Below are 72,089 nucleotides of genomic sequence, written 5' to 3'. Positions count from 1 at the left end.
CATCTCTGTCCCAAATGGTCCACCCTGCATCCTCAGACTGTGACCCCTGGTTCTGGACGCACCCATCATCGGGAACATTCTCTCTGCATCTACCCTGTCTAGTCCTGCTAGAACTTTATGAGTTTCTATGAGATCCCCCCTCACTCATCTGAACTCCACCAAAAACAATCCTAACCTAGTCAATCTCTCCTCATACATCAGTCCTGGAATCCCTGGAATCAGCCTGGGAAACCTTCGCTGCACTCCCTCAGGAGCAAGAGCATCCTCCTCAGAAAAGGAGACCAAAACAGTACACAATTTTCTAAATGTGGCCTCACCAAGGCCCTGTATAACTGCAAGAACACATTCCTGCTCCTGTACTCAAAACCTCTCGTAATGAAGGCCAACATACCATTTCCCTTCCTTATAGCCTGCTATATGTGCATGCTCACCTTTGCCAACTGTTGCACAAGGTCACCCAGGTCCTACTGCACACTCCCCTCTTGCAACTTACAGCCATTCAGATAGCAACCTGCCTTCTTGTTTTTGCTTCCAAAGTGAATAACCTCACATTTATCCAAATTACACTGCATCTGCCGTTGGTTTGCCTACTCACCCAACCTGTCCCATCCTGCTGAAACATCTCTGCATCCTCGTCACAGTTCACCTTCCCACCCAGCTTGGCATCATCTGCAAACTTTGAGATGTTACGTTTTGTTCCCTCATCCAAATCATTAATATATAATGTAAATAATTGGGCTCCTAACACTGATCCCTGTGGCACCCCACTAATTACTGCCTACGAATTTGGAAAGGACCCATGAATTCCTATTGTTTGTTTCCTCTCTTTGCACTTGCCCCAATTCCATGCATTTTAATCTTGCAAAATAATCTCTTATGCGGAACTTTGTCAAACACTTTCTCAAAATGTGTCCATATATACCACATCGACTGGCTTCCCCTTGTCAACTCTATGAGTTGCACCTTCATAGAATTCCAACAAATTTGTCAAACATGCTTTTTCCTTCATAAATCCATACGGATTCTGTCTGATTCTGCCACTGCTTTCTAAATGCTCTGCTATAAAGCCCTTGATAATGGATTCAAGAATTTTCCCCACTACTGACGTTAAGCTTACAGCTCTATAATTCCCTGGTTTCTCTCTACGTCCCTATTGGAAAATTGAAGTAATGCTAGCTACCCTCCAAACTGCAGGGACTCTTCCAGAGTCGAAGAATCCTGGAAGATGACCACCAATGCATCCACTATTTTTAGAGCCACTTCCTCTGAGATGTAGATTATCAGGCCCTGGAGATTTATCTGCCTTCAATCCCCTCACTTTTTCCAGCACCATTTCTCTATTAATATTGATCTCCCTCAGTTCTTCCCTCTCATTAAATCTTGCATTCTCCAACATTTCTGGAATATGATTTGTGTCCTCTTTTGTGACAACAGAGCCAAAATAAATACATATTTGGACATATACGTGGTGTATTTGGATAATCAGTTTTTCAGCTATTTCTTGTGTCCGCAATTGTACATTCCTCCATTTCTGTCTAATACCTACACTGCGGCGTTTATGTCATGATGAAAGATTGCACAAATTAGATTTTTTTTTCCAGCACTTAGGGGTGACCTGACTGAAGTCTTCAAGTTACCAACAGGAAAAGGCAAGGTAGAGAGCAATAAGTTATTTCCACAGGTTGGGGATTCTCGAGCTGGGGAGATAGTCTGAGAATTAGGGCTAGATATTAGGAAGCACTTCCATATGCAAAGAGTGGTAGATGTTTGGAACTCTCTTCCACAAATGGCAGTGGATACTGGATCATTTGTTAATTTTAAATCTGAGATTAATTTTGTGAAGTGAAGGCATGAAGGGAAATGGGCTAACGACTCAAAGGATTGAGTGGCCTACTCCTGTTCCTGTGTTGCTAAAACGAAAGAGCCAATTATCGAGGTATTCTTGAGTGAAAAAAGGAGGAACTTTATTACCTATTAACTCAGACAAACATAATGAAAACACAACATTCAACACACACACACAAACATGGGTAATAAGCTTTAAAGGGAGAATATTTAGTATGATGGGTGGCACGGTGGCACAGTGGTTAGCGCTGCTGCCTCACAGCGCCAGAGACACAGGTTCAGTTCCCACCTCAGGTAACTCTCTGTGTGGAGTTTGCACATTCTCCCCGTGTCCGCGTGAGTTTCCTCCGGTTTCTTCCCACAGTCCAAAAATGTGCAGGTTAGGTGAATTGGCCATGCTAAATTGCCCGTAGTGGTAGGTGAAGGGGTAAATGTAGGGGAATGGGTCTGGGTGGGTTGTGGGTCGGTGTGGACTTGTTGGGCCGAAGGGCCTGTTTCTATGCTGTCAGTAATCTAATCTATAGACAGGGAGAAAATAAGTTTGCATCTTTAGGAAAAAAAACCTCTTGATTCATTGAGGTGCTAAGGTCTTAAACTGAGACCAAAGTTATTTAATCATGAACTTGCAGCCTCAGCAGTAACAGAATCTCTGTGTTTTTTGGAGTTCCCAGTGAATGGCTATTTTCCCAATCTGTTTTGTCACCAGGCGGGCACATCTTGAATTGTTGAGAAAAGCAGTCTAGCTATCGTTTACACAGATTCATTTTTTTAAAAAAAATCTGCTTTGTTGCTCAAACACAACTGTGTCAAAGGCATGGTAGCTCAGTGGTTAACACTGCATTCTCACAGCGCCAGGGACCCAGGTTTGATTCCAGCATCGCGTGACTGTCTGTGTGGAGTTTTCACATTCTCCCCGTGTCTCCGTGGGTTTCCCCCCACAATCTAAAGATGTGCAGGTCAGGTGAATTGGTCGTGCTAAGTTGCCCATAGTGTTAGGTGCATTAGTCAGGGGTAAATGTAGGGTAGGGAAATGGATCTTGGTGGGTTACTCTTCAGAGGGTTGGTGTGGACTTGGGCCAAATGGCCTGTTTCCATACTGTAGGGAATCTAATCTAAACTGCTGAAAAATTGTTTGGTGTGTATTCGAGAATCTGTCTACAATGTCATTCCAAGCTGGTAAGTAAGCCTTTCATCTCCCCATATGTGATACTAATGTATTTGTGCAATTTAAACAGAAGATATCAATTTTGTGAGGCTGATTGAATTGTCTAGTTTCATGGCAACTTCAATGTAAATGAGTTTGTTTATTCCACACAGGTCTTAAGAATTTTGCAGAGGCCAGATGACAATTGCCACCATCTTATATTCATGCTTTTTCCCTTTTGAAAATTCAGTTTATTCCATGAAAGATTTCAGTTCTAACAATTGTCATCACTGTTGTCAGCAAACACTCGCTAACGAGGAAATTTCATGTCACTGGTCATGTGCTCTGTATGTTCTTGCATGGCTGATGAGCCTAATCCTAGGGCTACATCGCTCATAAAACATTTGGCAAGTGTTTCTGGGAAGTGGAATTGGTCCTTGGTCTCGAGATCATTAGCATTCCTTTCCCTGATTCCTTGTCAGTACTTTCTCATGCCAATGGGTGTTTTTGTTAGGTCAATACTGTTGTAACAGAGCTGAAAATGTGTTGCTGGAAAAGGGCTTATGCCCAAAACATCGATTCTCTTGTTCCCTGGATGCTGCCTGACCTGCTGCGCTTTTCCAGCAACACATTTTCAGCTCTGATCTCCAGCATCTGCAGACCTCACTTTCTCCTCACTGTTGTAACAGAGTCTTGATCTCACTGTCTAAGGCTAAACTTTATTAACTTCCTCTTGCTCTTTTCCTGAATGCCCTGAGGTACAAGGACTCTCACTAAATATTCAAGTTACCTGGTTTTATACTCTTCTCCTCTTCTCAAGAGCACTGCTTCATACATCCACCTTCGTCAAAGGACTTCTGTGGAATGGCCTCAAACTGAAAACTACAAAACACTTTTTACCCCGAATTTAAAAGAAATTCTAGAGTTTTTGAACAAAAACCATGATGCAGAATTGTATACCTTCCTCAGTCACAAAGCCTCCTGAGGTAAATGAATATCCATTAGGTCTGACAGCTCATCTCCCAAACTGTTTGGACTGAAATCATCATGGCTACAGTAATAGCACCAAATTAATCTTTAAACTCTTCAAACACAGGAAAAGCTATATGTCACTAAATTAAAATTAAATAATCCAAACGCAAAATAAATAACATTAAAATATGTATAAATCAGACAGTCTAAATCATGATGCTATTGGGGAAAGACATCTTAGTTGATCTGGTCTACGTGTGACTCACGCTGTACAGCAACATAAACATTGTTGCAATTGAGCACTGCTGGTGAATGGAGTGAATGTTTAATTAATGATGTTTATGCAACACCTTTAATGACTTCAGGCTAAAACCAAATACTTTACAGTCAATGGAAAGCATCCACAGATGTTATGTAGGGAATGTAGCAGATGAACTGTACCCAGAAAGCTCCTGCAAATAGCAATCTGATTATTAGATTACTTACAGTGTGGAAACAGGCCCTTCGGCCCAACAAGTCCGCACCGACCTGCCAAAGCGCACCCACCCAGACCCATTCCCCTACATTTACCCCTGCACCTAACACTACGGGCAATTTTAGCGTGGCCAATTCACCTAACCTGCACGTCTTTGGACTGTGGGAGGAAACCGGAGCACCCGGAGGAAACCCACGCAGACATGGGGAGAATGTGCAAACTCCACACAGTCAGTCGCCTGAGGCGGGAATTGAACCTTGGTCTCTGGCGCTGTGAGGCAGCAGTGCTAACCACTGTGCCACCGTGCCGCCCATTATAGAATGCATTCACAGTGGCTGAGAATCAACAAAGATCTGTATATCATGAAGATCTGCCCAGCTTCTCTGAAAAATGGAACCTCCAACAGTACAGCACTCTCAATGTTGTTCTTAAGGCAGGCATGGTGACTCAGTGGTTAGCACTACTGCCTCACTGTGACAGGGACCTAGGTTTGATCCCAGCCTTGGGCAACTGTCTGTGTGGAGTTTGCACGTTCTCCCTGTGGCTGTGTGGGTTTCCTCCGGGTGCTCCGGTTTCCTCCCACAGTCCAAAGAAGTGCAGGTCAGGCGAGTTGGCCATGCTAAATTGCCCATAGTGTTCAGGGATGTGTAGATTAGGTGCTATGGTCAGGGATAAATATAGGATAATAGGGTAGGGGAATAGGTCTGGGCGGGTTACTCTTCGGGGTGTCGGTGTGGACTTGATGGGCTGAAGGGCCTGTTTCCACACTGTAGGGACTCAATGATAGAACATGGCACTGGGTGTGGAAGCCAACAACTTGTACTGAAGTCTCTACTATGAAACTTGTAGCCAGAACCTCAGGAGAAGGTTTGCTGCCCTTTGAACAACAGTCAAGTTTAGATTCCACCTTCCCAATGAAATGTGTTGGAGCTGATTCCCTTCACTGCCTCAATGGTCTGGTCCTGCAGCACAAAACCGTTTCTATCCGAAGATGAATTTGAGACAGGCAGATCTGAAACTAACATCTGGAAGAGAGAAATACATTTAGTGATTGAGCTTGGCAACTGGGGGACTCATATTCGGTGCAAATACATGGTCAGGTCCTCAGCTCAGAGTGAAGTATGACACTACGGTGGCAAAGAGTCTGGTACAGTCACAACAGTTGCTGAGCAGAGGGATGTGAGTCAGAGGGAGAAATGTTTGGAACAGAAACTGACAACATTGGTTTCAATCTTCCCCACAATTAATTGGAGGATATGTCTGTTTGTCCAATACTGTAAGTCTGATAATCTGTTTCTAATTTAGTAATAGACTGTAGTCAAGGAAGGTGCTGAGGTAGAGCTAGGTGCCATCAACATCTTCTAATGTTGTTCATTTGGAAGATGTCACTGGGTGATAGCTTCAGATGAGAAATAGAGGTTGCTGAGGATCAATACTTGTTACTTGTACTCGAGGTAACAGTGTAGTGAATGGAAAATAAGCCATTGGAGATGGTTCTCTAGCTACGGTTAGATATTGATAAGGATAGAACCAGTGAAAGTGGTCCCATCCAGTTGAGTGACAGTGGAGAGGTGTTAGAGGATCAACATGTCAAAGGCTGCACATCATATCTGGTAACATAGCAACAGTGGTTAGCACTGCTGCCTCACAGCGCCAGAGACCCGGGTTCAATTCCCGCCTCAGGCAACTGTCTGTGTGGAGTTTGCACATGCATGGGTTTCCTCCCACAGTCCAAAAATGTGTAGGTCAGGTGGACTGGCCATGCTAAATTGCCTGTAGTGTTAGGTGAAGGGGTAAATGTAGGGGAATGGGTCTGGGTGGGTTGCTTTTCAGAGGGTCGGTGTGGACTTGTTGGGCTGAAGGGCCTGTTTCCACACTGTAAATAATCTAATTTTAAAAAATTAATTACTCTTCCAGGACTGTCAACAAAGCCTGAAGTGGCCATGGGACAAGTACTGTCACCTCACTAGCTCATGGATTTATGATTTTAGAAATTTGAGCACTTGAGGAGTTATCCAACTCATATCAATATAATTAATCTGTTGACACTATTCAAAGGCAAAAGGAGCTGTCTTGGTGTCCTGGTCAACCCTCGTCCCCAATCATTACCATATAAATGTATAGAAAGCTGAGGAGTGACTGTTCACCTTTTTTTTGCAGTCACTTAGGATATCATTTGTACTTCTGATAAGGCCCTGTTTGGTATTGTGACAGGGACTGTAACAAATTTGGAGGGATTCAGGAAGAAGTTCCGAGAAAGACAGCCATTGATTTAGGAGGTGACAGGTCATCTGAAGATTTTGGAAAGGAACACAGGTACTGGATTGGGCAGTAATTTGCAAAGGGCAGTGGGATTAAGAGTTGACTTTTAGTGGAATGCATGGATAACAGAAATGGGAAATAAAGAGCTAATAACAATACGAGCTAACTCGGGGACCAGTGTCGTGTGGGAAGGGGGCTTAGGTAGTCTGCTGTTTAGTGGAAATAGGATAAATAAAGCAGCAATTATAGGTTTCATGGTGAGTTCGGACAAGGGGTGAGGAGGGATAAGAGAGGAATTAGTGAAAGGTGAGAGTTCACCATTGGCTGTTGTGCATCAAAAGAACTTAATTGATACTAAGGCACTTTAAGATAACCTGAAGTTGTGAGAAACATTCTTCCCTTCTATCCCCTGCAGGTAGATGGTGAACTTCAATTACGGTCACCATGTGACACTGGAGCTTGGACACAGGTAACTGATTGTACTAGATCATGACTGTTAACTGTGGTTATATTTGCCATACTGTGTGAGTTTGGAAAGACGTCCTTGCCTTAAGCCATGATGTGCCAGGCAATATACCTAGGGGCATAAAGTCATTCCTGCACAAAAGGAGGATATTTGGCACATCAAGTCCATACTGACCCTCTGACAGGTCCCAAATTCCCCTGCATTCTTGCCATCCTGCATGTTTATTTCATTCCAGTGCCCACCCAATTTCTTTTTTGGAAAGTAATGGTCACTGTTCATGTCAGTAAACTCTGTTTCCTCGGTTACTCTGCTAATTCATCTTGTTCATATTTATGTCTTGCTTATTTCAGGTCTGGACTCCCAGAAAGTACTCACCTTTCAATGTGATAACATAACTGTGATAATCTTCAATAGTTTTTCTTTCATGATTGTCAACAAGGTCTGAAGTGGCCATGGCACAGACATTGTCACTTCACAAGGTCATGGATTCATGACCCCATTTTGGATATGTGAGCACTTGAGGAGTATTGCAGACTCCCAACTCATGTAGATATAATTGATCTAATGGCATTATTCAAAGACCAGAGGACCCCTCCTGGTGTCCTGATCAACCTCTCTCCCCCAGTCTAGAGCATAAAAGCAGATTAACAGTCCATTTATTTCTTGTCTGTGCACTGATAGGCTGCTGTGCCATTCACCAAAGGACAACAGTAAGTGCAGTTTAAGAGTGCATCACTGGACTATGAATCACAATAGGGGTTCATATAAATGTAATTTTTTCTTAGCAATTTTAATTTGCATTATTTGATGGGTTTATATTTCTGAAATATTTCTAGCCTCTAGTTTGAAAGGATAAAGGTGCTCAGAGCACAGAAGCTTGATCAAATACCATTTTATCCTCATGTCACTTGGTTCTTTATACTCTGTCCCATTATAGAGCACAAAAATTGCTTCCTGAAGTTGGCTTGATGAGTAATGAGAGTAATGGGCCAAGACATATAACAATAAATATTTCGTGAGAAGGAATAAAAACAAAATATCCACACATCTTAATAATATATTGCAAATAATAATGGTTCGGAGCACTGATCCCTGTGGCACTCCACTAGTTACAGGTTGCCACCTGAAAATGAGTCCCTTATCCCAACTCTGTCTTCTATTTCTTAGTCGATCCTCTGTCCATGCTAATACCTTCCTCTAAAACTATGAATTCTTATCTTATGAAGTAGCCTAATGTGTGATGCCTTATCCAACACCTTCTGAAAATCTAAATCTAAGACACCCACTGCCTTCTTTTTATTTATGGAAGTTTGTTACCTCCTCAAAGAATTCCAATACATTTGTCAGGCATGAGTTTCTCTAAATAAACCATGCTGACTCTGCTTGATCATGTCATGCATGTTCTAATTGCTCTGTTATTACATCCTTTATAATGATGTAACATTTTCCCAGTCACAAAAGTTAAGTTAATGGTATATAGTGATGGTTTTTTTCTGTCTCATTCCCTTCTTAAATAAATGTGTTACATAGTAACTTCCCAATTTTTCAAGAATCATTGGAATTTTGATACTAATACAACCACAAAGCATGCAGCTCCTTATTTTAACATCATAGGATGCAACCCAACAGGTGCATGGGACTTATCAATCGTTTTCCCCAATAGCTTCTCTACTGAATTTTACGTCCTCTCCTCCTTTTGTCGCTTGATTATTTAGTAATTTTGGAATGCTATTAGTGCCTTTTACTGTGAAGACTGATGCAAAGTATATATTCAACTCCGCTGCCATCTCCATTATTAATTCCCTCATTCTCCAACGGACCTATTTTAATGTTGGCCTCTCTTTTCCTTTTTACATATTTGAAGAAGCTCTTGCCGTCCATCTTGATATTATATGTAAGACTACATTCAAAATTTATCTTCTCTCTCTTTATTATTTTTCTGGTTGTTGCTTGTTAGTTTTTAAACTTTCCCAATCCTCTGACTCACCACTAATCTTTGCCACATTTTATATTTTACCTTTTAATTTGATACTATCTTTATCTTCTCTGTTAGACCACAGTTGCCTGATTCCCTTCCTAGGATTATTCTTTCTCATGAGGATATATCTTTGTTTTGAGTAGGAACCATTTCTTAAATGACTGCCATGGTTCCTCGACTGTCTTTGTTACTAGATGCCTTTCCTGTTCCACTTCAGCCAGCCTTGCCCTCATTCTTTTGCATTTATCCTTATTTAAATTTAACACACTTGTTTCTGACCCAAGTTTCTCACTCAAACTGAATGCTAAAGTTGGGAGATCATGTTGCGGCTATACAGGACATTGATTAGAACACTTTTGAAATATTGCATGCAGTTCTGGTCTCCTTCCTATCAGAAGGATATTATGAAACTTGAAAGGGTTCAGAAAAGATTTATAAGGAGGTTGCCAGGGTTAGAGGATTTGAGGTATAGGGAGAGGTTGAATACGCAAGGACTGGAATGTCGCTGAGGGGAGACCTTATAGAGGTTTATAAAATCATGAGGGACATGGATAGGATAAATAGACAAAATCTCTTCCTGGGGTGGGGAAGTCCTGCACTAGAGGGTAGAGGTTTAGGGTGAGAGGGGAAAGATATAAAAGAGACCTAAGGAGCATCTTTTTCACGCAGCGGGTGGTACGTGTATGGAATAAGTTGCCAGAGGAAGTGGTGGAGGCTGGTACAATTGCAGCATTTAAAAGGCATTTGGATGGGTACATGAAAAGGAAGGGTTTGGAGGGATATGGGCTGGGTGCTGGCAGGTGGGACTAGATTGGGTTGGGATATCTGGTCGGCATGGACAGGTTGGACCGAAGGATCTGTTTCCGTGCTGTACATCTGATGCTCCAGGGAAAATAGCCCCAGCCTATTCAACCTCTCCTTATAGCTCAAACCCTCCAAATGTTTCACTGCTTCAGCAGATGATTCTTGACTGGCTTATCTCTCTGAAATCTCTCCTGCCTATTTTGAATTTACCTTTTGCCAAGGGGTATGTTAATTAGTTGTTATGAGAATTGGAACAGCTCCTTAGTTAAGTTGCTGTATCAAGTCAGTTAAGTTTACCAATAGTTAAGTTATTCTAAATTCTGTTTTCTTTTGCTTGTGTTTCAACTGTAGTGTTTAAATAAACTCTGCTTTGCTTAAAGCTGGGTGGTTTGACCAGCTGCATCACACCTGGAATATTCACTTCACATCTGCCTTTAAAATATACAAGCTAGGGTCTGGGTTACCATCTTAAAATAATTTGAGCATGTCTGGCCTGGTCCATAGCAACCTTATCCTAAAACTATGACCTCTCATTCTAGATTACCCCACATGATGTAACAAATTCTCTGTGTCTACTTTGTCAATCCCCTTTAGTATATTACATAAATGAATTAGATCTCCTCTCATTCTGCTAAACTTCAAAGAGTATAGCCTAAAATGGTCAATCACTCTTTATTCGACCATTCCCTCATTGAATCCCTATAGTGTGGAAGGAGACCATTCAGCCCAAACTGAACCTGCAAAAAGCAACCCACCCAGAACCAGCCTCCTATCATATCCTGTATCCCCACATCTACTTTGGTTAATCCACCTAGTCTGCATATCCCTGGACACAATGGGCTATTTCAGCATGGCCAATACACCTGACCTGCACATATTTAGACTGTGCGAAGAAACCGGAACACCCGGGGGAAACCCATGCTGACATGAGGACAACATCCAACCTCCACACAGGCAGTCACCCGAAGCTGAAATCAAACCTGGGTCCATATCACGGTGAGGAACCAGTGCTAACTGCTGAGCCCCCCGTGTCACCCTCATCTCTGGAATCAATCTAGTGAACCTTCTCTGAACTACTTCCAACATAATTACAGCCCTCCTCAAGTAAGGGGATCAAAACCTAATGCAAAACTCTGGGTGTGGTCTTAGTAAAGTCTTGTATAATTGCAGCAGCACCTCTCTTCTTTTATTCATTATTTCTTTAGCAATAAATGTCCAAATTCCATTTGCCTGCCTTATTACCTGCTGAGCCTACTTTCTAGTTTCTGTGATTCATCCACCAGGATACCCAGATCCCTCTACACTGAAGCACTCTGAAGTTTCCCTCCATTTAGATAATAAGCTGCTTTTTCATTGCACTGACAAAAGTGGATAACCACACATTCATTCTCATTAAACTTCATCTGTCAAACTTTGGCAAATTCATCCCATATCCAAATACATATTTCTTATTTCTTCATTGCAATTTACCCTACCATCTACTTTAGTCTCACCTACAAATTTGGCGATATTACTTTCTATTCGTCTATCCAAGTTATTGATATAGATTGTAAACAGTTGGGTTCTGAGAACCAAACTCTGTGACACTCCATTTATTACATCTTGCCACCCAGAAACAGGCTCATACATTCCCAACTCTCTGTTTTCTGTTGGTTTGACAATCCTTTGTCCAAGTCAATAAAATAACCCAAACCCAAATAATCTTACCTTGTATTAATAGTTACAACACGGGATAAATCCTCCTGCTTAATTTAAAACCAGCCAAACAAAAAAGATTTATCCCATGCAGTAATCTGTGAAAATTTGACAGACCAAGAACTATTTAAAGTAAAAATTAACAACTTTATTTCCTAAATTATAACAGAGAATAATTAACCAAAAACAATTTACAACTGTTTCCTCTAACCTATTTTTTACCTTGTCTTCTATAATACTAGTTCGATAAAACCTCCAAGTAAGATTCACCAAAAATTCACGTTTTCAAAACCAGATAGTTGTCAAATCTTCCATTTGGATCTTCTTGTGTCTTCTTTTCTTCTTCTTAGGGATTATGCTTCACAGGTCATGGATCGATACAGGTACCTTTAAATGAGCTATTTTTCGGGCAGTGTCTACATGCTGGTGGCTTGGCAGCTCTTCTCCCAAATGTTCAATTTTCCCCAGTCTTATACCTCCAAAGCATCAGATTGTGTCATTGGCTTTTCAGATTGTGAATATACCAAATTGAAACTTGATTGGAATTTGGTATTTTTAGGGGGTATACTTTAAACTGATTGGCCTAATTTGAATCTGTTTTTGTCTTCAGGCAAGCAGCTATTGTAACAGCTGGACCACATGCTATATTGTATCTTATTGAGAACATTTGGTGCTGTGTCAGGTAGCTCTGCCAGATTTTAAATTTCTTAAAGCCACAGTACACCCACATGATCATAACATAATCTTTTGAATGGCACCTTGTTAACCACCTTTTAGCAGCCTAGGTTATGGATCCTCATTATTCATATTGCTTCTTACATTTTCAAAGAGCTCAAGGAACATAGTCAAACATGACAATTTCCTTCATGAAACAATTCTGACTCTGGCAGGTTGTATTTTGACTTTCCAAATGTCCAGTTTTTTTTTTAATTCCTCATAACAGATCCTAACAAATTGCCAAAGGCATATTAAATGAACTGATGTGTCATTTCTTCCTGTGATTCTTCCTCCATCCCTCCCTCCGTTCTTGAAAAAGTGTATTATATTAGCAATTTTCTAATCCACTGGACCCTTTCTGGCAACCAGGGAATTTTGCAATGTTATAAGCAATGGACCCATTATTTCTGCTGCCATTTTCTTTAAGCCCTTAGATAAAGGTAGTTCGGTCAGATTATTATCCGTCCTGCAATTGCTGTAAACTGTGTTTTTTTTAAACCAATAAATCAGAGACTTTATAAGTTGTGAACCAGTCACTCTGTGCCTCCTGCAGCAAGTGAAAGCATCTGGATGAAGAAGATCAAGGAGCAGCAAGTCTTGACAAACCAAAAAGATCATAACAGTGAACCCTATGGACAGAGACCATTGAACTGTCCTTCGGTCTTTTCCTTAGTCCATAAGGGTAAAAATAATGACTGCAGATGCTGGAAACCAGAGACTAGATTAGAGTGGTGCTGGAAAAGCACAGCAGTTCAGGCAGCATCCGAGGAGCAGTAAAACCAATGTTTCAGGCAAAAGCCCTTCATCAGAAATACAGGCAGAGAGCCTGAAGGTAATCTGTGAAAATTTGACAGGCCAAGAACTATTCAAAGTAAAAATTTCTTAAAGTATAACAGAGAATAATTAACCAAAAACGATTTACAACTGTTTCCTCTAACCTATTTTTTACCTTCTCTTCATAATACCTGTGTTTTATTTCTTGTCCATGCCTGTCTATATGTGTGTGCAAGGAGACTTTATAAAAGGGTCGGAGTTTTAATTAGTAGAGTTAAATGACAAAGACTCATAATTGCTTATCTACAGCCAGAATCTATAAGTACTCATTGTTAAGTAAAGAAACATAGTCAAGCTGTGTCTAAAAAACAGGTAAGTTGGAAAATACTGCATTTGTTTTAAAATCTTTAACTGTTGAGCATTCTAACAATAACGGGGTTTGATTTCAATGTACCCACTCCAGTGAGACATAACATTCTGGCAATGTTAATTGTTGGCAAAAGTGAGGAGTGCAGGTGCTGGAGATCAGAGTCGGGAATGCAGTGCTGGAAAAGCATAGCAGGTCAGGCAGCATCCGAGGAGCAGGTGAATCAACATTTCAGGCATAAGCCCTTCATCAGGAAGGACTTATGCCTGAAACATTGATTCTCCTGCTCCTCAGATGCTGCCTGACCTGCTGTGCTTTTCCAGTACCACACTCTCGAATGTTAATGCTGGTGACTGCACTGTGCTGCACACCATTATGTCATAAGAATGTGGGGGTGGGAAATTTCAGAACAACTTATAGAGTGAAGGTCTATATCCACAGGTCTCCCAATAGTCCTAGTAACAGTACCCAACTTACTTATGGAACTTATACCGTTTGCTAGCATGCAACGCTCGCATGTATCTTTTGAAAGACAAAAGTCTCTTTTCATTAATTCTCACAAGTGAAAACCGATCAAGAAAAGTGGATGGTGGTAACAAACTATAACCTGGTAGTGGTTGGCATCGAGCCACCCTTACAAGATGATTAGGAGGTTAGATAGGGTTGACAGGGTGAACCTTTTCCCGCGTATGGAGTCGGGTATTACAAGGGGGCATAGCTTTAAATTAAGGGGGGGGTAGATATAGGACTGAAGTTAGGGGTAGGTTCTTCACTCAGCGAGTCGTAAGTTCATGGAATGCCCTGCCAGTAGCAGTGGTGGACTCTCCCTCTTTATGGGCATTTAAGCGGGCATTGGATAGGTATATGGAGGATAGTGGGTTAGTATAGGTTAGGTGGGCTTGGATCGGCGCAACATCGAGGGCCAAAGGGCCTGTACTGCGCTGTATTCTTCTATGTTCTATGTTCTATGTAATAACAAATAGTCATTTTCCAGCCTTTTGGATTTTCCCCATGCAACATCTTGACTTTGAAATATATATTTTTTATTCATTCATTGGATGTGGAATGCTCAGCCAACATTCAATGTTCATCCCTAATTGCCCCGTTGTCTGGTGTCACTCGTAAGCTGGCAGCTTTCCTTCCCTGAAGGACATTAGCGAACCTGCTGGGCTTTTTTGACAACCGGCAGTGATTTATGATCATTAGTAGACTCTTAATTTGAGACATTCTTTTTTATTGACAGGATTCGAACCTACATCCCCAGAACATCAGTAGTCTGGATTAATAGTCTAGCAATGATCCCACTCGGCCATTGCTATTCCTTTGTGATTGCTGGTTAAAGATTCTGGAACCATCTAACAGCACTTTGGGTATACCTACACCCCACAAACCTCAGTGGTTCAAGAAGATTCCTCAATGACACCTTCTCAGGTAAATAGAAATGGGTATTAAATGCAGGTTTTTACCAACATTCCCCACATCCCAATTTTTCTATTTTTACACGCCCTGGCTTTCCTTATTTTCTGCATCACTTTTTTCACTGCCTCTGGTCCTTTTTTTTATCAGCATGGCGTATTTTCTTTGCCATCGATGTGTAGATTGATACAAAGCAATCATGTAGCTGGTAAACAATAGCTTCTCAAATGCTGCATTATGCTTATCCACGCAAGTCCTGTTGTGAGCTCTATCGTCGCTTTCTGCGCCCGAAAGTCTTTTTCTTAAATCAGACAAATAATAACTGATCCTGATCATTGAGCTGATCCACCTTAAACAGCAGCAAACATAGTCAAGTATTGCTGACACTGGGTGCACACATAAAAATGTTCTGTTTGTCAGCAAGCTCATCCCTCATGTTGGTGAAGGCACATAAACATGTATGAGCGCAAATTATTGCAGCAACTCTTAAAATCTAAGGTAGGAGCTTTGGGGATTTTCTGTGCTTGTTTTGCTGTTATGAGTTCATAAACACTTGCTGGCAGATTTGCACAGTGCTACGAAAATGCACCAAGGTTTATGGCCAAAGCTCCAATTTCTCGGATAAGTAGGGAAAATAAAAAGAGAACTTTGTAAAAAATAAAATGCTGGATATGGATTACTTGGAAAATCTTGATCTTGTTGTATGCTCTAATAACTGGCAGCAGGCGAAATATACTGAGAAATAATTGCCTTATTTTCTCCTTTCTCGTCCATTCCTCGCCCATTCTCCTGAAGATAATTAGACAACATGAAACTTCCACAGCATAATAAAAATCTGAAGTGTGTTTGTCAAGAAGCTTGCTAATAGATTAAGTTTTTATCATGATACGGACTGATAGTCTTTTTTAATTCATGCACACAGTGTTTACATAGCTGGCTGGCCAACAATTATTGCCCATCCCTAGTTGCCCTTGACAAGGTGGAGATGAACTTCCTTCTTGAACCATTGTGATCCATTTGTTGTAGGTAGACCCACAATGCTGTTGGGAGGGAATTCCAAGACTTTGATTCCAGTGACAGTGAAGGAACAGCGATATCTTTCCAAGTCAGGTCGGTGAGTGGCTTGGAGCAGAACTTGCAGGGGATAGTGTTTCCATGTAACTGCTGCCCTTATCCTTGCAGATGGGAGTGAGCGTGGGATTGAAGACTGCTGTCGAAGGATCTTTGGTGAATTTCTTGCAGATGGCACACCTTGCTGGTACTGAAAATCGGTGTTGGAGAGAGTGGATGTTTGTGGATGTGGTGCAAATCAATCATGCTGCTTTGTTCTGGATGGAGACAAGCTTCTTGAGTGTTGTTGGAGCTGCACCCATCCGGGTAAGTAGGGAGTACGCAATCATATTGATCATCCCAAGTTTTGACCTTGTGATAGAGGGGAGGATTTGTTCCTGAACTGACAACACATCAACGTTTAGGAACAGGCAGGAAAACAGCATCAATGTGTCAAATCATACACAGTTGGAACATGAGAGAGAAAGATTCCGACAAATTCCTGCAACAGTGTACCTTGTAAATTATGTAACTAGCCAATTAATGTTTATCACAGCATGGTTTCTAGATCTACTTAATCGAGACATGCAGACCTTAGACATGGTATTAATGTAACATGCTGCTTTTAGTCTCCAGCAGTTAATATTAACTAAACTCGGTTCTTGGAAAAAGCCTTTCTATTGAGCTGCTGTATCCTTTATATTTTCGCACATCAACCACAACTTTGAGGGCTTTCTCTGGGAAGATCAGTAAATTGTCTGTAAGCACTGAGTGCTTTACAGCTGCAGGTCTGTCTTTATTTTTGAAACCCCATCTCAGAGCGGAAATTATGTACTGATCCACCACATTCATTCACCTCCCTTGGCTTTGTGCAGTTTTAAAACATCTGGTACTCTTGAGACTACCTCTGCTTTTCTAAAGTAGAAATTTCGCCATTCATCTGCAACAGAAAAAATTCTTTATGTCGGCACAAAAGGAAAAATCTGGCAGCAATCTGTTTCATTTGAAAGACCCTCAAATATTGATATCTGCGACTGCTGACTGTCAGCAGCCAAGGCCATGAAGTAACAATGGTTGTGGATACATCAGACAATAATCTTTCTGCACAGACACATGTGTCATTATTCCTGTTGTTACTGTTGGGGGAAAGAGACCAAGTGTGTTCCTCCTTGCTTATGTCCTGTCCTTATGTCCACATTCTCTGACTCTGCGTGTGCCCTTCCCTACACTGTGTGGCTCTCAATAATCAATCACACCATCATTGTCAGGCCTGGTTTGTTTTTCCCAGCCATTGCATTATCAAAGAGGCAAGTACGGGAAGCACACGGGAGGTCACTTGCCCAGCTACTTGTAGTTCCTGGCCTGCTCCCATTTTAACTGACGCGCCACCTCAGCTGAAATACAGCCTTAGCTGCTGTAAACAATTTCTGTCCAGCACCTGCATGCACTGCCAGTGATAGGAACTAAAATTGTGAGCTGGCAAAACTTTCCAGTCCAATGCCAGCACCTTTGGCTTTCCGCATTTCTATCACTTCATCATTGGCAAGCATCCTGTACAGCTATGCACTCCTCAGCTGTAATCCCTTCCTTACAACTCTCTGCTTCTCTCTCCTTTAAGTCGCTCCTTAAAACCTACCTGTTTGACTAAGCTGCTGTTCACCCGTCCTAATACCTCTTTAAGTAGCTCAGTGTAAATCTTTGTCTATCATGTCCTTGTGTATACCTTGTGATCTAGACCACATTATAAGTGCAAGCTGTGTTGTATTATTACAGATAACCATTTGCTCTCTTCCTATCCCAGTGAGGATAAACAATGCCAGCAATAAGAACAAATAGATGACAGCCATCTGGCAACACTTTGCAGTTCATCTAGATTAGAAGATGAAGTTAGGGTTGAATGCACCCATTGCAGGTTTACCAAAGTCTGGGCATGGTCAAACAATGCTGACTGCTGAGGGGGTTGAATAGCCCTTCTCAAAAAGCCGTGTGCTAAGAAGTCCCAGGGTAGCAGTGAACCCAGTACGCTTGTCACAGTGGAGGGAATTACTGTGCCAGCAGAGACAATGCAATCACAGAAGGTGCTTCAACAATCACAAGTAGCTGCCTCAGTGTTTGCTGATTGCCTTGACAACAAACGTACACTTTCACTGAACTCAAAAGCAATCAGGATTCAGGGCAGTTGCAAGTTCTGGGAAAAAAACACGACAAAAGGAAATGCACCCTGAAGTGGTATTATGTTTAACAGCTTGGAGAAAAAGCAAGATAAAAGGCTGCTGAAGTAAATACTTTTGAAGCTATTGAAAAAAAGGTGCAGAGGAGTCTCTGGACTTTATACTGGTAATTAAATGTTACAGTTATGAAGAAACGATTACAGAGTAAGGACTTTGTTAAGTGGAAATATACAGCTGAAGTGAATGCAATGGATTTTTAATGAATTAAAGAGGCTAAATAGCAAAGGATTGTTTCTGAGTTAGTACCAAGTTACCAAGAGGGAATGAGCCCTGAGCTATTGCTGTGAGAGTGAAACAACATTAGAAGAACATTTTCACAGACAAAACACAGAATGCTTTTACCACAAATGATTATTGGAGCAAAGGCTACCATATAATTGCAAAAAGGAACTGGCGAAGTATTTGAATTGGGTGAATAGAAAAGGATCTGTGAAGAGGGTAGAGAGATGAGTTTGATGTAGTTGGCCCCCAATGAAGAATGGGCAAGACACTGTGGGATCACAGGCATCCTTTTGCCTGGCTTTCCTGTTCCATGCTTCAGTTACACTTCAGCCGTCACATATGGATGCATGCAAATGTTCACTTGATTAAAGCATATTCAAATTTGTCCCATCTCTATTCAAATTTTTACCCATCTGATTAGTTCATATGCAAATATATTAATCATGATTTGGTTAGAATCAAATTTCAAAAATTAAAGTTACATTTTTCGTACTCCAATTGTTTCTTCTGCCTGCCATTAATAGCCTCAAAATAAAGTTGGTACTATAATAGCTTGTAATAATTATTTTTTGCACAATTAGATTAGATTACATTACAGCGTGGAAACAGGCCCTTCGGCCCAACGGCCAAAGAGCAACCCTCCATGCTCCTACATTTACCCCTTACCTAACACTACGGACAATTTAGTATGGCCAATTCACCTGACCTGCACATCTTTGGACTGTGGGAGGAAACCGGAGCACCCGGAGGAAACCCACGCAGACACGGGGAGAACGTGCAAACTCCACACAGTCAGTCGCCTGAGGCGGGAATTGAACCCAGGTCTCAGGCGCTGTGAGGCAGCAGTGCTAACCACTGTGCCACCGTGCATTGTATAATCATTGTATGATTAACCTCACTTGACAAATTTGCCTTTGCTGCCTTTGTGTACCTCAGTGGCCTCAACTTCTCACATTGTCAGAGACTTGAACTTTATGTTGCTCTGACTCTGGTACCAATAGCATGCTGTCAAATACACTTTTAAGAATTAATTCTGGGGATGGGGCTACACTGGCATTTAGTACCATCTCTTTGCTGCATTTGATTGAGGTTAGCATGCCCTCTCATTTAACAGGTGTAGTCCAAGCACGTGATTCCTGTTAGTTAGAGAGCTCCAGGATTTGACTTAGTGATGATGAAGGGTGTGCAAGTCAGGAAAAAGGAGGTGGGGGCTGTGAATAGAAACATGGATGGGAATTTGGATGTGAATTGATGATACCCTTGCATTCCTGCTCTTCTTATCTTTCTAGGTGATGGGTTGAGAAGGGGTTGAAGAAACCAAGGTGAGTTGCTGTACTGCATCCTGTTTATAAAGTGCACATTGGCACTACTGGGTGTGCCAATGCAGTGACAGGAACGGCTACTCAAGGTGGCTGGTGGCCAACCTAATTCGAAATGGAGTCGAGAATGTGGGTCTGGAAAAGCACAGCAGGTCAGGCAGCATCCAAGGAGCAGGAGAATCAATGTTTCAGGCAAGAGCCCTTCATCAGGTGACTCTCTTGCTCCTCGAATGCTGCCTGTCCTGCTGTGCTTTTCTAGCACCACACTTTTAGACTCTGATCGCCAGCATCTGCAGACCTCACTTTCTTCTAATTCTAAGTGGAGTTGAGCAACTTGACATTTTTGGACCTTTTGAGGCAATTTAAGTGCATTTTATTATATTCCTGACTACAGCCTGACAGACGACTCTGCCTTCGGTTCTTAGACTGGCCAGTTCTGAGTATTTGTGGTTTGCAGAATCTCTGACGTGTACAATTCTTGGAGTGTAAAACCTTGTGCAACAGCAGTTTGATATTCCAAATGAGAAGATGAGAATCATATTTAAAAGTTTTTTGAATGTTTCAAAGGGGACTAGGGACTCGTTTCTGCTTGTCTAGGACAGAAGATATAGTCTGCACTGGAAGTGGGATAAGTTCAAAGTTAACCTGGGAGAAATGTGTGACTGTCCAGATTTCTGCAATAGATTCACTAGGGGTAAAATAACAGAAGTTAGTGGTGATGAATCCAAGTACAAATGAGGTAGATGTTTTGAGTACAGTGCATGGATAATTTAAAATATGACATGTGAAAAATGTAATAGACTTAAGAAGAACAGATGACATTAGAGGGACATTTTGCAAGGTTATCCACCACTGGGGGTTTTACTTGACTGTTGTGGACTCTTTGAAAGTAATTGAATATTACTGTTGACCAATAACTCCATCACCATCATATCATGTAGCTTCCAGACTGGGAGAAGGCAACCTTCTTCCTATGTTACAATCCACAGCATAGCCACCTTCACCAGGGTTAAGGCAAGGAAGCAGTTCCCAGCTTTAACTCAGGCAGAGTTTGAACCCCAAACTGACCCACACGCTGGTTTTCCAGCCAACTTGATAAATGAAAGGGATTGTCAGTGAAAGGGCAAATATCAAGACTAATTAAAGACATGATGTAGGAGGAGATTCGTTGACTTAGCCTGAAATTTACAAACATGTGCAAGCATCTTTTGATACAACTTATTTATTCTTAAGTAGTTGCTGTAACTTGATGAATTAAATGTATAGTCAGTACGGGGGTCAAACATCACAACCTGAGATGAACACCTAAATTCATAACGTTTTGTGTTCTTGAACAATCTACTGTCCAATTGTTCCCATTTGTCATGTAAGAGTTTAATCTGCATTACACACTTCTCACAATGGTTTTGTTTGTAGCAATGTGGGACTGCAGAATGTGGAAGATTGCATTGTTTCCACATGCAGTGGTACTGAGCTCATTTGTGACTGAACTCAGTTCATTCAGTCTGGTGAAGAAGGGTCACTGGATTTGAAATATTAACTCTACTTTTGCTTCACAGATGCTGCTGAATTTCTCCAGCAATTTTTGTTTCTGTTTCCGGATTGTCTCCGGAACATACCAGGCCCACATAGATTTTTATTTCAGTGGACTAGTTCCTCGTTTTAGCAGGGGTTTTGCAATACATTTGCAGTTAACTGTCACTTCAGTCTATGTACTAAAATAAATGACAATATGACAGCCCTTTGACACAAAACCTTTCATTGTCAATAGGAAACATTATAAATGGAAGAAAATCACCCAGCGTTGTGATTTTGATCAATAATCAAGGTTGTTGCATGTAACTTATTGATTTGTGTTTTTTGCAAAAGAAAATTTAGATTCAGCCCTTACACAGCTTCGATCTTAATAGAAAGCTAAGGTACACAGAGACAGAGAATGGGTTGATCCCACATATGACTCATGGAGCAGCGATTGTAGATTTCCCACTTGTTGCACCGAAAACTGCACATTTTCATCTCTTCATAAAACTCTTTGGATCTGAAAGTTCCTCAAATGAACTCTTATTTTTCTACTTTTATGTCAGTTCTTGCCAAAATTAAACACACCCAGGGCAGAAATAGTACAGGTTGGACACAGAATAAAGCTTTCTCGTTGTAGGGTACTGATTAGATACAGAGTCAAGTTCTCTTCACACTGTCTGTGACAGCAGATACAGCAAGAGTTAGATGCAAAATAAAGTCTGAAGCCTAAAGTTTGATCAAACGACTTCAGGACATGTCCAGCACAAGGTAGATAGAGAGAAAAACTCGCAACACTTTTCCATCAAATTAGCATCAATGGAGGCACACACAGGTTAGGTGCAGTGTAAATTTCACTCTGCTCTGCACTGCACAATGCAACGCCATGCTTCCTGAGCTGTCCGTGGTCACCATCAACTCAGTGAAAAACACTCTTTGGTCTGCCCGAAACCTGTTGGTCTTCCAGAGCAAGGAGCTGACCTTGAGCAAGTGTTGAAGACTGGCACAAGCCAAGGTCCAGGATGATGCGCTGAGAGATGCACTAAAGCTTGGGGCAGCTGCAGACAAGGCACAATGGGGAAAGACCAGCATCCAAGTCTTTATGCCAAAGTAAAATAGGAGTCCAATCAGTTATCAGACCTTCCCAGTGCCTCAAATGTAAAAATAATCTTGGACAAGTAACAATTGCATTGGCTTTGTTTGATGAAAAGAGTCAAACTCCAATGTTTGTTTGTTTTTCATATTCTACCGTACAGAACTAAACTTCTTCAGTGTCTATGTATGTATGAGAAGATAATGTGATGAACAAATTATAGTTTTAAAATAAAAAAATGTCTATGATTGCCTTACAGCCCTATATAAGTAAGAAATGCCTCCGGTTTTTTGGAACTGCAGGGAATGCCAAATTCCAAAGTTTGTTTGATCTACCTATGGCAAAAAAACTGTACAGAAATGCTTCAGTAACTGTGTACTTATATAAAGATTTATTATGAATAAAGTAAGATGAGAGGGGAGAGGTTTGAAAAAGACAAGAGGGACAACTTTGAACACAGAAGGTGGTTCGCTTATAGAATGACCTCCAGAGGAAGTGACAGAAAAAAGGCACAATTACAATATTTGAAAGACACTGGTAAAGCTACATGAATAGGAAAGGTTTAGAGGGGTAAGGGCCAGGAGCTGTCAGATGGGACTAGTTTAGCTTGGGATTATGTTCAGCGTTGACTGGTTAGACTGAAGGGTCTGTTTCTGTGCCGTATCGCTCTATGACTCGATATTTTTGCAATAGAAAAATGTCTGTGATTGCCTTATCCAACCATGTTAGCACTGGTGAAAGCAACTTCAATTCCCCATTCACAAAGCCTCTTGCAGCTTGTCATCCCTCACTCTGATACCTGAATAAAAGTTACCATGAAACGAAGACTACAAATTTTCCAGCATGCCATTAGAAAAGTGGCCGTGGCATGCTGCCTGCTTTCTGTGTGATTTTGCTGGGTTCCCGTGCTGTTCTAACCCAATGGTTGGAGCCTGACTGGTGAAAGATTACTGGGGTGACTGCAGATAGTCTTGCAGGACACCTTCAAGCACCTTTGGATGCTAGAAACCTTGGCTCTGGGGTACACCCTCCTCAGTGTGACTACTTAGCCCAGACTGCTTAGGAGTTTTTTTTATTAACGCATTTACGGGACGTGGGCATCATTGGCCGCACCAGCAAATATTGCCAATTCCTAGTTGCTCTTGCAAAGGTGATGGTGAGCTGCTTTTGTGAGTTGCTGCAGTCCACACACTGTGAATGGGTCTGGTTAATGATAACCCCCAGGATGTTAATCAAGGGAGATTCAGTGATGAATTCAATAAACTCACCATTGAATTTCAAGGGCTGCTGGTTAGATTGTTTCTTGCTGGAGATGGTCATTGCTTAACATTTGTGTGGCGCGGATGTTACTTGCCGCTTGTTAGCCTAAGTCTAGATATTGGCCAGATCTTGTTGCATTTGGATGTGGACTGCTTCAGCATCTGTGAAGTTGCAAATGGTGATGTGCATCGTGCAATCATCACAAATGTCCCCACTTCTGATCTTATAATGGTGGGTAGATCATTGATAAAGCAGCTGAAGGTGGTTGGTTCTAGGACACTGCACTGAGGAACTCCTGCAGAGATGTCTTGGAGCTGAGTTTACCTACCTCCAACAATCACAACCATCCTCCTATTTGCTGCTATAATGTTGAGTAGCTGCACACTTGTAAATCATGAGATGTTAGCATGAACTGGCCCCTGATATTCACTGATTCCAGTTTTGCTAGGAATCCTTGTTGCTACTCTTGGTCGAATGCAGCATTGATGCTAAGGGCTGTCACTCTCACCTCACCTCTGTAATTCAACTCTTTTATCCATGTTTGAACCAAAGTTGTAATGAGTGGCCCTGGTGGAACCCAAACTGGACCCCACTGAGCAGGTTACTGCTGAGCAGGTGCTGCTTAATAGCAGTGTTGATGACACCTTCCATCACTTTACTGATGATTGATCGTAGATGGATGGGGTGGTAATTGGCCAAGTTGGATTTGCCCTGCTTTTTGTGTACAGGGCATATTAAGTGTGAGAGTGGAGTGAAGCAAGGTCAAGGTAGATAAGGAATTTTAGTGCATGAGTATAATGAATTTAGAAAGTAGGAGAATGTGCAAGACTAGAAATTAGAAATGGTATAACGGCTGCAGAAAGGAAGTTTGAGGGGGATCTGCCTCTGGAGGTAGTATGGGCTGAAGTCAGAAATAGGAAAGGTGCAGTCACCTTGTTGGGTGTTTACTATAGGCCCCCCAATAGCAGCAGAGATGTGGAGAAACAGATTGGGAAACAGATTTTGGAAAGGTGCAGAAGCCACAGGGTCGTAGTCATGGGCGACTTCAACTTCCCAAATATTGATTGGAAGCTCTTTAGATCAAGTAGATTGGATGGGGCGGTGTTTGTGCAGTGTGTCCAGGAAGCTTTTCTAACGCAGTATGTAGATTGTCCAACCAGAGGGGAGGCCATATTGGATTTGGTACTCGGTAATGAACCGGGACAAGTGGTGGGCTTGTTAGTGGGTGAACATTTTGGTGATGGTGACCACAATTCTGTGACTTTCACCTTGGTTATGGAGAGAGATAGGTGCGCACAACAAGGTAGATTTTATAATTGGGGGAAGGGAAATTACGATGCTGTAAGGCAGGATTTGAGGAGCATACGTTGGGAGCATAGGCTGTCAGGGAAGGATGTGGTGGAAATGTGGAACTTTTTCAAAGAGCAGATACGACGTGTCCATGATATGTATGTACCTATCAGGCAGGAAAGAAATGGTCGTGTGAAGGAGCCTTGGTTGACGAGAGAGGTTGAATGTCTGGTAAAGAGGAAGAAGGAGGCTTACATAAGGTTGAGGAAACAGGATTCAGACAGAGCAGTGGAGGGATACAGGATAGCCAGAAGGGACCTGAAGAAAGGGATTAGGAGAGCTAAGAGAGGGCATGAAAAATCGTTGGCGGATAGGATCAAGGATAACCCCAAGGCATTTTATGCGTATGTGAGAAACCAGAGAATGACGAGAACGAGGGTAGGTCCGATCAAGGACAGTAGTGGGAGACTGTGTATTGAGTCGGAAGAGATAGGAGAGGTCTTGAACAAGTACTTCTCTTCAGTATTTATGAACGAGAGGGACCGTATTGTAGAAGAGGAGAGTGTGAAATGGACTGGTAAGCTAGAAGAGATACCTGTTAGAAAGGAAGATGTGTTGGACATTTTGAACAACTTGAGGATAGACAAGTCCCCCGGGCCTGACGGGATATATCCTAGGATTATGTGGGAAGCTAGAGAGGAAATTGCAGTACCGTTGGCAATGATCTTCTCGTCTTCACTGGCAAAGGGGGTGGTACCAGGGGACTGGAGAGTAGCGAATGTTGTGCCCCTGTTCAAAAAAGGGAATAGGGATAACCCCGGGAATTACAGGCCTGTTAGTCTTACTTCTGTGGTAGGCAAAGTAATGGAAAGGGTACTGAGGGATAGGATTTATGAGTATCTGGAAAGACACTGCTTGATTAGGGACAGCCAGCACGGATTTGTGAAGGGTAGGTCTTGCCTTACAAGTCTTATTGAATTCTTCGAGGAGGTGACCAAGCATGTGGATGAGGGAAGAGCAGTGGATGTAGTGTACATGGATTTTAGTAAGGCATTTGATAAGGTTCCCCATGGTAGGCTTATGCGGAAAGTCAGGAGGCATGGGATAGAGGGAAATTTGGCCAATTGGATAGAAAACTGGCTAACCGGTCGAAGGCAGAGAGTGGTGGTAGATGGTAAATACTCAGCCTGGAGCCCAGTTACAAGTGGAGTTCCGCAGGGATCAGTTCTGGGTCCTCTGCTGTTTGTAATTTTTATTAATGACTTAGATGAGGGAGTCGAAGGGTGGGTCAGTAAATTTGCAGATGATACGAAGATAGGTGGAGTTGTGGACAGTGAGGAGGGCTGTTGTCGGCTGCAGAGGGACTTAGATATGATGCAGAGCTGGGCTGAGGAGTGGCAGATGGAGTTCAACCCTGCCAAGTGTGAGGTTGTCCATTTTGGAAGAACAAATAAGAATGCGGAATACAGGGTTAATGGTAGGGTTCTTAGTCAGGTGGAGGAACAGAGGGATCTTGGGGTCTATGTACATAGATCTTTGAAGGTTGCCACTCAGGTGGATAGAGTTTGTAAGAAGGCCTATGGAGTATTATCGTTCATTAGCAGAGGGATTGAATTCAAGAGTCGTGAAGTGATGTTGCAGCTGTACAGGACTTTGGTTAGGCCACAGTTGGAGTACTGTGTGCAGTTCTGGTCGCCTCACTATAGGAAAGATGTGGAAGCTTTGGAGAGGGTGCAGAGAAGATTTACCAGGATGTTGCCTGGAATGGAGAGGAAGTCGTACGAGGATAGGTTGAGAGTTCTCGGTCTTTTCTCGTTGGAACGGCGAAGGATGAGGGGTGACTTGATAGAGGTTTATAAGATGATCAGAGGAATAGATAGAGTAGACAGTCAGAAACTTTTTCCCCAGGTACAACAGAGTGTTACAAGGGGACATAAATTTAAGGTGAAGGGTGGAAGGTATAGGGGAGATGTCAGGGGTGGGTTCTTTACCCAGAGAGTGGTGGGGGCATGGAATGCGCTGCCCGTGGGAGTGGTGGAGTCGGAATCATTGGCGACCTTTAAGCGGCATTTGGATAGGTACATGGATGGGTACTTAATCTAGGTTAGAAGTTCGGCACAACATCGTGGGCCGAAGGGCCTGTTCTGTGCTGTATTGTTCTATGTTCTATGTTCTAGTGATTTATCTGTAAGGCATTTGAAGATGTATTTGTTGACCTTGAGCATGCATGTGAAGGTAGTGAGCTTCTTATTGCACTCTGGTTCTCAGAGCTAGACTACTGGCATTAATTGTAACAGCTATCTGCACCTTTAGCCTTCTGAGTGTTAGTCAAGGATCTCTGGGACACCAGGGGGAGACAACTGGTCTCCACCTCCTGCATTAAGTGTTTTGTCAGAGAGATTTAGAACATCCTTTTTGCCACATCCCTTACTCAGGTCAAGAGCACTTGATTTCCAGCATTGGCTGTATCCAAAATCCAATGCCACTTTGAGAAATGTAGGCTACTTTGAACTTGTGCTAACATCTCACGATTTTGCATGCATGCAGCTAATTAACATTACAGTATGAATAACAATGGGTTGCATGCTACAATCATATAAATGAACAAGACACCCAATGCTTGTGTGTTGTCCGCATTGGAATGAATGGGAGCAAGTTAATGTATCATAATCCATATAACTTTTTTTAAGGGGCTTTCTGATTTTTCTCAGTATAGAGCACATGATGCAATCTCACATTAAACACGTTGAGGACACGTACAGCATACTTTAGCATGAGTATGTCTGAATGCAAGGCTCCGTTCTACACAGCCCTCACTCCAAAGGTGTGTACCATGCAGGTCAGAAGCAGAATAAAATTCCATCTAGACATGCCCATCAAACATTCAAAGAGCACTTACAACACAGCTAAAGAACAAAGTAAAGCTCCCTCTGCCTGACAAGCACTTCCCGAGCAGGTACAGGGCTGATTTCAATAAAGCTCTCTCTACATCATCCAAAAAATATTCAGTTCAGAGACACCATGGATTAAATACATAGAAACGAACACTCTATACTGTCGCATAAAATACTCATACAATGTTTAGCCAAAGTTAGTTACAGAAGAAAGCTCCCTACACATTTTGCCATGATTACTATCTGAGTAGGTATCTGTTAGTTAGCTATTAAATAGCATTTGTTCCACACTGTCAATTTAATATCACTGGTCAGGGACAATGTAAATCACTCTCTGCACTGTCCGAGTAAAAAGAACAAAGGGAATATCACCGAGTTACGTACGGAGGAAGACCCCACATCCTTGTAAAAGAAAACACTCTCAGTGTTGATACAATATAAAGCTGTCATAACACTGCCCCATTAACCAGTCAGAGGGTAGATACAGTGTGAATTTGTTGGTAGAGAAAATCTTCTTCTACTCTGTAGTTTTAAATATTTTCCAGGTTGGGAGTGCAGAATCAGAACATTTCCCAAACCTGTAAACACAATCTGGAAGGAAATGGCACAGGAGGGCAGATTTTAATTCCAGGGTGCCAGGGTCCTCTCCTTCATACCCAGCAGACCCTTGAACGAGGGCTGAAGCTGCTGGGTATGAAGGAGAGCTGCATGCTGGGAAGGCGATGGCCTAGTGGTATTATCACTGCACTGTTAGCCCAGAGACCCACATAATGTTTTGGGAACCTGGGCTTGAATCCTGCCATGGCAGATGGTGGAATGTGAATTCAATAAAAATATTGAATTAAAAGTCTAATGATGACCATTACCAAGTGTTGGAAAAACCCAACTGGCTTGTTAATGTCCTTATCTACTAGGAGAAAGTGAGGACTGCAGATGCTGGAGATCAGAGCTGAAAATCTGTTGCTGGAAAAGCGCAGCAGATTCCTGAAGAAGGGCTCATACCCGAAACGTCGATTCTCCTGTTCCTTGGATGCTGCCTGACCTGCTGCGCTTTTCCAGCAACACATTTTCAGCAATGTCCTTATCTAGTCTGGAACTACGTGACTCCAGACCCAGAGCAATGTGGCTGACTTTTAACTACTCTATGGACAATAAGTGCTGGCCTAGCCAGTGATGCCTTCATCCTATGAATTAATTTAAAAATGTAAGGCCTGTAATTAAATTGTTTTGAAAACAAATCTTTGAATTTGTGTTTTAAGCCAATTCTATTTTATCTTCTTTAGTTCTGGTTCATAAACTTTTGCATTATTCTTAAAACAAAATTTACAACATCATGTGCTTATGTTTCAAAGAAGGTGCAACTCACTACATCCAAAACATGACAAAATATGATCTATCAAGCTGGATTTCAATCTGGGATCTGACTTGACTAATGATAACAACAGCTCGGATTACAACATTTGTGCCTTGTGGAATATTAGGCACTGAAGTACCCATTGCATGGTGGTCACCTGAGTATCTAGTGCATTGTGGAATTTGATGTGATATGGCATTGTGGAATTTGATGTGATAGGCTAATTGCCTCGATTATGTTAGTTAGTGATGTTACTGTCTTATTAAAGTGCTAAAGCCCATGTGGTGTAGGTACATGCACAGTACTTTTACAGAGGGAGTAAGTGAAGGAATGGTGAGATTTTTAAAATTCAATCATGGGACATAGGCGTCGCTGACTGCTTGTCCGTGAGAAATTGGGCACGAGCTGCCTCCTTGAGTCTGTATGCTGTAGGTAGATCCACAATGCCCTTAGAGTATTCTACATGTAACTGCAGACTCACAGCATATTCAGGTTAGATAATATGTGGCTTGGACTGGAACTTGCAGGAGATGGTGTTGCCTTTGTCCTTTTAGGTTGTAGAGATCGAAGGTGTTATCGAAGGAGATTCACAAGTTACCCCATGTTGATGAGGTTTGGTCCACATGTTCAGTTTTTAAAAATGTTTCGGTCATGCTCAATGGTCTCAGTCATTTTAGAGTGCAGTTAGGCATTAACCACATATGAACAAAAATTAATATATGCTTTAGGAGCATGAATAAGCTATTCACCCTCTCAAATCTCTTGACCAGTCAATAAGAATGATCTGACCGAGGTCTCAACGCCACATCCCTGCCCACAGTGATAAATGTGTTCACCATGAAACTATATACACCTACTTTAAAAACATTTTGCCTTCACTGTTCTCTGGGGAAGAGGGGACTAAAAATTCATTAAAATAAAACAAAGACGCTGAGCTCTGAAAGAAAAGCAGCAATTATTGTTGAAACTCAGCCGGTCTTCAGCATTCGTGGGAAGAAAGATTTAACGTTTTGAATCGGTGACCCTTCATCCAAAAATACTTGACCCTTTGAAAGAAAAAAATTCCTGGCTTTTAAACTAAAGCGGAAACACTTTTTATTTAAACTGTGTCCCCTAGTTATAGCTTGTTCTGCAATGGGAAACATTCACAGCATCCACCCATTCCAATCCTCTCAGGATGTTTGAAGAATGTCTTCTCTCATTCTTTGAAATTCTAATGGATACAGGCACCGCCTGTCCAATCATAAGACAGGCACCGCCTGTCCAATCATAAGACAGGCACCGCCTGTCCAATCATGACACCCTATCCCAGGAATCAGTCGAGGGAGCATTTTCTGAACTACTTGTAATGCAGTTAGTTCTTGAACAGAGAGACCAAAACTGTACAGTGTACTCCAGATATATTCTATGTTCCCAACCAGTCAGTAGGAAATAATAATATCCTATTTATTTTCCCGGTTACTTGCTGTACCTGCATATCAACTTTAGGTAATTCTTGGAGCTCTGCAATCTCTCTCTGGTTAAATAAAATTGCTGCTTTCCCATTCTTCCTGTCAAAGTGGGCAAGTTCACATTTTCCTACGTTATACTCCATCTGTCAATTTTTTTTGGCTACTCAATTGACCTGTGTATCTCACATTGCTCACCTCACGTAACAGCTATCTTTGTATTGTCATCAAATTTAGCATAGGTATATTTGGTTTCTCTGCTGAGATGGGCCATGCTTTGCCTATCAATTCTGAAGGTAAAAACAAGGACTGCAGATGCTGGAAACCAGAGTCTAGATTAGAGTGGTGCTGGAAAAGTACAGCAGGAAAATCTGATGCTCCTCAGATGCTGTGCTTTTCCCACACTACTCTAATTTGGACTATCAATTCTGAATATGCATTTCTGTACTTAATCTCAAAAGTATCAAAAGAACATAAGAAATAGAAACAGGGTAGGCTATTTGGCCCCTTGAGCCTGCAATGCCATTCAATAAGATCATGACTGATCCTTTTTGTGGACTCAGCTCCATTTACCCACCCACTCACCATCACTGGTAACTCCTTTATTGTTCAAAGATCTATCTAACTTTGCTGAGAAAACAACATTCAATGAGATAACCTCAACTGTTTCATTGGGCAGAGAATTCCACAGACTAACAAGCTTTTGGGTGAAGATGTGCCTCTTCAGCTCCGTCCTAGACCTGCTTCCCCTTATTTTGAGGCTACGTCTCCTACTTCTAGGTGCATAACTTTTTGCAGTCACTATTGCTGATTCTTTTTTTTAGTAAAATCCTGACTTATTTAATTAATTTGTTTAAACTTCTCAACTGCAAATCATATGTTCTGATCATTAGTTCAGGCCTCTGAACATAACCATCTGTAACATAACCATAATCCTGACCACTGACAGAAGGATTGGTGTACCTAATCTATCTTGTACTGCAGAAGTATCTGGTGCATTGTGGAGTACTTATGTAGGTAGCATTTGTGAAGGTCTAACCTGTTGCATTGTGGGGTATTGCAATATTTGACACAGGTTTAGTTTATACATTATGTTATATTAATATATTGATACAAGGCCAGGCAGGCAGTGTATCTTTAAGGTAGTAAGATAATAGCGCAAACAACCTTCCCTCTAAGTAGTGTGGAATTTAGCTGCTCCAAGGTTCCATGCATGTCAATTTGATGTCAGACGTTGCTTCAGCACATGGATCTCAAAGGCCTGTGCAGCTGGGAAGGAAATGGGAGAGAATGCAGATCACAACTTTTCTGCATAACAATAATGCGCATCACGTTCATTAGCAGTGGTTGCATGCTTGAAACTACTGCATCTTTACTCCAAGCAGTTAGCCATTACAGAACCCAGACTATGTTAAGTCTGAGATCTTAATTATTTGCAATCAATAATTGCAAATAATTAGTGCTGTTAATAAACTTCAAGACATCTGTCTCAACTAGAACTGAGTCTTCATGCTATAGGTTGCAAGGGATAAAATATAGAGGACCCTCAGACAATGGAGGCCTGAGTGGAACAGAATGTTGAGCATGCCTGGAGTGGAGTGGGATGGAGACCCAGAGTGAATGGGATTGGAGACCTGGAGTGGATGGGATTGGAGACTCAGAGTGTATGGGCTGGAGACCTGGAGTGGATGGAATTGGAGACTCAGAGTGGATGGGATTGGAGACCTGGAGTGGATAGGATTGGAGACCCGGAGTGGATGGGATTGGAGACCTGGAGTGGATGGGCTGGAGACCTGGAGTGGATGGAATTGGAGACTCAGAGTGGATGGGATTGGAGACCCGGAGTGGATGGGATTGGAGACCCGGAGTGGATGGGATTGGAGACCCAGAGTGGAGTGGGCTGGGGACCTAGACTGGAGTGGGCTGGAGACCTGGAGTGTATGGGCTGGAGACCTGGAGTGTATGGGCTAGAGTCCTGGAGTGGATGGAATTGGAGACTCAGAGTGGATGGGATTGGAGACCCGGAGTGGATGGGATTGGAGACCCGGAGTGGATGGGATTGGAGACCCAGAGTGGAGGGGCTGGGGACCTAGACTGGAATGGGCTGGAGACCTGGAGTGTATGGGCTGGAGACCTGGAGTGTATGGGCTGGAGACCTGGAGTGGATGGGCTGGAGACCTGGAGTGTATGGGCTGGAGACCTGGAGTGGATGGGCTGGAGACCTGGCATGGATGGGCTGGAGACCTAGACTGGAGTGGGCTGGGGACCTAGACTGGAGGGGATTGGAGACCCGGAGTGGAGTGGGGCGGTTGTTGGACTGGGAAGTGGTGCGGGTGGTCAGTGGCTTGCAAGCCCATTCAGACAATGTATGGAAGCCCTATGCATTGACCTACTGCAAACCCTTTGTAGAAAGATTGCAATGTTTATCTTCTTAAATATATTTCTTTTATTTTAACTTATACTATGAATAACTGCAAAGTTATGTAACTCTTTTTTCTTTATTTCTCTATTTTGCATTTAAGGTGTGTCCCTAAGATGGACCCATGTGAGGTGACATGGTAAACTTTTCACTGTAGTCTTGTACTTCTGTTCTTGAGTACACATGATGATAACCCTAATTCTGATTCGAATTTGAATTCTATCATTTGACCAGTGGTGTTTCACTCAGAAAGCACATCAGTCTACATTAGGTGCACGCAGTTACGTTGCAATGTCAGGATTGATGCTTGCAGAGATCTTAACAGAAGAGACTCTGAAATCAAGTTGGCATCGGTTCATAACTTTCATTAACCATTTACATTACGTGGAGGAACGGCTTAGGCAGGACATCTCTGGAACCTTCCATGCTCAGATTCCTCATGACCTGACATCATCTGTCTTCACTGATGGTGCTGTCACACTATTAGCATCCAGCTGTCAATCCTAGATACTACAAGTAGGAGACGCCCGGTGGACATTTTAAGCCAGCTTTGAATCAGAGTGCTGCTTGTCGAGCTTAATTCACAGCCATTTCGGACTCAGCATTCTGTCCTGCCCCGCTGAGCCCACTAATTCCATCCCAGAGTAAAGCGGTGAATAATTTTGATTTTCCCTCCTTACTACGCACGAACCCCAAACACTTTCCTCCCTAATGCTTCGGTTCGGACTAGGCACCGTTTTGTTTTCACAGACAATCTGCCGAAGTAACCTCTGTGCTGACAAGCATTTTCCTTTGGTTACGTGCTGAATGAAACACTGATCGTCATTTCGAGTAGCTCAGTGCAAGCGTACAGTTTAATTTCTCAGCACAGACTGTCCTATATTAGCTGGGCGACTGTTCAACATTGCACCATCACCCTGCAGCTCACCTATCGGGATCATCACAGGCCCTTGAAATCATGGGTAACCAAAGCCACCACATAATTTTTTTTCAACTGAAATGAAAAAAAATTATATTTTAGTATCTCCCATTTTGCTCCTATCTCCCATATGACTCCTTAATCCATCGGACTGTGTGAAAGATAATGTTTTGGGGGGGAAATAACATGAGAGAGAAGATAGACTCCCTTGGACCAATATCTTCATTGCTTGCTGGATAAACGGATTATGTCAGCCATTTTCTGCAGCTGACAGCTTTTCTTATTAACCGATTTTTTTTTAATCTGCTGAGGAAGAAATGCGGTTTTATGTCACAATAAAACGTTGGTCACATCTAATTCTGCCCTCAAACAAACAGATTTTTGAAAGCTTTTGCTGAGAAATTTGAAATAACTTTTAAAAGAGGTTTTTTTTGGATAAAGTCTTTATCTACCAGCATGTTTGGTTGTGGTTTAAAAAAATATTCCCTTCTTCCTCCCTTGGAGTTGTTTTCTTTTTCTGCTGATCTGTCAAAAATAAAATGTATATACATTATATACAAAATACGTTGGCTTTGGGACTTAAGGCCCAGAGCTATGGAACTTATCATTCAAATCGCACAGAATAACGAATGAAACCAAATCGTTGCTTGAAAGTGGTGCGAGATCAGTTTTTGTAAAGAAGATTGAAGTTAAATTTAGGAAGGAGCAATTAGAATTAGCCAAAGAGTAAAAATGCACAAGAGAGAGTCTCTTTACATTTATTTCAGAGCAGTAGAGTTATAACTTCAAGCTTGGCTGGCCAGGTTTACAAAACCCAACCTGGGACATATTGAAAGGCCAAGGAAGGGTGTAGTTCTCTGTGATCATTGAGAATTGATGATGGAGTTTGCTGGGAAGTGGAGTGGGGGGGGCGGTGGGGGCAGTCGAAGGTCATGTGATGATCTCCCCTGGAAGGGAATGGCATGCCAGTCTGGTGCATGCGTTGCATTGAGATGCATCCTTACAGCTGGAATTCCACAGAGGCCGGTATCCCGTCACCGAGTCACCTTTTATTTACACATGGAGAGTCCTTAATGCTCCCTCAGAGTCAGCTCTTAGAGTGAACAGGATATGTGACACTCCTAATTATATCTGTCAGCCAGGGTTCCCTGATTGGTCCAGAATAACACCCCCAATAAGGGAACTCACATTCTATGAGGTCTAACTGGCTGACCTCATTACAATCATTATATCCCTCCCCTTCTGAGTCTGACAATATAGGCCGATTCTTTTTTGTAGTTCTTCTGGGAGCATTTTAGCATTGGGTCAGGTTCCTCCAAGCTCTGCCTCAGATATAGGCAGTGTGTAATGCACAGTAATTTATCTCTTGCTGCCAGCGCAACTTGGAAGAATTTCATCTCCTCTTCAGGTGGCAAAGGCATCCAGGCAGCAACATCTACTGTGTCCATCTCAGATTCCAAGGTATCTTCAACACTTGATGGAGAGGGAGAACTCACGAGTTCTGGAACATTTGGAAAGGCTGTCGAGCAGCCAGGCACATTTTGCTTCTGCACAGTTTGCAAGTTTGCAGCTTTCATGTGGTCCATGTGCTTGATCAGGACCATCACACCGACCTGGAACCTATAGATCACTGGACCTGACCTTACAGTGCCATGCTTCTTACCCATACAAGGCCAGTCCCATGATTCCTACACCAAACCTCATCCCCTGAAATAAACTGTCCCTCTCACTTAGTGGAGTCCTACATTGGTGTTCCTGATGCTGTTTCACCCAACCCGCAGGTCCGGGAAGATCCGATTTAACCGAGTGAGAAGATTTCTCCAAATTAGCAACTCTGCTGGAGTTATCCCAGTAGGTACATGAGGGGTGATCCTATAGACAAGAGGAACCAGGACAGTTTGGTATTTATGAGGTTGTCGGCTGTTTCTTTAAGCCTGCCTTCAAAGTTTGGGCTGCTCTTTCTGCTAGAGTATCGATTGATGGATGGTATGGAGCTGCCCTTATATGGCGAATGCCATTCAACTTTAGGAAATACTCAAACTCCCTGCTGATCAATAATGGCCTGTTGTCTGTGAACAACACTTCCAAGAGTCCATGTAATGCAAAAACGTGCGCAATTTTCTATCATTGTCCTCATACAGTGATAGCGCCATACAGCAAGAGAACAGACCCTTCAGTCCAAACAGTCCATGCCGAACATGATCACAAACTAAATTGGTCCCACTTGCGTGCATTTTCCCCCTATCCCTCCAAACCTTTCCTATTCATTTACTTATCTAACTGCATTTTAAATGTTGTAATTGTACCTACACTGGTCACTTCCTCAGAAAGTTTAGTCCACACACCAACTACCGTGTGTGTAAAAGATTTGCCCTCTTGTCTTTTTTTAAAATTTGTCTCCTCTCACCTTAAAAATGTGCCCCCAGTCTTGAAGTCTCATACCTGAGGGGGAAAAAAAAATCAACTATCATTAACTCTTTCTATCCCTCTCATTATTTTATAAATGTCTACCAAATCACCACACAACCTCCTATGTCCCAGTGAAAAAAGTCCCAGCCTGAACTCTACGCATGGTCAGCCATTTTGAGTGAGTGTCCACAATGGCTAAGAACATCGAGCCCATGAAAGGGCCGTCTACATAGTTGAGGTGTAGCCAAATATAGTGTTTACCTGACCATTCCCACAAATGTGGGGGAGCGGCTGGTGGTAATTTTTGTCCTTGTTGGCACTCTGGACACTGTCCCACCAATGCGGCTATGTTTGCACTCAATCCTGGCCACCAGACATAATTTCTCGCTAACACCTTCATTCTGGAGACCCCTGGATGACCCTGGTGGAGTTCAGTCAGTACCTGATGGTGACCTTTGCTCGGGATAATCACTCCTGCTCCCCTTTGCTGCGATCTGGTGTCGCTCCAGGTCCAACGAAATTTCAGTTCTGGTTGTGATCACCAACAGCTATCACAGTTTTGCCAAGACCAAAGTTTCTCTCTGCATCCAAAGTCAGATATTGTCAGCTGTGACTGGAAGTGTGTCCAGAAAGTTTAAAATCATTACGGACTCTTCCAGTGGTGTAACCATCGGTGGTGTATCTGTCAGCAGGAGACTGCTCAATGCATCCATATTTGCTACTTGGCCCCTCAGACTGTGTTCCAACTGGTAATTATATGCACTTAGTATTAAAGTACCCAGCTGAATTCAGCCTGAAGCTATGGGTTGCACTTCCTTGTCATTTTTAAGTAGACCTAGCAGGGTATATGGTCCAATATTACTACAAATGTACATCTGTAAAGGTATTTGTGGAACTTCCTAACTCCAAATATGACTGCTAAACCTTCCTTCTCTATCTGGGCATATTTTTGCACTGCATTAGCCAAAGTCCAAGATGGGTACCCTACTGGCCATTGGGCTACATATGAGCTAATATGACCCCAAAGCCATATGGGGAGGCACCGCATGTCAATACCAGGTCTTGCTTGGGATCATTGTATGCCAATACCTTAGAGAACGATAGTTGTTTCTCATAAGTGACCAGGATTGAAGTTGGATCCTTAATCTGTCAAAGTTCCCTGGTATATGTTCTCAATTTAGCCAATTTAAGTGTTGGAGTCACTGAAATGGCCATGGTGGTATCGATCTCCATTAGAACTGGGTGATTATTTAACCAAACATTTATTTTGGTTGGTTCTGATTTGAATGTTGCTGAGCAAGTTAACAGTTCCAAACCAGGTGTGGGCAGACTTTCCAGTGTGTGCACTCTCCTGAATATTGGATTATGAATTCTCTTACCCAGTTTAGATCTAGTAGAACTCTTGTGCTGTCTTAGGTGTGTATAAATTCCAGCAGCAACTACAATGGCTTGCCGGCCCAAATCCTGAAGAAAATTTTAATCATTTGGCTGAGGCTTGGCTTTGTTTTGGGATTTTGCTGTGGGCTGACATAAGAGTCCCTCTGGTTAGGATATGTCCTGGGTGAGGCTATACAATTGCCTTCACTCAAGTGGTGTTCCCCAAGCTCAGTCGGACTGGTGAGGGTGTCCACTTCCATCGGAATACCTTGCAACTTATATGCTCAACTTGCCACATTTTCCAATGATAAAGCCAGTTGTAGTGTCTGTTTGAAGTTCAGGTGGGCTTCAGCAATAGGCACGTTTGCATGGTTACATCATTAATCCCACATACCAAACAATCTCTCAGCATCTCATTTAAGGTTAAATCAAAGTCACACACTTCTGTCAATCATCTTAACCTAGTCTGAATTCCCGATATGGATTCGTCTGGTTCTTGAACGTCCATGTAAATCTGATAGTGTCTCAGAATTAGAGGAAGCTTAGGGTTGTAAAATTCTTTAACTAACTCCTTCAACTTTTGAAAGGCTTTAGTACCTGGTGCCTCAGGGAAGGTTAGTCTCCGAATAACTGAGAAAGTTGCGGATCCACAAGCTGTCAGGTGAATTACTTGTCGTGTTCTATCTGCTCCAATGTCATTTGCCCAGAAAAGAAAAAGCACATGCTTTCCACATACTGGGTCCAGTCTTCAATGGCAGTAGAGAAAGCTTCACCCAGATTTTCTTTCCACCTTCAGGTCCAGTTTATATTGGCAAAAAAAGAAAAGAAGGTGAATACTGATACATCTGAACGACCTTTGAGGCATTTTCATGGCACCAGAGCATTCAATGAGAAATCAGACCTGTCCAGGAAAAATTAAGATGTCTGGTCCCCCGGACTTCATCACATCTCGACTGCAAAAAGGACAGGCTTAGTGATCAAACCCTCAACAATTCTGGATTGAATAACAGTGGGAGGGGCAGGAACTAAAAGGATTTGGGAATAGAGTGGCTACATAGGATTAAAGCTATTCCTTGAAGAGATGTCAACCACCAACATATGACCATAAGCAATAGGGAACAGAGTTGACCAGGTGACTGGTTTAGCCTGTTCTGCTATCCAATACAATAGTATCCGATCATCTGTAGGACAAGCTAGACTGCCTCCAGCTTCTACCTGATTCACTGAAAACTCTGGAGCTGTAAGCGTAGTCATGGAGGAGGGCAGGTGCATTATACTGTCATGGAGAGTAGTTTCTGGGGGCTCAGCTGTTAATCACATTACACTAACTATTCCAGTGTGCTAGTGCAATCTTCGGTTGCTTGACGGAAAGAGTGTTCAAGGAGAACACCAAGATCATGGTTTACCGAGTTGTGGTGTCTCCTGCCCTCCTATGTGGCTCTGAAATGTGTATACAGCATACACATTCCTGAGGAAGGGCCTGTGCCCGGAGCATCGAATCTCCTGTTCCCTGGATGCTGCCTGACCTGCTGTGCTGTTCCAGCAATAAAGTTTCAACTTTGATCTCCAGCATCTGCAGACCTCACTTTCTCCTATACAGCATACACCTCAAGACACCGGAGCAGTCCCACTAACGCTGCCTGCATAAGGTCCTGCGAATCCACTGGAAAGAAAGATGTACCAATACCAATGTCCTCGGTCAGGCTAACATTCCCAGCATCAAGGCACTGACCACCCTTGCTCGGCTGTGATGGGCTGGACATGGCATCCCCATGACCGACACGCGACTTCCCAAGCAAGTGCTCTACTCCCTGCTCCGGAACGGCAGGCGAGCCCCAGGTGGACAGAGGAAGCGCTTCCTTTGGGATACCCTCAAGGGCCTCATTTCGAAGTGTGGCATTCCCAAAGACTCCTGGGAATCACTGGCCCAACACCATCCAAAGTGGAGGAGGATCATCTAGGAAGGTGTCGGGCACCTCAAGACTTGTCGTCGGGACAGAGTGGAAGCCGGGGGGAGACACTGAAAGGAGTGCCCTGCCACACCACCCACCCTTTAACCGTGACCACCTTCTGCCCCAAGTGTAACAGAGCCTGTGATAGCCACATTGATCTGTAGGGCCACTTATGGACTCATCCCGAGAGTGGGAGAGAGTCATCCGTGTCTGCAAGGACCACTGATGGCTAACTATGTGCACTGAGTTTTAACACTCTTTTGATTCTCTCTGCAGAATCTTTCCATCTTTAAGGAAAGAAAAAGAAAGATGTGTATTAATATGATACTTTTCATGGCCTCAAGAAGTCTCAAGGTCCCTTGTAGCCAATGCAGTCATTTTGAAATGGAGACTCTTTTGCAATATAAAAAATGTTACATTCTGAAAAGCAGCTCAGCTGAGAAGGATCCACAATGCTGCTACCTTTGCACTGCTGTGGTTCAATTCTTCAACTGTCCTATTATAGCCTTGTACTAAATAATCCTTTACTTTCACCCCTGACCTCAGCAGTCTTCCTATATAAGAATAAAAGACTGGAAATTAGCTATCAAGAATATAGCCAAAACAGATGAAAAATGACCATGCCCTTCAATAAACAGTCTTGAATACATATACAATTCCTCACAGAATGACGACTTGATCTGTCTTTTGTGGTGAATATCGGTGAAAAGGTCTTGAGGTTATGAAAGATGTTATATAAATACAAGTTTTTCTTTTTCTTTTTGTCCACGGTAAAGATGGAATTCTCTGTACAGAGAATCAAAAGTGTGGATCACATGCTAACTCTCAGTGTATATAGCTACCATAATGTGCAAAAATCCTCATTCACTTAATCTTTTCATCCTCACTTCTGGCAGGGCCTAAATACTTTAGAAACCTATACCTTTGGACTGTGGGAGGAAACCAGAGCAGAAAACCCACACAGATACAGGGAAAACATGCAAACTCCACACAGGCAGTTGCCCGAGGCTAGAATTGAACCTGGGTCCCTGATGCTATAAGGCAACAGTGCAACAATTGAGCCACCCTGCCACCCCAAGTTGGAACAATAACTCCATTGATTTGCATACATTGCTTTGTGAGCATCGCATGTACCTCTGCTGTGTGCCAGAACCGAAAAAATAAATCCTACTCCCTCAATGTCCAACAGCTGTGAGGCTGGACAAACAGTGCAGGATGCAAGTCAGTGCTTGGTAACTTGATAGAAGTCAAGATGTCTTCATTCTGCAGCATGCCACAGTGCAGTTTGAGCTACCACAAGGGGCGGACACTGAGTTTGCAAGGGCTATCTGCTGATGACATGTCTATTGACACAAATATGCAGCAATAAGACTGTGTGTCATAGGAGCAGAAGGAGACCACTGAGCCCAGCAAGTATATTATTGATTTGTAAATGCTGTTATCACAGCCCACATCCTTTATCCATTTTTCCAATGACAAATGTTAAGCTAACTGGTCCACCCATCCATTAGCAGCACCCGTGCAGCAAGACCAATAAAGCTACATGAAATTTTGTGAAGCGAATCCATCGATGTACTTAAAACAACCTGTTTATTTTCTATACTGTTCTGTTATGTCTCATAATTGGTATGCAATACATTCCTGAAGAAGGGCTTATGCCCGAAACGTCAATTCTCCTGCTCCTTTGGTGCTGCCTGACCTGCTGCGCTTTTTCAGCAACACATTTTTCAGCTCTGATCTCCAGCATCTGCAGTCCTCACTTTCTCCTATGCAATACATCTATAAGAGACACGCTCATGATATCATCACTGTATTGTGGCATGTGACCTAATGGTATAGAATTAGAATTAAATTTAGATTTACAAAGTACAGGAGTACCATGAAATGTGTACAATGTCACCACACATGGCACCATCTTAGGTCTCTGTCTCCATCTTACTGAGATCACTTGCAACATGAAACGCTGAGGGAGGTGTGCTACAGATTGTAACAAAATTACTCAATACTTGCCCAGACACTTCAGTGCCTGCACTTATAATATTTGCAGATACCAGGAGCCGTAATAAAAGTCCATTAATTTGTTGTGCCACATTGCACAAATCTAATTCTTACATTCGGAAACCAAAAGAAGTGCCATCCAATCAGATATAAGTATCCTGCTGAAGGTAAAACGCCCATCATTATGTCTACAGCAGATTGTGAGGGCAAATCAGATAATGGATCACTCCTTATGAGACTTACAGATTGTGGCTGGGAGGGTTTCAAGACTTTTGGTAGTTCGATGCGTCCACCTCAACCTCAGTATCATGATAGAAGAGCCCTTGCCACCTTGAGTAATAACGTAAAGTGGTTCATGATGATTTAGCAGTCCAGTTTAAAACTCTCCCCACCAAATTGATTTTGATCATCTTCAATGGTAATAATAATCAGGAAGAGTGCAAACTGTCCACTAAATTGCCACACTCATTTCCCATTATCTTATAATTGAAATGACTTTGTTCTCTCTCTCTTGTACACACATCTCAAGGACACCTTTTGTACCTTTAATATTGCTTTCAACCTGTTTAAACAAATCCCTAACCCACAGTCTTGGCATCGTCTGCTATTTATCACTGTTATAATTGCATTTTTTGCCTCCGTTTTGCAGACAGCATGTTTCACTTCAATGAATTTTTCTGATGTATGTATTTATCCTGCAGTTGCAACATGTTAGAATTTTCAACTGATCCATTTTTCCCGAAAGCAGATATTTTCAATGATATTTCCCAGTTAATTTCTTTGAGTTCATCGCTTATTCCTTTGAAGTTGGCCTTTTTAAAGCCCTGTATTTTTGCCTTGACACCTGCTGCTGCTGATTGCCAGATAATCTTAAATGTGATCATAATGCACCCGCTAATCCCGACTGGTTCTATTTTATGGATGGTATCTTGATCGTTTTTAAACAGCAAGTCTGGGTGTGAACCATCCTGAATGGGGTCTTTAACATTCAGCCTCACAGAACAATCCCGTCCCACATTCACCACTTCAGATTCTGTTCAATTAAAGCAGCCCTAGTTTACCCTGCATTGAGTTATGTTATCTATTATTGCAATGAAATCTCTTTATCTGCTCCTAAAAGACTGAGATGCACAATCCTGTCCAAGGGGCTTGTTGTAGACCCCTGTTCCTGACCCTCTTCACTGTGAGGCTATTTTATGACTTTCACCATGCTACCAAATTGGCAGCGCGGTGGCTCAGTGGTTAGCACTGCTGCCTCACAGTGTCAGGAATCCAATTTCACTCTCGGGCGACTGTCTCTGCAGAGTTTTACCTCAGTCTCCCTGTGTTTGCATGGGTTACCTCTGAGTGCTCCGGTTTCCTCTCACAGTCCAAAGGGGTGCAGGCTAGCTGAATTGGCCACACTAAATTGTCCATAGTATCCAGGGATGTACAGTCTAGGTGGAGGTTAGCCATGGGAAATGTAAGGTTTTGGGGCAGGTTAGGGAGCTGAGTCTAGGTGGGAAGCTCTTTGGAGGGTCAGTATGGACTCAATGGGCTGAATGGCATGCTTCCACATGTAGGGATTTTATGATCTGCATTGAGAATGCATTGAATATGAATGACTAGTCCTCCTGCTTTCCTGTTCTTACCAAGTGTGCTGAGCATCTTGCACCCCCATGAGTTGAAGTCACCACTTGCATAACCTTGTTACATAGAAACACAGAAAATAGGAGCAGGAGAGGTCTGCTCCACCATTAAATATGATTAAGGATGGTCATCCAACAGAGAACCCTGTTCCTGCTCTCTCCCCGCATAGTGTTTTCTCACTTGAGCCCTAAGAACCATATCAAACATGCAATGATTAAATCTCAAACCACTTTCTGTGGTAGGGAATTTGAGTGGGCGGCACGGTGGCACTGTGGTAAGCACTGCTGCCTCACAGCGCCAGTGGCACTGTGGTTAGCACTGCTGCCTCACAGTGCCCAATTCCCGCCTCAGGCGACTGACTGTGTGGAATTTGCACATTCTCCCCGTGCCTGCGTGGGTTTCCTCAGGGTGCTCCGGTTTCCTCCCACAGTCCAAAGATGTGTGGGTCAGGTGAATTGGCCGTGCTAAATTGCCCGTAGTGTTAGGTAAGGGGTAGATGTAGGGGTAGGGGTGGGTTGCACTTCGGCGGGGCAGTGTAGACTTGTTGGGCCGAAGGGCCTGTTTCCACACTGTAAGTAATCTAATCTAATCTAGTACATGAGGTATTTTACCAGCTCTGATATTTCATTACTCACATTTGTAGCATTCAGATATTGGCATTTAATAACTACATTTAGTTGCGTAGTTTCTTTGCCTCAGTGTTAATCCCCAGGTTTATCTATTATTAGGTCCTTAGCTTGCTTGGATCCCTCCATCCCTCCATTTTCAGCACGTGGGTTTTGGATTGATTTCCAGCCAGTCCAAAACGTCTCTCATGGAATCCCTATAGTGCAGATGGAGGCTATTCAGCCCACCTAAAAGCAGCCCACCCACTCCCATTCCCCCACCCTATTCCCATAACCCTGCATGGCTAACCCACCTAGCCTGGACATTTCTGGACAATTTAGCATGGCCAATCCATCAAAGCTGCGTATTTTTGGATGGTGGGAGGAAGCCAGAGCACCCAGAGGAAACCCACGCAGACACAGTACAATGTGCGAACTCTACACAGTTACCCAAAGCTGGAATCGAACCTGGGTCCTTGGCATTTTGGAACCCCTTTCATCCCCCTCGTTTATGTCAAGAGTCTGTTGACCTCTGCTTTAAAAATGTTCAAGGGCTCCGCTTCCAATACCTTCGGAGGAAGGGAGTTCCATAGATTCAAAACTGTTGGTCAAAAATAAATCCCCTTGTCCCTATTTAAACTCCCTGTTTATTCCTCATTTTAAACAGTGACACCTAGTTCTTGTTTATGGCACCAATAGAAACATCCTATCCCCATCCATCTTTACAAGACCACTTCAAATCTGATATTGTCTTTAATGGGAATGTGCAACACCAAAATAGAACAAAACAGCAGGATGGTAACTTTCAAGATTTAATTATTAATATTCACATAAAAACTTTAAACACATGAATTTAAACTTGTTTGTAAAAGTGTTATGCTTCAAGGCCTAATGAGACTACTTGTGATATTGAAATAACCTCTCACAATCTGTTTGTGTGGCTTGATAGAGTATATCTAATCACCAATGTGATAACCATGTCTAATTGATTTTTGGCAAGATACCTTTTAATTTTTTTTATTTCCTTGTGGGACGTAGATGCCACTGGCTGGCCAGCATTTATTGCCCATCCCAAGTTTCCCTTGAGAAGATGTCGGTGAGTTGCCTTCTTGAATTGCTACAGTCCACCTGCTGTAGGTTAAACACTATGCCCTTAGGGAGAGGGTTCCAGGATTCTGATTCAGCGACAGTGAAGGAACAGTGACATATTTCTCACTCCGGATGGTGAGTAGCTTGGAAAGGAACTTGCAGATGGCAGTATTCCCATGTATCCACTTCCCTTGTCCTTCTGAATGATAGAGATTGGGGCTTTAGAAGGTGCTGTCTAAGGAGCCTTGATGAATTCTGCCGTATATCTTGCAACACACTGCTGTTACTTAGCATCGACAGTTGAATGGACAATTAAGCTCCAGATGAGAGAAGAGCCGTGCCAATGAAGAGATCAGGAATTTTATTTACACAGAGGCTGCTTCATGTCTCTACTCCCTCACCCTCAACTGCCAATTTCAACACAAACTTTGATCCCCAGATCCTGATTTTCCAGTTGGGATTCCCGACTGATTAATGTAACCCTTTCATGCGTGGGGTAATTTAAGATTCTCTCCCCTCCACATGAATGTCAAGGCAGATGAAATAAAATTGGTGGAGAAAATAAAATTGATGTACCCAAACCTGACCCTTAGGTCCTCTGTGTGCAGTTTGCTCACTCCCCTTGCTTGCCAGCAAACAGTGATCCAAGAAAATAAATGAACATGGCAGAATCTGAGAGATGGGCTTTGGAGCTGGTCACAATGTTTTCCCGAGAGAGTCTCTGCTCTCTGGGTGCCATTGTGGCTACATATATCACAAGTCCCAAAAGATGCTCCTATACTTTAAGAGCCACTGTCGCGGTCAATTCATTATCCATGTCAATAGAGGCAAATTATTCACAGGTTAGACCATGTATGTATCCCTCCCTTTTGTCTGAGTTTCCAGCTTCAGTCCTAATTCCTGGCATGAGAAGCGTTTACATAGTTGAGAAGATGTTAATATTATTTGTGGAAAAACTGGGAAGTACCATTGTGTTTGGAGAACTAGGGTTGGTGAAGCCTTGCCCCAAGGAAAGCATGCCTACAATCTAAATCTTGCATTGGAAAAGTGAATAAAAACAGAAAGGACTACAAAAACACAATGGGGCTGGCAGGATCTGTGGAGAGAGAAAAGCAAAGGTGCATTTCGACTTAAACATGACTTTCTTTTGGAAGAGAAGCAGGGTGCAAGTGTGCTAGATTTTGTGATGTGAAAAGGTGGGGAATTGGAGAGGCAAAGCTAAAGCAAATATTATGGTGGATAAGAGGGCGGGAGGGAGAAAGTCACAAAATACGTCTTGGGAAAAAAAGACAAAGGGAGTGGTAATGGTTGTGGTGATGAAAGGAAGCATTGGTCTCATAGAACATAGAACACCACAGTGCAGTACAAACCCTTCAGCCCTTGATTTTGCGCTTCTAACCTACACTATTCCATTACCATCCATATGTTTATCCAATGATTATTTAAATGCTCTTAATATTGGTGTGCCCATTACTCTTGGAGTCAGGGCATTCCACGCCCTTACTACTGTCTGAGTAAAGAATCTACCTCTGACATCTGTCCTATATTTATCACTCCTCAATATAAAGCTATGTCCCCTCCTGCTAGCCATCACTGTCCGAGGAAAAAGGCTGTCACTGTCTACCCTATCTAATCCTCTGATCATCACTTATGGCTCTATTAAGTCACCTCTTAGCCTTTTTGTCTCTAACGGAAACAGCCTCAAGTCCCTCAGACTTACCTCATAAGACCCTCCCTCCATACCAGGTAACATCCTGATAAATCTCCTCTGCACCCTTTCCAATGCTTCCACATCCTTCCTATAATGCGGTGTCCAGAACTGTACACGATACTCCAAGTGCAGCCGCACCAGAGGTTTGTACAGCTGCAGCATGAGTGTTAATGATAAAGTAATTGACATCACCATCTGCAAGCACAACCATGAAAGCCAAAAACAGACTAGTATTCACCAAAAAGATGAAATCAAAATAGAGAACAGAATTCATGATCTGAAGTGGTTGAACTCAATGTTAAGTTTGGAAAGCTGCAAAAATGCCTGACTGGAAGATGAGGTGCTCTTCTTAAAGTTTATGTTGGGATTGAATTGAACATTGGAAGGAACGGTTAGACAGTGAGGAGGGAGGAGTTACACTTCCTGCAACTGACTAGATTCCCCACAGTGTGGAAACAGGCCCTTCGGCCCAACCAGTCCACACTGACCCTCCGAAGAGCAGCCCACCCAGACCCATTTCCCCTGACTAATGCACCTAACACAATGGTCAATTTAGCATAGCCAATTCACCTGACCTGCACATCTTTGGACTGTGGGAGGAAACCAGAGCACCCGGAGGAAACTCATGCAGACACAGGGAGAATGTGCAAACTCCACACAGGCAGTCGCCCGAGGCTGGCATTAAACCCAGGTCTCTAGTGCTGTGAGGCAGCAGTGCTAACCACTGTGCCACCGTGTGACTCCAGGTGAAAGAAATTAGTACCAGTGGGGAAGGAGTGGAAGGGGAGCTCAAAGTTTGACTGGGTTTGAAATTCATTACGTTCTGAGGGGCTAAAAGTCAGCTCTGTGTGAAACACTGGTTGCACAGTTTCAGAGGAGGAAAAGTTTCAGAGAATGAAGTGAATACACAAGATGTGGTAGCATCAGGTAGCATCAAAGCATCAAAGGCAAGTAAAACTGAACAGGGACACAGAGGGGCATCAGGACCTGTAATTTGTACTAACTAAATCTACAGTACTAAACAAAAGTAAAAAAACGAACTGTGGATACTGGAAGTCAGAAACAAAATCGAAAATTGCTGGAAAATCTCAACAGGTCTGACAACATCTGTGGAGAGAAAGCAGAGTTAACATTTTGGGTCTAGTGATCCTTCTTCAGAACAAATATAGCATATTGTTTATCATAACACAGTGAGTTACTATGTAAGGACCTCAACTGACTGAAACTAGACTTTCAAAGTCGATATCCTCACAAGTCCAGGCACTATACATACCAGGTGCTAGTAATGTGTACTTAAATGAGAGCTATCAACAAATGCAGCAAAAAAGACCTGCGGAGCAAATGTGCCAGATTCCAGCCCCATTTTATCCCCTTGTTTGTGAAGGTTACTCCAAAATCATCTCTTAGTGGAGATGGAAATGTATTGCCACTGCCTCATGAGGTAGAGAGGTATTAATCCCCAGTCTGTGCTTCCAAATAATGTCAATTGGGAAGCAGCTGTGTGTATGTGTGTAATAATGTTGTGGTAAGGGGAGCCCCTAACTTGAGATATCCTCGCCCTGGCAGTTCAGTTCGAAATTGGGCAGTGGACAGACTAACTGAGCTGGTGGATGGAGGAAAACCGAGGGAAGAAAGAAATTGGATGTGGTCAGCATAGTGCATTGAGGGCCTCAAGATACCCAAAGCACATTGCAGCTAGTTAAAGCGTCCCCATTGAGCACAGGTTGACTGTTTAGTGTTGCACAGCACCATGCTCTTCAATGTGCCATCTCACACGCGAAATGTCAAAATGATTCGCTTCCTTAGGTGGATGCGAGAGATCACTTGGCACTACCCCCTTGCCTCCCCTCAGTAGAACTACATCCCTCCTTCACAGACAAAACCGTCCCAAGGCTGGATCCTAAACTATTCAAAGTGACAACTCTCCAGTTGCGTTTGCTATCTTGTGATCTCCTCCAGAAAGATGATCTAATCTATATATAAAAGTTGAGAAGCGGCTAAATTCAATGCCACAGACAATAAAATAACAACTTTCCCTTGCAATCGAAAATCGTTTTGTTTTTTTTTTCAATTTTTTTATTGCCTTCACCTCTCCAAGAGTGAAGTGAGTTTCCCCCCAGCTTCCACCCACCCCCTTCCATTTTTTTTCTATCCTTTCAGTGTATGTATGAAACACAGAAAGTAGATTGAAAGCATTCTGGAAGCATTCAGCGAGAGAAGAAAAGAGATCCTCTGAGCTTTATTACATATGAAGATTCTACAATAAAAATCAATTTCTGCCTCTTTATGCAGTTTGAATGACAAAACGTCCAGCCATTCAGGGGCCATTGTGTGATGTGAAGTCATTCACTGGCATTGCACAGAAAAAGACCTCGGTGTACTTTCTGACCCACGAGCGCAGATTCTAATATGATACAAACCATCTGAGATAATGACAGCCACTTCATATTGTCTGTGGAAAAAAACGTTATCTCATATCTCAGAGGTTAAAAGGGTTTTTTTGTGGACAGCGGCTGAAATTGTATAGGTTTAGAAATTGCGAAAATTCCCTCTCCCCGGTGAGTGCAAAAAAAAAGAAACCCAAATTAGAGATCCTATTTGTTTCTTTGTTACGTTAAGAAAAAAAAGATGGTAACTGCGGGGTTGGGAAGAAATGTGTTTCTCATTTTATCTCTGTTATCGTACTGCAAATAAGCAGAGGATGACTGATAATGTAAAGGTACTAGTACTGGGGTTGTGTTGGGAACGGTGCGGAGTTCTATGTTTGCAGAATGCAAAGCCATGATATAGAATGGAGATTAAACAGGGCAAATGGAATTAGCCATGATCTAATAAATGTTGGAACAGGTTCTGGGTCCTTAACAGCCAACAAGGCTTTGGTAAAACGTTTCATCTTCATTGCGGCATCTCAGACACTAACCCTACCTGTTCCCTCAGAAGGATATCAAGATCCAAAAGAAATATTCTGATGAAGAGTACAGTTCATTCTCATGCTACAAGAAGACGAGGTCGTCATTTTAACTCAACAAAAAATCTATAGATCCATTAGGAGAGGATCTCCTGTGGCATTGCCCATAGTGAAAGGCAGGAATTGTTATTTTAAACATTAGTATAAAGAGTCAAGAAGTTAAACCTGTTTGCCTTGCACTCATCAGGATTAGGACAAAAGGGCATGCTTGCAAGGAATGGACACCATTTTGTAGAGTATGAGTAGAAGGTGCTGATTGGCTGGGCCATTATTGGCATGGAGGTCCAGCAAGAACTGTTAACTGTCAATCTTCATTCTCAAACAAGACAGATAGATTTTAATTGGTCAGGCTGTTGCCAGCAGCAACAGAGGATGGGGATGTAGCAGAGATTGGCTGTCTCCATGACAATTTTTTAATGATAAAGGTGAAATGTATGTTTAAATTCCTACCAAAAAAAGGGTACTGTATATATAGTTTTTAGCATGATACATCACGGCCAGCTGATGATCTTAAGTTAGTTTCTAGTGTAACACTTAGTACAGTCCATTGAATAAATGATTTCCAACAGCAGAAGTACATCGAATTATGGACCTATATTTCTGCGTGATTTGTGCCACAGGTTCGTGGGGGCATAAACAGCCTGCTGCCCTCTTTGCCTGCTCAATGCGACGCGTTGTTTGATATGGTTTGCTATTCATTGGGATGTACTGCTTACGTGCTTGGCATCACGCTGGCACTGAAACTCATAGATCACTTTGCTCCTTCGTGTGGTGACCAAACAATTTCTTGGTTTCACAGCAGTGTCCTGTTAGTGGAGAAAACCACTTGTGGATTTACTGCATAGTAGCAGCATGAGAAAGTCAGCTTTGAGATGCCTCACCCTTTAGAGAAATCTGAAATGGACCTGACACCACCCATGGCCAAAATTGATGGATGTGGGTGCTTTCATGTGTTTCGGCGATATACAACGAGTGAAGATTTGATCAGAACTCCGTTATTGTATAGGGTAGTTTTGATATGCCCATGTCAGCATCAAACTTACACAGTGTAAGTTTGGCACAAGTATGAATAAGTGGTACCGACAGTCACAGATGATTGATGGAATGGAACCCTTTTCTGTTGATGGGCACACTGACATTACAATATTGCCCTTTCCATTAATTGTGTGTCCAGTTTATGGCACTCTGCCAGCCAAATTGGCAAAACCTGCTCTCCAGGCTGTAACACTGACCTTGCCATGGGGAAAGGCATTGAAGTGCTTTGATCTCACCCATATCACATCAGTATCTGCCTTTATACATTTGTGGGTGGGCAATTAAGAGACCACACACAGGACCCCTGTGTCTCCTTGGCAGGAACAGTTCCAAAAAAATGTCCAATGTCGCCTTGACCACCTCAAGGATAGGATGGCCACCCACCCCCTCAGGTCACAGGCTCCCACAGTAACAGCTGGCATGGGTTTTGTGACAGTGTCTCGGGAAATTCTCACACTGTAGTGGCAATGCGCCTCACTCATTCAGGGGAAATGGCATTGAGGACGATAGACTCCAGCCCTCCTGTACCTCCTGTACATCCTGGGGGGACCTTCAACTACGACCTCCTCGTATGTGAGCTGTTTGGTATTCGCCAGAGTTTGCCATTGATCTTAGGTTTGCTGGTGTATCTCTTCCACTTCCATTTCCATGGGCCTTTGATGGATTGTAGCAATAGTGATGCACTTGCCATCAACCCTGTCTGGGGACCATAAGAAACAAAATTTGCTCACTGAGCTGCAAGGTTCATTTCCAGATGTTTCGTTACCTTACTAGGTAACATCTTCAGTGGGCCTCAGGCAAAGAAATGCTGAGAATTCCTGCTTTCTATTTAGACGTTTGGGGTTCTTTGGGTTGGTGATGTCATTTCCTGTGGTGATATTATTTCCTGTGGTGAAGTCACTTCCTGTTCCTTTTCTCAGAGTGCGGTAGAATAAATTCTTAGTGATGTGAGCAATCAGCATAAACATCCCATAAACACAGCCCCTTGACAAAAAGGTAAATTGAACATCAGCCAAAGAGATTTCAGAGAGGAAGTCTGCCAGGAATTATTTATTGAAGCTTGCAGCCTTCCTGTACTCCAGCATCTTGTGACTGCCACAGCTAAACCAAACTAGAAAAAACCTGAACTGGGAGAATAGGCCATTCCTTTGTTATTGTGAAACTAGACTCTTGCTAGGCCCTTTGGTATCTCTGCCTTTATGACCTCTGTTAAAAAACCCAAAGACAAAGTAACCTAGTTAAAGTAACACCATCTTCACAAGAGGCAGAATGTTATGATCACCATTCGTCAACCTGTTCGACTACAAACTGGTGTTGTGTGATTTTTAACTTTGTACTGTCCAAGTGCATGATGGATGGTACTGCCTTTGAAGAGCCCCCTGTCACTCACAAGTGCAGAAACAAACACACTCATTCCATTCATTCCTCAGACATCTTCCAATTGGAGTCCACATTTTGGAATCAGGTAAATATGGACAGCAGTACAGGTTACATTTGGCACACTGAGGCAAAGACACAGTATGGTAATCAAGGAGCTCCTCTGACCCTCTATGTCGCTTTCTTCATGAGAAAACCTGCACCCACACTTCCCCCCTCACCTCTGTCCAAGACCCCAAAGGAGCCTTCCACATCCGTCAGACATTCACCTGTATCTCCACACACGTCGTTTACTGTATCTGTTGCTCCCGATGCGGTCTCCTCCAAACTGAGGGGACATGACGCCTATTTGTGGAACGCTTCAGAGAATATCTCCTGGACACATGCACGAAGTAACCCGACCGCCCCGTGGCCAAACACTTTAACTCCCCCTTCCCCCCACTCCTCCAAGGACATTCAGGTTCTGGGCCTCCTCCATTGCCAAACCCTTAACATCCACCATCCGAAGGAAGACTGCCTCATCTTCTGTCTCGGGACCCTACAACCACACGGGATCAACGTGGATTTCACCAGTTTCCTCATTTCTCCTCCCTGCACCTTATCCTAGATCTAACTTTCCAACTCAGCACCACCCTCTTGACCTGTCATTACTGTCCATCTTCCTTTCCATCTATCTTCTCCACCCTCCTCTCCAACCTATCACCTCCCCCCCCCTCCAGCCTTCATCTATCTATCACATTCCCTGCTACCTTCCCCTGAGCCTAATCCCCCTTCCATTTATCTCTCAGCTTCCTTTCCCCACAAGCCTCAGTCCTGATGAAGGTCTTTTGCTTGAAACATCAATTCTCCTGCTCCTTGGATGCTACCTGATCTGCTGTGCTTTGCCAGCACCACACTCTCAACTCCCTGGACATCTATCGCTAATGATTCCAATATCTTTTTATCCACAACCTGGAATTATGGCAGCGCCTCTCAACCTTAACCCCTGAGCCCCATCCCTCCACTTCACTCCTGCCTGCCATCATCTTCCAAGCATCTGTCATTGAGGTCATGGGATGGACACTGTTGACGAATCCCTGCCCCGTCATGTCTCAAGTCTTCCCATGCACTATTGTCTTTTCCCCATAATATGTTGAATTTCCCCCTTTCACCATCCTTGTTCCCTCTGCATCCCAGGACATGGCTTCCAATGCTCATGCCCAAAGCCCTAGAGTGTGAGCCAATAATGCTCTTCACTCCTTAACCAATGCTTGACGCCTATGATTGATTGAGAACTAGACCCCTTTGACGTTGAAACATGACAAATGTAGTAGAAGCACACGCAGTGTATTTGCTGCACGCACTGCTGCCACATGGTGTGGATATGAGATTGAGCTAGGACAGTGTCTAATAGCCCCTTGATTGATGACTGCTGACAACCATGAGAAACTGCCTGGCTTTTCACTAAGCAGCAGGCCAAGGCAGAAGTACTGTGAGCCTTTAAGGTGCAGCTGAGGAGGCAACACTCTAAAAGCAAGGCATGCCAGAGAACATTGAAGTAGGCCAAGGTGCATGAGTGCTAGGAGAGTAGGTGAGCAGCTTTGAGATGTAGCCTGGTCCAATGCATATGTTTGGCGCCTGTCCCTGGGCATACCTTGTCCTCACATTGACATTCCAAAAGTAGGCGCTGGTATGCTCCATAATCCAGCACAAAGTGCAGAAGTGTACTGCAACTGAACCGGAGACATGCTATGAGGATGTAGTGAGGTATCTGTAGGATGGCAAGGTCCATGGACCATGGGTAAAGTGGTCATGGCCTATGGAGTATATTCTGAGATTTGGGTGCCAGGTGTCCAAACTGAGATCCAGAGGTGACCTGAAACTTTCAATTACTCTCTCTGACTTTCTCATCAAAATTTCTCAGAATCTAGTTTCTATCTAGTGGGTTTTAGAATGCATGACTGTATATTGAAGCAAGGCTGAGTAATAGATGCTGTCGGGGAGCAATAATCCATGCTAATAGGCCTGTGACCACCCAGCTGTGAGGATCACAAATTGCTGTCTAACTAATGGTGGAGGTCAGGGTATTGAAAGATGCTGAGTAAGGTGCTGCGGTGCATCTTGTAGATGGTATACACTGCTGCCAATGTATGTTGATGTTGGATAAAGTGACTGCTGTTGGTAGTGGATGTGATGCCAATCAAGCAGGCTGTGTTGTTCTGGATAATGTCTCTTATTTATGCTGGTTTCTGCCCAAACCCATCTGCGACATTTTGAGTAGAATCACTGGCGCCAATCCTTCTTACTGATGTTCATCTAGGTGACTGATACAATTCCTATACAATCTCTTAGGCAGCTAAGAAAGACTAGATCTTGATGAATACTGATTAGCTTTATTAAATAATAATTAGTAGCTAGTTATGTTACTTCTAGGAAATGTTTTTGCCCCTTGTGAGGCGTTGCACTCCATTTAAACATTACTGCTCCTAAGAAATTCTCACACAGCATTTGTAACAAGCACAGCGCTCTCCCGACTCTCCCAAAACTCTGGTTAACTCCTCTCAGAACAGACGTTTCTCTCCTGATCGATTCCTGATGAAGGGATTTTTGCCTGAAACGTCGATTCTCCAGCTCCTCGGATGCTGCCTGACCTGCTGTGCTTTTCCAGTATCACACTCTCGACTTTGATTTCCAGCATCTGCAGTCCTCACTATCGCCTTTATATCCTGATGGGTGACTCCTATTGCATCGTATCACTTCACTCTTTCAGGATTTGTGACTTATTCAGCGCATCGCCTGAAACTTTATTTGTGTTATTAAATTCTTTATGTAATTATTTTCAATGACGTAAAGTAGGATTGTGACGACCTCCCCTCTTCCCAAGAAATCATATTCACTAGTTGTCTTGAAAACCTATTGCTCAGGAACAAAATATTCAGGCAAGGTTTGTAGCCACACTAAAACCTTGATGAATCTTTGATCTCAGGCATGGTATTTATTGAGGGCATCCTCTGGCATTGAGGTAACTTCTTAAAAGTTTCACCCCATTCAATTATCCCTAGTTTCTCAAAATGTGTCAGAGATTTAATAATGTGTCAGAAAGAATTCGTCTTTTGCTTTTGGTGGTGTGCAAGTTATACTCACATCTGATCCTTCCATTCTTGCTCATGGTCATTTGGATAGCATTGTCATTTTATCAAGTCCTGTGATAGAAGGAAAAGCTGGCTGCGTTACTTTGGTGTTGCTTCTTCTTAACAGCTGAATGGATTTTATCAAAAATATACCGGCAACTCCTGGTGTTTTCACTACCAAAGATCATATTTTGAAGAGTAATCTGTGGTTGGAAGACAATTGAATAATTTCAGTCTATGCTATGACATCAGTGGTGTTATCGAACCACTCAACTGTGAAGTGTTGACTTAGGCTGTCCTTCTTTTCCACATTTTCTCATGCTGCTTTTTAAAACAAAATTTCTGCTTCTTCGGTCATCTGGATAGTTATAAAGTCATAGAGTCATAGAGCTTGGAAATAGACCCTTCATTCCATCAGTCCATGTCGACCATGACCCCAAACTAAACTCATCCCACCAGCCTGTGCTTGGCCTATATCCCTCCAAACACTTCTCATTTAATTGTATCCACATCCATAATACCTCTGAATGTTCATTCCATACATGAACCACTCCCTGTGTAAAAAAAACTTATCCCTTGCATCTTTTTGAAATCTTTCTCCTCTCATAGAGTCATAGAGATGTACAGCATGGAAACAGACCCTTCGGTCCAACCCGTCCATGCCGACCAGATATACCAACCCAATCTCGTCCCACCTGCCAGCACCCGGCCCATATCCCTCCAAACCCTTCCTATTCATATACCCATCCAAATACCTTTTAAGTGTTGCAATTGTACCAGCATCCATCACTTCCTCTGGCAGTTCATTCCATACATGTACCACCCTCGGTGTGAAAATGTTGGCCTTAGGTCTCTTTTATATCTTTCCCCTCTCACCCTAAACCTATGCCGTCTAGTTCTGGACTCCCCGACCCTAGGAAAAAGACTTTGTCTTTTTATCCTATCCATGCCCCTCATAATTTTGTAAACCTCTATAAGGTCACCCCTCAGCCTCCAACGCTCCAAGGAAAACATCCCCAGCCTGTTCAGCCACTCCCTTTCGCTCAAATCCTCCAACCCTGGCAACATCCTTGTAAATCTTTTCTGAACCCTTTCAAGTTTCACAACATCTTTCCAATAGGAAGGAGACCAGAATTGCACACAATATTCCAACAGTGGCCTAACCAATGTCCTGTACAGCCGCAACATGACCACCCAACTCCTTTACTCAATACTCTGACCAATAAAGGAAAGCATACCAAATGCCTTCCTCACTATCCTGTCTACCTGCGACTCCACTTTCAAGGAGCTATGAACCTGCACTCCAAGGTCTCTTTGTTCAGCAACAGTCCCTAGGACCTTACCATTAAGTGGATAAGTTCTGCCAAAATTTGCTTTCCCAAAATGGAGCACCTCACAATTATCTGAATTAAACTCCATCTGCCACTTCTCAGCCCATTGGCCCATCTGGTCAAGATGCTGTTGAAATCTGACGTAACCTTCTTCGCTGTCCACTACGTTGCCAATTTTGGTGTCATCTGCAAACTTACTAACTGTACCTCTTATACTGAAAACTCTGCCTCCTCATTTTGAGAACCCCCCCCACAGGGGAAAAGACATCTGCCATTCATCTTATTCATATCCCTCATTATTTTATAAATATAAGGTCACCTCTCAACCTCCTACATTCCAGTGAAAAAAGTCCCGGCCTATCTCGTCTCTCCTTATAATTCCAACCCTCCATTCCCAGCAACATTCTGGTAATTTTTTTTTCTGAACCCTCTCCAGCTTAATAATATTCTCCCTACAACAGGGAGACCAGAACTGGACACAGTGATCCAAAAGAGGCCTCACCAATGTCCTGTACAACCTCAACACAATGTCCCAACACCTACACTCAAAGGTCTGAGCAATGAAGTTAAATTCTTTTCAACGTGAAATTCTTCTTTGATTGTAATATCTCTGGAAGAGATGTAATGGGAATTCTGATAACAATTCTCTCAAATTAATTCTTAGTGTAAATCACCATTATCACAACATTCCAAAAATGTATAAAGATCATTACTAAAGTTTTGAATTGCTTCACCAGGAATCTGTATTCTGTTAAACCTGTTGTTGTCATTCTATGAATGCAACTTGATATGAAGTAATTGTCAAATTATCTTACGTTATTGTCTTAAGTATCTATCTATTCTTACATTTTGTCATGTTAAAAAGCATAGTCCACAACTGGAATACAGAATAGTGTTTAATTTTTCTTTCTGTAATCCTGACTCAATTTTAAATCACATGAATTACTTCTTCCATTGACCCTAGTTCAATTTCCTGTGTGAAGGATTTATCGTTTTACATCAGCTTGGACCTGTATTATTGTTATTGTCCATTGTCATCATATTTCACTGCTGTTGTATCTATTATTTAAATAACTTTCTTGAAAACTTTTGCAGGGTTATTCATGTTTCTTGTAGATGTAACTGTTCATATTGGTCACTTCAGTTGTATTAAATGCTGATCTGTCTACAAGTTTTCAAAATATAATTATTTATTTAACCACTGAATAATGAAGATAAATTGTTCATAAATCCTTATCAAGAAGAATTTTAACTTCTTTCATCTTATTTTCCTTTCCAGAGTGTTTTCTTAATCCCTTTGAATCAAAGTTGGCTAAGTTCTACAAGTTACAGAACTATCCTCCTATTTTTGCTGTAAAAATCATATTTGAATGTTTAAATATCTTAAAATGCTTTGAAATGAAATGTTTCATTTTAATGTTTTCACAAACTAAGAAAACCCTCGGTTTTGCTCTCTTTTCCCCTTGTTCTCTGTGATATGCTTTTAGTGCTACTGAGAATTTATCACCTTTCTTCTTCTTCCCTAAGCTTTGTGCATTGTGTTACTTTGAATTAAATGGCATTATGCAGATAATGTTTCTTAATGAAAAATTCAGCTCAACATGTGTCGATATGATGGCTTTAAAGGTTTATTTAGTCCTGTTTTTTGTTAATGAAGAAAGGTTGAGACAAAGGTGCCACACAGACTGCCTTAAAGCCCATAAAATAAACAGCTTGTGAGGCCTTGGGTTTTTTTTTAAAGTTGGAACAATAGAAGCAGCTTGAATGGGTAGGGTCAAGCTTCCACAGAACGAGGATTTTTAGTTTTAGTGTTTCAGTACCAGTTGCTGGGGTCTTGAAGCTGGGTTTAGAAGCTGCTACACTTTCTTAGAATTTTCTCTTGATGTTTTTACCTCTTGGACTGGGGAATTTTATGTGAGACAATCTATTTTGCTGTGTCTATTTTTGCGAATGGTGTGTTCATGGGATGTTACTATATTGGAATAGTTACTGATTTAGGATGTAGGTTTGCTCGCTGAGCTGTAGGTTTGATATCCAGACATTTCATTACCTGGCGAGGTCAGAGAATTTCTAGAGGCCTGGCACTCCAACTACAACGCCATAAACAAACACATAGATCTAGATACCATCTATCAACCCCTCAGAAAATGAACAGGAACTGACATCACCACAAACCCCAGGAACCCCATCCAGAACAAACATATAAATAGAAAGCAGGAGACAACAGCTTCACTTCACTTTGAAGTCGCCACTGATGATGTTACCTAGCCAGGTAATGAAACATCTGGATATCAAACCTACAGCTCAGCGAGCAAACCTACACCCTAAACCTCAACCTGAGCTACAAACCTTCACAAACCTTGCAAAAAATAGTTACTGATTTTTAGTTAAATAATCTACTATTCTGTTAATAGAATTCTTATTCGGATTTCTTCTTTCTTTTGTTGTATGTATAAAATGTGTTTTGCTTAAATCTGTTAGTTTGATCAATCAAATTCTATCTGGAATGCAATGCCTGGAGTCATCATAAAATCCCTACAGTGTGCAAACAGGCCATTCAGCCCATCAAGTTCATTCAGACCCTCTCGGAAGAGTTCCTCATCACCCTTTAACTCTACATTTCCCATGGTTAACCCACCTATCCAGCACATCTCTGGGACACACGGGGCAATTTAGTGTGGCCAATCCATCTAACCTGCACATAGAACTATAGAATCCTAGAATCTCTCCAGTGTGGAAATAGGCCATTCAGCACAACAAGTCCACACTGACCCTCCAAACAGTATCCCACCCAAACCCATACCTTTACATTTTATCCCTGGCTAATGCACCTAACCTACACATTCCTGAACACATTGGGCAATTTAGCATTGCCAACTCACCTAACCTGCACTTATTTAGACTGTGGGAGGAAACCAGAGTACTTGGAGGAAACCCACGCAAACATGGGGAGAAGGTTCCAACTCCACACAGACATTCGCCCGAGGCTGGAATCGAACCTGGGTCCCTGGTGCTGTGAGGCAGCAGTGCGAACCATTGAATCACCATGCCTTCAAAATGAGCAAATGTTCGGGTCTAGGCTATGTTCTTAAGATATTTTGAGGGGGTTTGGTTTTGTCCATCACAAACAATAAAAATATGTTTTCCCTTCAAAATAGGGTTTCAATGCACAATTATTCTTCCTTCAGCTGTTCTACAATTATTAGTTTGTTTATGTTACTATTGAGTGATTTTTTGTTCACAAAATACAATTGTAACAAAGCTTCCCTACTTATTATCACAATTAAGTTTTCTTTTAGCTTCACAGCCCAGAATGTTTCTTTTAAATATGCTTTTGCCCTTCCTCTAAGGGATGTAACTCATGTCACCTCGCCAATAATTCTACTCCCAGCAGAAGGGAGGAGTGGAGCCCATCACATGATGTTAGTTACTCCTTTCAGGCCTAACTGCTTTTTACAACAGTGTGAAATTTCTTAAGTGTTGTTTGACCTGAAACTGTCTGGGAATTGGAGAGTATTCCATCACACTCCTGATTTGTACATTGTTTTTCGCGGGTAAGCACCGAAAGAAGTCAAGAAGTAAGTTGCTTTACCCAGAATTCCAAGCCTCTGATCTGCACTTGCGTCCATTTCATTTACATCATAGACTCCCTACTGTTTGGAAGCAAGCCATTTGGCCCATCGAGCCCATACCGACTCTCTGAAGAGTATCCTACCCAGACCCAGCCCCCTATGTTTTCCCTGCAACTGTATATTTCTCATGGTTAATCCACGTAGACTGCACATCTCTGGACACTATGGGCAATTTAGCATTACCTGAACATCCCTGAACTATGAGAGGAAACTGGAGTACCTGGAGGAAACCCATGTAGACACAGGAGAATGTGTAAACTCCACACAGACTGTCACCTGAGGGTGGAATCAAATCCAGGGTACTGACATTGAGCCACTGTGCTGCCCACCTCCAATGCTGGTCAATGATAGTTCCGAGAATGTTGATAGGGATAGACACAGTGACAGTCATGACACTAAATGTCAGTGGGCAATTGTTAGAGATGGTCTTTAGTTGGAAATAGTTATTGCCTGGCACTTGTGTGACATGAATGTTTCTTGCCAACGATCAGTCCAAGCCTGGATGTGCTGCAGGAATCAGAGGTTGGTCTTACATGTTTGCAATCTCAGTCAATGACTTTGCTGAAGGGACTGACAATTTTGGAGCCAAACTCTCTGATACTGCAAAGATGGATGGGAAAGAAATTTAGAGTCTGAGAAAGGATATTTACAGGTTAAATGAGTGCATTAAAAAAGGCAGCTGGGCTATAATGAGGAACATTATAAGCTTGTCCACTTTGGCAGGAAGAATAGACAATCAAAATGTGATTTAAATGGAGAGATTGTGGAAGGCTGCAGCCAAGACAGATCTGGATGCTTTTGTACATAATTCACAATAAAACAACATGCAAGTACAACATAATTAGAAAGGTAATTGTTATATTGGCCTTTACTGCAAATAGGACTGGAGCATCAGAGAAGGGTAACATTCGAAGCTGTGCAGGACATTGGTGCGATGACACTTAGATTGCTACAATGTCCTGGTTTAAGGCCATTCAATCTTACATTTAAAGCAATACAATGGTGACTCAGTTAGCTGATACCTGGGAGGAGAGGGTGAGTCTTATGTGGAATGGTTGAGCAAGATAGATTACTGAAGTTAGAAGAATGAGTGGTGATCTGATTGAAGTGTGCACAATTCTGAGAAGACTTGGACAAGGCAGATACTGACAGGGTGTTTCCTCTCATGGGGAATACAGAACTATGGGAAATGGTTACAAAATAGGAGATTTCAAATGGCGATGAGGAGAAATTTTCTATCTTAAAGTGTATTTAGCATTTGCCATTCTCGTGGAGGTTGGATCTTTGAATATACTGAATGCTGAGCTAGACAAAGTTTTGATTGGTGAAGGGAGTCAAAAAGTACAATGAAGGAAGGAAAGCAGAGGTGATCTGATTGAATAGACAATCTGGCTCAGGAGGCCACAAGTTATTTTTCAAAAGTGAAAGTGAGCAAATATTCTTCTTCTTGTTCTTTGTTTCACTGAACTCTGCAAATTTGATAGGTCTTAAAATATAAACATAAGCATTAAGGCAACCTTTTCTTTGCCCCAGTTGTTCACTGTGCAATAGAGACTGTGTAGTATAAGGGGTTAGGTCCACTGTGTAATATCTTAATGAGTCATAGCATATATCATCAAAGAAAGTGATACAATGTCACATGATGTTGCCCTCTCTTGCAGTTTTGTGGCAAGGTGAAGTAAGGTGTTTCTTAAATAAAATTAATGTTTTCCTTCCCTCAGCAGACTCTAAACATTCATTAACAACAGAATGAGACCAGGAATATTATAGGTTGTAGACTTGTTATTGTTGTCATACGAACTTTCCAGACACAGATTTTCTGACATTAGTGACAGAATAATCAATTGTAAATTTAATAGTAACCTAAATGTTACGAGGAACTTCTTGCGGTCATTAACGATGGATTATTTCAATGACATTATTACAGCTATTACAACGTTTGAGATCATTCACAGCTGCTAATTTAGTAAAGGTGTCATTTCTTCAAACTGAAACATATGTAAATTGCATTTAATTTGTGAAAAAGTAATATTTAATCTTGCCTTCAGAGTGGTTTCTTAGGCACGAAATGGAATGGGCATCTGGGTAGGACTGTCAGTCATCTTCAAATTACATGTTTTACAGACTGTGGTTCTACTTGTGACTGAGATTTCATAACTTCTAAAGCTGAATGATATGACTTTCGCTGCTCACATAATTATTGTACAGCTTGTGAGAACAATATACACATCACGCACAAAGCAATCATCAAAGTGTCCTTGGCATTTCTGCCTTCAGTACAGTCAGTACATGCACAACATGGAACACTATCAAGTTTTCAATTTGTGTGCCACGACTTGCTTTCCGAGATCCTATGCCTCTTCCTTGTCCATCCCTCCTGTCCCTCTTCACCATCCATCCCTCCTGTCCCTCTTCACCATCCATCTCTCCTGTCTTTCTCCCCCTCTCCCTTCTCTTCTTTCTCTTTTCCTTTGTCTTGTCCCTCTTCACAATCCCATATTCCTGCCTCTCTCTCTCTCTTTCTCTCCCTCTCTGTTTTACTTGTGCCTTTGCTCTGGCTGTCTGCCCTCTGCTCAGTCACTCCCTCCTCTCCCTTTCCTCCCTCTTTCTCCTTCTGTCCCTCTCCCAAGCCCATTTCTTATGTACATCTCTCCCATTCAGCCACACAGCTGTGGGAGACATGTTACAAGGGTAGCGACAGAAAGTCTGGCTTTGTGCTTAGCAGCTCATGCCAAGCAGAAGCAGTGAAAATCCCTTTTTTGAACACAAGAGTTGGAGCAGTGTCTCCCATGGCCAGGAAATTTCATTGTTAGAAACTAGTGTGTGAAGTCCCCCAGCGAGTGTGCGGTAGGTCTTAAAGAGACATACTCTTGATATTATCACCCTATCATAGTATGTAACCTGAGGATATAAAGGTCTCCACCCCATCTTAACTGGGATCACTTGAAGCATGACATGCTGATGAAAAAAGAATATATTGGAATAGTTTCATATTAGTCCTGACCATATACATGTAGGTGCTGGAGGTAAATGTCTACAATATAGTGGTAGGTCACCAGCAAAGAAAAACTCTCAAAACTCTCCCACAGGATGCCAGCAGCAAAGGATAAAATGTGGATCTTGTGCTTAGACTGCATCTGATTGACAAACTTCATAGCCAATCACTGCTGTAGATATGGTGGATCAGTCTTCCAAGCAACCAATTAATAATGGCGATGAGTGTGATCGGGCAGGAGGAGAACTAAGCATATGCTGCATTCCATAAATTCAGATTCGTAACACCATGTTTTAATGTCATTCAAGTTATTTTGTTTACTGGGAGCCTCACTAGTGCACACCATTGCAATTAACAAATCATTCAGCACTTTCTCAAAGTCATTTTCAATGATTTTGCATCAGGTAAAGGGGTGAGTGAAACGGCTTATGTTTTGTGAAAACAAAATTTCAGCTGTGACGACTCTGGCAACTTATATTTATATATTTTATTTAATATCAAATAACATCCTCTGGGGCTTCACAGGAGCTTTCAGACTTAAAATATGATGCTGATCCTCATGAGGAATTAGGCCAGATGACCAAAAGCTAGGTCAAATACAACTTGCATCAGGTTACAATTCTTAAAAATAGTAAGGAATATATTATAATGCAAAGAAGGAAGGAACAATTAGGTACTATTACACTTGTCATTGCATTGATTCATGGAGATTTTGTATTTACAAGTATACAATCTGCATTAGCAGAGGATTGATCTGTAACCTATATCTGTGTATTTCAATTGTGTCTAATTTCTCATGTTATTCAAACTAGAAATTGTACTTCCAAACAGATGTGCACATATACATAGCCTGAGTAATGTCAGGACCACCACTGAAAGTTCATCATTCATCATAATTATACTGCACTTTTTGTTTCATAATCACTCTGATAATTGAAAACCAGCAACTGAAAGGAAATCACATCAAAAACTTTTAACTTGAAGTCAGGGGATGAAGTAAAAAAAAACATCTTAATTAAAACGTTCTGCTGCCTCATAATTACACCGTATGCACGGTAAGCTGTTTATTGTGCTGATCAAAACAAAACTCACATTGTGACATCCATAACCCCAAGATTAGCAGGATTTAGTCTAATGAACAAAGACTGCAAGCGTGAAGCTTCTTCACGTAACACAGTCTTTTGACAGCTGAAGTATTTATTTGCAGATTAAATAGACTTCGCAGAAACATTGCGAGAGCTTTGTGTCAAAGATTTTGTTGCACAATGAATGTGAAAGGCTTCCTCTTCAATCCACCTCTTCAGAAACTGCAAATCTTTGTTCTACTACGTACGGCACAAAGACAATTCCGATATGGAGTCAAACTAGTCACCAATTTTGGAGTTCAAGGATAAATCAGATAAGGTATGGGACAATGGGTGGGGTGATAGGTTCATAGAATCCCTACAATTTGGAAGCAGGCCATTCGGCTTATCTCGTCCACACTGCCCCTCTGAAGAGTGTCCCACCCGGACCCACCCTAACTCTATTTCCCATGGCTAATCCACCCAGTCTGCACATCCTTGGACACTATGTGGCAATTCAGCATGGGCAGTCCATCTAACCTGCCCAACTTTGGACTGTGGAAGAAAACCCCTGCAGACACAGGGAGAAAGTGCAAACACAAAGGTGCAGCACGGTGGCTCAGTGGTTAGCACTGCTGCCTCACAGCGCCAGGGACCTGGGTTCAATTTCATCCTCGGGTGAATGTCTGTGTGGAGTTTGCACATTCTCCCCGTGTCTGCGTGGGTTTCCCCCAGGTGCTCTGGTTTCCTCCCACAGTACAAAGATGTGCAGGTCAGGTGGATTGGCCATGCTAAATTGTCAGTAGTATCCAGGGATGTGTAGGTTAGGTGGATTCACCATGGTCAATGCAGAGACACAGTGATAGGATAGGGGGCTGGATCCGGGGTGGGATGATCTTCGGAGGGTCAGTGTGGACTCGATGGGCCGAATGGCCTGCTTCCACATTGTAGAGATTCTAATTGAATCCACACAGACAGTCATGCGAGAGTGGAATTGCACCCAGGCCCATAGCACTGTGAGGCAGCAGTGCTGACCACTGAGCCACTCTTGCTGGCCTTTCCCTTCTGGAAGTCATGTCAAAATCTGGCCCAGGTGGCAATAATGTAACCCGATCTCTGCCACTTCTAAGGAACAGATACAATTAAGTTTACCAGTCTCAAAGAGGTCAGAAGTCACACAACCACAAGTTTTCAGAGTACTGCTCGTTTGTCAAATGAAAAACTTCACCAGTCACTTCAACTGAGAGAGGAGCAGTGCTCTGAAAGCTTGTGATTTCAAATAAACCTTTTGGACTATAACTTGGTGTCATGTGACCTCTGACTTTGTCCATCCCGGTCCAACACCAACAGCTCCAGCCTCATTAAAGAGACCAGACAGGCTACCAAAGCACAAAACAGTCTCTTACTTGGCAATAGTTGGTAATGCTATTCAGGGGATTGCAGGTAGCAACTGGGTGATATAGGGACTATTTGTTAAGATTTTCAATATCACGTTAGTAGAGTTTGGAGATTGGAGGTGCTGAAGGGGTGCTTTTCTTTGTTAAATCTTTAAGTTCATCTTCACCATTGAGATACAGAGTTGAAAAGTGTGGTGCTGGAAAAGCACAGCAGGTCAGTTACCATCTGAGGAGCAAGAGAATCATCAAGTATGCTGGGGGCTGGCGAAGGGGACTGAGTGATAAATAGGAGGGGGAAGGTGGGGCTGGGGGTAAGGTAGTTGGGAAGGTGATAGGTAGATGCACGTGGTTGTTGATGGTGATAGGTTGGAGCAGAGGATGGAGCAGGTAGGTGAGAAGGATGGTGGACAGGTGGGACAGTTCAAGAAGGCGGTGCCGAGTTGGAAGGTTGGATCTGGGATGAGGTGGGGGGAGGGGAGATGAGGAAACTGATGATGTCGACGTGGATGCTGCATGGTTGAAGGGCCCCAAGGCGGAAGATGACGCTATTGAGATAGTCGAAGGAGTCCTGCAGTGTGCCCATATCAGCAGTGGGAGTCACAGTGCCTGGTAGTCAGAGCCTAAACTGGATCCTGCTCCAGCCTTTTATGTACAAGAAACAAGATCAGGCCTCTCGCACCTTTGAGTCTGCTCTGCAATTCAATAAAATCAGAGCTAAGCTGATTTTTACCCCAATTTTACATTCATGCATATCCATAATAATCTCTCATCACCTTGGTCATCAAGAATCTCTTGACCCCTGCCTTAAAAATATTTAAAGGTTCTGCACCTACTATCTTTTGAGGAAGGACATGCTAAAGAATTATTTGCCTCTCAGATTAAAAAAAAAGTAGGAAAGAAGAAACCATCCCTGTTTTAAATGGGTGACCCCGTATTTTTAAACTATGACTTCATCCAGTGTAAAATAATAACTAATCTCTCTAATGAAATACAGAGGTTGTCAGTGAAATCCAGTTCTGTTATTAGATTTCATGATGCCTGATACATTTTATCCTGTAGTGTTTCTCAATGGATTTTGATTAAAGGCTAAAGACATCACCAATTGCTGATCCAAGGATAATATTAAGAGAATATAGCACAGAGGCATGTGTGTTGTGACTCATGTCCTTGATTCGGTATTGAGTAACAACACTGAATCATGGCTTGGTTAGTATTCCAAGGGCCAACAGAGAATAGAATTGAATGTCTGTAAGTCCCATGAGGGGGTGAATGGGGTTCATCCCTGAGTACTACTGGCTTCTAGTGAGTGTCAGAGTGTACAATGTAATGTCACTGAAGAAATGAACAGACTTTCTGGTCATTATCGCATTGTAGGTTATGGGAGACTGCTGTGGACAAAAAATAGATGACACAGTGCCTACATTACAACAGGTACTTCAAAAGTATGTCATTGGATGTGAAGTACTTTTTGATGTTCTGAGGTTGTTGAAGTCACTATATAAATGCAAATTCTTTCTTTCACATTGTGTAATGTACATGATACATTAATGGTAAATGTTTTCTAATGCACATTGTCCCACAAATAGTAAGTCTGCAATTTATAATACGTTTGTTAAGAGAGGTGAGCAGTGTTGAATTATTTATTGTTCATCACAACACAAGAGAATATATTTGACTGATTCAATGAGGAGTGCTCAGATAATGTTGGCACACTCTGGATACCAGTGCTGGCTTCTTGGCATCACCTGTCAGTCCTTGGCTGTATGACAATAAGATGATGTCTTCAAGAGCAAAAGGATATGGGGACAGGAGGGGGATGGGTTGTACAGTTGGGTGGCCATGGTGGTGCAAGCACAGCAAATGACTTCAAGACTATAGATGCCAATATCGGCTGAAATTGCAGGTTAAAGAACAGTTTCATGTTCTGAGGCTAACCATGTACACTGATACAAACAATAGGACTGTCACTATGACAGATTTCAACCCAGATCACAAACAATGTGAATCATTGCACTCTTCTGCAAGATATGGCTATGATCCTGTACTCACACAAACACGATCTGCTAACCATGAAGCTAGAGGATTTTCCTAAAGGTGTTTAAAAAATGCATTGCACAGGCAGCCTGAAGCATTGCGGTTGGAGTCCTGCTGAACTGAAAAAAGGAACAATTTTCATCTCATCATTCGATTTGATTTATTATTGTCACATGTACCTAGGTACAGTGACAAGTGTTGTTTTGCATGTGATACAGACAGATCATACCATACAAAGTGCATTAGGGTAATAGAGCAGAGTGAAGAATACAATGTTACGGCTGCAGAGAAGATACACAAAGAGCGAAATCAACATTAAGTTTGCAATTTGCAAGGTCCATTCAGGAGCCTAATAACAGCAGGGAGGAAGCTGTTCTTCAATCAGTTGGTACGCATTTACAAGTGTTTATACCTTCTGCACAACAGGAGAGATTGGAAGAAACTATAACTGGGGCGAGAGGGTCTTTGATTGCGTTAGTTGCTTTCCCGAGGCAGATGGAAGGCTGGTTTGCTTGCTGGACTGAGCTGAGTTCACAACTCTCTATAGTTTCTTGTGATCTTGGGAAGAGCAGTTGCCAAATCACATTCATAGTGTCATAGAGATGTACAGCGTGGAAACAGACCCTTCGGTCCAACCCGTCCATGCCGACCAGATATCCCAACCCAATCTAGTCCCACCTGCCAGCAACTGGCCCATATCACTCCAAACCCTTCCTATTCATATACCCATCCAGATGTCATTTAAATGTTGCAATTGTACCAGCCTCCACCACAGCCTTTGGCAGCTCATTCCATACACGTACCACCCTCTGTGTGAAAAAGTTGCCCATTAGGTCTCTTTTATATCTTTCCCCTCTCACCCTAAAAATTTGCCCTCTAGTTCTGGACTCCCCCACCCCAGTGAAAAGACTTTGCCTATTTACCCTATCCATGCCCCTCATAATTTTGTAAACCTCTATAAGGTCACCCCTCAGCCTCTGACGCTCCAGGGAAAACAACCCCAGCCTCTCCCTATAGCTCAAATCCTCCAACCCTGGCAACATCCTTGTAAATCTTTTCCGAACCCTTTCAGGTTTCACAACATCTTTCCAATAAGAAGGAGAACAGAATTGCATGCAATATTCCAACAGTGTCCTAACCAATGACCTGTACAGCTGCAACATGATCTCCTAACTCCTGTACTCAATACTCTGACCAATAAAGGAAAGCATACCAAATGCCTTCTTCACTATCCTATCGACCTGCGACTCTACTTTCAAGGAGCTATGAACCTGCACTCCAAGGTCTCTTTGTTCAGCAACACTCCCTAGGACCTTACCATTAAGTGTATAAGTCCTGCTAAGATTTGCTTTCCCAAAATGCAGCACCTCACAATTATCTAAATTAAACTCCATCTGCCACTCCTCAGCCCAATGGCTCATCTAATCAAGATCCTGTTGTAATTTGAGGCAACCTTCATCACTGTCCATTATACCTCCAATTTTGGTGTCATCTGCAAACTTACTAACTATGCCTCTTATGCTTGCATCCAAATCATTTATGGAACAGGAGATTCGACGTTTCGGGCACAGGCCCTTCTTCAGGAATGAGCAGAGAGTGTTCAGCAGGAGAAGATAAAAGGTAGGGAGGAGGGACTTGGAGGAGGGGAGTTGGAAATGTGATAGGTGGAAAGAGGTCAAGGTGAGGGTGATAGGTCGGAGTAGGGTGGAGGCGGAGAGGTCAAGAAGAAGACTGCAGGTCAGGAAGGCGGTGCCGGGCTGGAAGGATCCGGCTGAGACAAGGTGGGGGGAGGGGGGATGAAGAAACTGGTGAAGTCCAAGTTCATCCCCTGCGGTTGGAGGGTTCCCAGTCGGAAGATAAGACGCTCCTCCTCCGACCGTCGGGTTGTTGTGGTTTGGCGGTGGATGAGTCCAATGACCTGCATATCCTCGGTGGAGTGGGAGGGGGAGTTGAAATGCTGTGCCACAGGTTGGTTGGGTTGGTTCGTCCGGGTGGCCCAGAGGTGCTCCCTGAATCGCTCCGCAAGTAGGCGGCCTGTCTCCCCAATATAGAGGAGGCCACACCGGCTGCAGCGGATGCAGTAGATGATGTGGGTGGAGGTGCAGGTGAATCTGTGGCGGATATGGAAGTTTCCCTTGGGGCCTTGGAGAGAAGTGAGGGGGGAGGTGTGGGCGCAAGTGTTGCACCTCCTGCGGTTGCAAGGGAAGGTGCCGGGAGTGGTGGTTGGGTCGGTGGGGGGTGTGGATCTGACAAGGGAGTCGCGGAGGGAGTGGTCTCTACGGAAAGCTGATAGGGGAGGGGAGGGAAATATATCCTTGGTGCTGGGGTCTGTTTGGAGGTGGCGGAAGTGACGGCGGATGATGCGCTGTACATGGAGATTGGTGGGGTGGTAGGTGAGGACCAGTGGGGTTCTGTCCTGGTGGCGGTTGGAGGGGCGGGGCTCAAGGGCGGAGGAGCGGGAAGTGGAGGAGATGCGGTGGAGGGCACCGTCGACCACGTCGGGGGGGAAATTGCGGTCCTTGAAGAAGGAGGCCATCTGTGTTGTACGTATTTTGAACTGGTCCTCCTGGGAGCAGATGCGGCGGAGACGAAGGAATTGGGAGAATGGGATGGCGTTTTTACAGGGGGCAGGATGGGAGGAGGTGTAGTCCAGGTAGCTGTGGGAGTCGGTAGGTTTGTAGTAGATGTCCGTGTTGATTCGGTCGCCTGAGATAGAAACAGAAAGGTCTAGGAAGGGGAGGGAGGAGTCCGAGACTGTCCAGGTGAATTTGAGGTCGGGGTGGAAGGTGTTGGTGTAGTGGATGAACTGTTCAACCTCCTCGTGGGAGCACGAGGTAGCGCCGATACAGTCATCAATGTAGCGAAGAAAAAGATGGGGGGTGGGGCCAGTGTAGTTGCGGAAGATGGATTGTTCCACATACCCTACGAAGAGGCAGGCATAGCTGGGGCCCATGCGGGTGCCCATGGCTACTCCTTTTGTTTGGAGAAAGTGGGAGGATTGGAAAGAAAAGTTGTTCAGGGTGAGGACCAGTTCGGTCAGTCGAAGGAGGGTGTCGGTGGAAGGGTACTGGGTGGTACGGCGGGAAAGGAAGAAGCGGAGTGCTTTGAGTCCTTCGTGATGGGGGATGGAGGTGTACAGGGACTGGATGTCCATGGTGAAGATGAGGCGTTGGGGACCGGGGAAGCGGAAATCCTGGAGGAGGTGGAGGGCGTGGGTGGTGTCACGAACGTAGGTGGGGAGTTCTTGGACTAATGGGGACAGGACCGTGTCGAGGTATGCCGAGATGAGTTCGGTTGGGCAGGGTCCGCCTCCACCCTACTCCGACCTATCACCCTCACCTTGACCTCTTTCCACCTATCACATTTCCAACTCCCCTCCTCCAAGTCCCTCCTCCCTACCTTTTATCTTCTCCTGCTGAACACTCTCTGCTCATTCCTGAAGAAGGGCCTGTGCCCGAAACGTCGAATCTCCTGTTCCCTGGATGCTGCCTGACCTGCTGTGCTGTTCCAGCAATAAAGTTTCAACTTTGATCTCCAGCATCTGCAGACCTCACTTTCTCCTCCAAATCATTTATGTAAATGACAAAATGTAGTGGACCCAGCACCAATCCTTGTGGCACTCCACTGGTCACAAGCCTCCAGTCCGAAAACAACCCTTCACCACCACCCTCTGTCTTCTACCTTTGAGCCAGTTCTGTATCTAAATGGCTAGTTATCCCTGTATTCCATTAGATCTAACCTTGCTAACGAGTCTCCCATGGGGAACCTTGTCAAACGCCTTACTGAAGTCCATATAGATCACATCCACTGCTCTGCCCTCATCAATCCTCTTTGTTACTTCTTCAAAAAACTCAATCAAGTTTGTGAGACATGATTTCCCATGCACAAAGCCACATCGACTATCCCTAACCATAGCTGAAAATGTGTTGCTGGAAAAGCGCAGCAGGTCAGGCAGCATCCAGGGAACAGGAGAATCGACGTTTCGGGCATAAGTATCCCTAACCAGTCCTTGCCTTTCCAAATACATGTACATCCTGTCCCTCAGGATTCCCTCCAAGAATTTGCCCACCACCGACATCAGGCTCACTGGTCTATAGTTCCCTGGCTTGTCCTTACCACTTTTGTTAAACAGTGGCACCACGTTAGCCAACCTCCAGTCTTCCGTCATCTCACCTGTGACTATTGATGATACAAATATCTCAGCAAGAGGCCCAGCAATCACTTCTCTAACTTCCCACAGATTCAGATAGGATGCTTTCTATGGTGCATCTATAAAAATTGGGAAGAGTCTTTTTGGACATGCCGAATTCCCTTGGCTTCCCCAGGAAGGAGAGACATCACATTGGAAACTGTTGTGTCTGGTTGCAATACTGGGATAGCACCTTAAGGTTTCTGTTCCTCACTGAAGTAGCTTGAATTTCACTTGCTGCATACCATTTTGAAC

This window comes from Chiloscyllium plagiosum, unplaced genomic scaffold (assembly GCF_037043375.1).
Source record: "Chiloscyllium plagiosum isolate Xiang-an unplaced genomic scaffold, Cpla_swu_hap1 HiC_scaffold_13, whole genome shotgun sequence".
NCBI lineage: Eukaryota > Metazoa > Chordata > Chondrichthyes > Orectolobiformes > Hemiscylliidae > Chiloscyllium > Chiloscyllium plagiosum.
The sequence above is the reverse complement of the archived record's forward strand: the minus strand, read 5'-3'. Positions refer to the sequence as shown.